This window comes from Aotus nancymaae, unplaced genomic scaffold (genome assembly GCF_030222135.1).
Source record: "Aotus nancymaae isolate 86718 unplaced genomic scaffold, 86718_ANA_hifiasm-v0.15.2.pri h1tg000077l, whole genome shotgun sequence".
NCBI classification, from domain to species: Eukaryota; Metazoa; Chordata; class Mammalia; order Primates; family Aotidae; genus Aotus; species Aotus nancymaae.
In genome coordinates this window covers 6,599,459-6,671,547 of record NW_026988492.1, presented here as the reverse complement: position 1 = coordinate 6,671,547, position 72,089 = coordinate 6,599,459, and the positions used below count along the sequence as shown (strand labels likewise).

The window sequence follows — 72,089 nt, the reverse complement described above, 5'->3', positions numbered from 1 at the left end:
ATCGCAAACTTGGAAGCACCGCGATTCGCCTGCCTACACTGCTGCTTGAGCCTGCTTTTTGGGCCATCTCAGTTTCCTGTGTATTCTTAAAGTCAAACCCCCTCAATAAAGATGATCTGTGTGTCTCATCTGTGAAACAGCAATGAGTCTGATCAGTTCAGCAGATGATCTTCTCTCTGTATCAATAAGCTTAGTAATAGTTTCTAGACATTGCAAAGTAGGAAGTAGGAAGAAAGAGATCACAAATGAACAACTAGGGAAATAGGAAAACAGGGCTTCATCTGAGTAATAGATTTTTATTGATGCCAGGCTAGTGGACACTTGCCGTCTCGAAGAAGGAAAAGTTAGCTGCCTTTTTGAGTGACATGGGTGTGGTCAGGTTGAGAGGCACTGGACTGAGACCCCGGAAGATCTAAGCTTTACTTCTAGGGAGCTATGTAACCCCTTGCTTGGCCCCAGTTTCAATTCGATTCTAAATTTACGGAGTCCTTCCTCTATGAACAAGACCATGATTGGTCAGGCTTCAGGGGAGCCTGAAATGAATGAATCAGGCAAGGCCCCATAGATCCAGCAGAGTGGAGAAGCTGGGTTTCAAAGACAAGTGCACAATGAACCCTACTTTAAGCAGAGCAGGACTGAGGTGCGTGCTCTCTTTGGGTAGAAATCAAGTGTTATGGAATGCCCACGATGACCGTCAGAGGCGATGGGTCTCTGCATTCAAATTTGCAGGTTGCGGTCTTCTCTGCTGTAAGCAAGGGTTATCTTCACCTGCTTCCCGACACTGCTGAGATGGGAGATCGGTCAGGCAGAGGGGCGATGAACTCTTGATTCTGGTTCCTGGGCTGGAACTCTGAGATATGATGAACGCCTCTCTACATGCAGGCTGACAGAGCTGGTGAAAGAAGGACAAGGAGTTGTAGAGGGAAAGGAAAGGATGTGGGGTCGCGCTGCTGTCCCTGTCAGCGGCGCTGGTCTTAATGAAGGAAACCCCAGTGACAGCGCTGGAATCCTCCCTCTGCTTAACGTATTAAAGTGTTTTACAACCTCCCTTTGCTCTCTCCTCTTCCAGGCTCCCTGTTGCCTCCTTATCTATTCTTTCCAGAACTTAAGAGGTGAGGCAAACAAACTTCAGTGGTGTATGGTTTCTTTCTCCTTTCCTCCCCTTACCAGTTGGGAGCATGTTTCTTAGTGGGTGTGCACCACTGCATTCTCTCTGCCTCTAACTTTCTCTCTCTCTCTCTCTCTGCCTTCCTCTTTCTATCCCTCTCTCTGTTTCTGACTCCTTCTATTTTTCTCTTCTCCATTAGTCTTTGTTTCTCTTTCTCCACCCAGCACCCCTTAAATCTGTTACAATAAGACACAGGATCTGAAAACCCATGTGATTTTATCTCTGAAATTTGCAGACAGCAAACTAATTCGATGCAAGAGAAATGAAATGTTTTCATATCCTTTTAATTGCCAGACTCCTCTGCATCTTCTCAAGCACACATTTTCCAGAGCAGAAAAATGTTTGATTCAAAGTTTGTTTTGATTTTCAACCAGGGGCAGCAAATATAACTTTTTTCCCCTGTGGAGTCACTGACAGCTTTATCCAATTTCCATCCCATCCAAGCACTTTCCCTAAGAAAGAATGCTAAGGTTTTTCTTTAAAATCACCATTTTGCAAAGGAGAGGGAGATGGCTTCTTTGGTGAAATGTACTGATTGGACAGATCCTCATGTTGCCTGCAGCATTGTGGTTTTTGCTTGAGGATGAAAAAATAAATGATGGGAATATAATTTCTCTCTTCAGCCAAATGCTATTTTGACTGTCTATTCAGGCAGCCAGTTGGGTATAGTCATCCATTCAGTAACTCACGATTTCAACAATAGTTTATTTAGTAACTACTAAAGGACAGGTTTTGTATTCCAGACTTCAAGTTATTACCTCACTAGCACAGGATGGCGACACCTTCAGTGACCTGGTGGATATGACCAAGTCAAGACAAGTTAGCCTAAGGGTGAAAATAACGCATTACAGTTTCAACATAATGGTAGAAGTTTCAATTAAACAAAAAGTTACAATTCTAAATTTATACACACTGAATCACATATAAAGCCTAAATTAACAGTTTTAGGGAGAAATTGGGGTTTTAAAACATCCGTCTCTTGGAATAAGTGATAAAGTAAAAAATCATGAGACAGAGATGATTTGAACAGCACAATTGACAATATTAATCTACTGAGAAATGTACATGCGCATATCTGTGTGTGTGTGTGTGTGTGTGTGTGTGTGTGTCTAAAATATGCCCAGTTCCTGGTCACTACGCGTTCTTTTTAAGTACGCATGCGCATGGGCCAATTTAAAAATCGATGACAGTTGGGCCTCAGTATCTGGTTCCACAACCTTAGATTCAATCAGCCTCAGGTTGAAAATATTTGAAAAAAATAACAGTCACAACAAAGCAATTAAAACAAAATAATATGAAATAAAAACAAATACAATAAGAAACTACAGTTTAAAAACAATACAATGTAACAACTATTTACATGGTATTTACATTGTATTAGGTAGCATAAGTAATCGAGAGATGATTTAGAGCATATAGGAGGATGTGTATAGGTTATATGCAAACACTACTTCAATTTTATATGAGAAACTTGAGCATCTTTGGGTATTGGAATCCACAGGAGTCCTGGAACCAATCCCCACTCAGTTACTGAGGGACACCTGTACTTAACAGGTCATAAAGCAAGCTTACAAATCTCAAAGTCTCTAGCACAATACAAATAAACCAGAAATTGCGGCCGGGCGCGGTGGCTCAAGCCTGTAATCCCAGCACTTTGGGAGGCCGAGGCGGGTGGATCATGAGGTCAAGAGATCGAGGCCATCCTGGTCAACATGGTGAAACCCCGTCTCTACTAAAAATACATAAAATTAGTTGGGCACGGTGGTGCGTGCCTGTAATCCCAGCTACTCAGGAAGCTGAGGCAGGAGAATTGCCTGAACCCAGGAGGCGGAGGTTGCGGTGAGCCGAGATCGCACCATTGCACTCCAGCCTGGGTAATGAGCGAAACTCCGTCTCAAAAAAAAAAACAAACCAGAAATTGCGTTTAAAAGATAAACTTAAAATAAATTACATATTATGTAATGTTAAAAAAGACCCATGGGCTGGGCACCGTGGCTCATGCCTGTAATCCCAATTTGGGAGGCTGAGGCCGGCGGATCACCTGAGGTCAGGAGTTCGAGACCAGTCTGGCCAACATGGTGAAATCCCCTCTCTACTACAAATGCAAAAATTAGCTGGGCATGGTGGTGGGTGCCTGTAATCCCAGCTACACGGGAGGCTGAGGTAGGAGAATGGTTTGAACCTGGGAGGTGGACGTTGCAGTGAGCCAAGATTGTGCCATTGCACTCCAGCCTGGCAACAAGAGCAAGATTCTATCTCAAAAACAAATAAATAAATAAAACATAAAAGGGACCCATTAAGGGTCCCTATTTTTATTGATCTGTCTTGCTAAAACTGTCATTTTAAGCGACTTTGGCTTTGATAATTTTGCATCTTTGTTTCTTATTTTTTTCATTATTTCTTTTTATCTTCTTAAGATAGATACACAGCCTTTCTTTCTTTTTTATACAATTAAGCATTTAATTATAGAAATTATACTCTAAAATATGACTTTAGCTATGTCTGCCAAGTTTCAATATATAGTATTCCTGTGTTACTCAATTTTAACTATTTTCTAACTTCCACAACGGTTTCTTCTTTGAGCTCACATCTGTAATCCCAGCACTTTGGGAGGCCAAGGCGGGTGGATCATGAGGTCAGGAGATCGAGACCATCTTGGCCAACATGGTGAAACTGCATCTCCGCTAAAAATACAAAAATTAGCCAGGAGTGGTGGTGCATGCCTGTAATCTCAGCTACTTGGGAGGCTGAAGCAGGAGAATCGTTTGAACCAGGGAGTCAGAGTTTGCAGTGAGCTGAGATTATGCCACTGCACTCCAGCCTGGTGACAGATGGAGACTCCATCTCAAAAAAAAAAAAAAAAAAAAAATATGACAATATCTGAATGAATGAAGTTCATAACTACTAATGCAGCAGAGATTAAATTTTAAAGGAATACTATGATCAACTTAATGTCAAATACTTAAAAACTTAGGTTAAATGGAAAAATTCCTAGAAACATATAAATTTGAAAAGTGACTTAAGTAATAAACACCTGAAGGGCCCTATAATTTTTAAAGAATTTGAGTCAGTAGTTAAAAATCTTCCCACTGAATAAACACCAATCCCAGATGTTTTTGTAAGTAGTTTCTACTGTATATTCAAGGAAGAGGTAGCTTCAAGCTTTTACAAACTCCCGCAAAGAATAGGAGACAGAACATTTTTCACTTACATTATAAGACAAATGTAACCCAGATTCCAACAGCAAACAGGGACATTTACGAGAAAAAAAGATTCCTAGACAAATCTAAAGGCAAGAATCCTAAATAGCAATCTAGAGCAAGCAGTGAACAAGTAGTGTTTATTTCCAGAATGATTGATTTAACATTATAAAATGTACTATGTTATACTCTTTTAAATAAGGCATGAAACAGGAGTGGCTGCCCTTAGCACTGCAGATCAGTAGTGTTCTGGAGCACAGCCCAGTGTAAGTAAAGTAGAAAGTGTAAGAATCACACAGGAAAAAGCAAAATATTACTATTTGTGGATGATATAATTTTCTACGTAGAAAACGCGAAAGAATTTACAAAGCATGAGAAATTTCACACACTCACAGTTGTATTAGGCAGGGTCTCTACAGAAAACAGATGGTGACTCCAATGCAGTTTAATGACTGCCAAGGTCTGAGCAGAGCGAAGGGACACCTGCGAAGATGATCAAAACCCCACGGCAAGTAACATCAAGGGACCCCCAGGCCTGGGGAGGGGAGGATGGGAAACAGAAGCTGGAGCAAATTTCAGCTCTAGCAGGGAGCTGCAAGCTGGAGGTGTTTGTTTCAGAAGAGCACAGTCACTGCCTACTGGCTGCCTGGAAGAGAAGGTGCTGGGAAGTAAGACCCAATTTCTCTTTTGTTTTGTTTTGTTTTGTTTTGAGACTGTGTGTCTCGCTTTTTCACCCAGGCTGGAGTGCAGTGGTGCAATCTCTGCTCACTGCAACCTCCGCCTCCTGGGTGAAATGATTCTCCTGCCTCAGCCTCCCAAGTACCTGGGATTACAGGCGCATGCCACCATGCCCAGCTAATTTTTGTATTTGTAGAAGAAACAGGGTTTCACCATGTTGTCCAGGCTTGTCTCGAGTCCCTGGCCTCAGGTTGTTCACTTGCCGCAGTCTCCCAAAGTACTGGGATTACAGGTGTGAGCCACCACGCCTAGCTTTTCTATTTTTGTTTTATTTCGTTGTTTTTGAGATGGAGTCTCACTCTGTCACCCAGACTGGAGTGCAATAGCGTGATGTTGGCTTACTGCAATCCCACCTCTCAGGTTCAAGCAATTCTTGTGCCTCAGCCTCCCAAGTAGCTGGGATTACAGATGTGCGCCACCACACTTGGCTAATTTTTGTATTTTTAGTAGAGATGGGTTTTCACCATATTGGCCAGGCTGGTCTTGAACTCCCAACCTCAGGTGATCCGCCCACCTCAGCCTCCCAAAATGCAGAGATTACAAGTGTGAGTCATCGTGCCTGACCTCCAATTCACTCTTCTGCCCTCTGATCTCCCACCCATTGCTTTCTACTTCCAACACTCCAGGGAGTCAGGATCCAGAGAGCCTGTTGATGCCATCCACAGAGTCAGTCTCCCGGGCACACGACATGGTGAGAACGATGGAGGCTCCACTTGGAAGGCAAAGGCAGGATAACCCAGCATGCATCTGACAAATGCCATGCAGGTACTTCATGCAGAAAATTAAACAATTGTATTCAGTTATAATAAAAAATACTAAGCAAATGAAGAGAGAACCATATTCATGGTAGAAAGGCATAATAAAAATAACAATTCTACCCTAAATGATAAGATATTAAATGAATTTTAATGAGAATGCTAACTGGATATTTTGTGCAGAACTTGATAAACAAATTCCAAAACTTATTTATTTTATTTATTTGTTTTTTTGAGACAGAGTCTTGCTGTGTCACCCAGGCTGGAGTGCAATGGCACAATCATGGCTCACTGCAAACTCTGCCTCCTGGGTTCAAGTGATTCTCCTGCTTCAGCCTCCTGAGTAGCTGGAATTACAAATGTGTATCACCTTGCCTGGCTAATTTTTGTATTTTTAGTAGAGACAAGGTTTCCCCACGTTGGCCAGGCTGGTCTTGAATTCCTGACTTCAGGTGATCCGCCCATCTTGACCTCCTAAAGTGCTGGGATTACAGGCGTGAGCCACCGCAATAGTGCTAATATTTAAATAGAAGTGTCAACTGATAAGAACAATCAAGACAATCTTAAAAAGAACCAGGTGGGACATGTACAAGATATCCAGATTATCTACAAGATACTTGATGTCTACAAGGTATCAAGACTTATTATAAAGTTTTAGCAATTAAGATAGTGCCTATTAGCCCAGAGAGACAATAGGAATGGAAAAGAGAGCCCAAGAAAAGGCCTGCCAAACATAGCAGCTGGTCCACGACCAAGCTGACAATTGCAGATCAGTGTACAAATGGCAGATTATTCAACAGGTGGCACCAGGACAGTTGGTTACGTGTATGGGAAAAATCACAAAAGCCATCTCACTGTCCATTTTCAGATGACAATGCTGAAATCAGAGGGCAAGGTGGATTACAACCCAAACTGTGAAAGGTAAAATTTTGAAGTACTTGGAAGGAAATATAGGAAGAATATCTTTATGACCCTGGGGATAGAGCAGAATTTCTTTAACAAACACAGAGAGCACAGATCATAAAGGAAAAGATCAATAAATTCAATCACAGTAAAATCAAGATCTTCTCTCCTTCAAAACACATCAATAAAAGACTGAAAAGACAAGTCATAATTTGAGATATTTCAGCACATAATGGACAAAGGATGAGAGTCTGTAATATAAAGTACATTCTGTATATTATGTACACAGAATACTCATCCTTTTATGTACGTATATATACAGAATACTCATCTGTATCAAGAACAGGTCAAGAACATAGTGTATGAAAAAAAAAAACAAGCAAAACAAAAAAAGCCCTAACTTGCAGAACTTATATATGAATCAACAACAGTCCAAACTCAGCAATATGTTAATCAGAGATATGTTCACATATGTTAAAACATCCAAGGAAAATTCAGGAGGAGGTTTACATAAAATTCAGCAGTTACCTCTTCGAAAACAGAGGAGAACGTGCCTGGGTGGAGACATTTATAAGGATATAGAATAATCAGTTACCTTTCTTAAGCTGGGAGACTGGCACATGGGTGTATGTTTCATGTCTTTAATTTCATTTTTAAATTTCTGTAATTCTTTAAGATGTACATATATATGTGGTTTTTCGGTGTATAGTGCATATACAAAACAAGTTTAAAAATAGACTAGACTGGTCGGGCATGGTGGCTAACGCCTGTAATTCTAGCACTTTGGGAGGCCAAGGCTGGCAGATCACTTGAGCACTTGAGGCCAGGAGTTTGAGACCAGTCTGGGCAACATGGTGAAACTCCATTTCTATAAAAAATACAAAAATTATCCAGACATATTGGCCATGTTTGTAATCCCAGCTACTTGGGAGACTGAGGCAGGAGAATTGCTTGATCGCAAGAGACGGAGGTTGCAGTGAGCTAAGATTGTGCCACTGCACTCCAGCTTGGGCAACAGAGCGAGACTCTCTCAAAAAACAAAAAACAAAACAAAACAAAAGAATAGATTATAAGGAGAAAAAAATACACCAGTCTAACTTCCTTTCTACAGCTCAGCTCTTAACAACTGTCCTAAGTCTCGTTTTCTTCTCGTAAGATCTCCTGGTAGTTTATTGTTCTTTACATGATTCGTGAACCTTCGTCTTCCCCAGTTTAGAACTGGTAACATAGTAGGCGCTCAGTAAATATCTTACTCTTGACTCAAGCAACCAACTAACCAAATGACAAGAGGTTCAGTTTTCCTAATAACGAAACACACTACAAATCAAAACAAGGTGTTGTTCTTAACCTAACAACCTGATAAACTGTAAAAAGTGATTAGTGTTTGGAAGAGTGTGAGAAATCACATACTGTTGCTAGGAATATAAAATGTAAGTGGTGGCTAATATGCGAATGAATTTCAAAAGTCCTGAAATCTTTGTGTTTTCTGATGTAGTGGGTCTGCTTGTAAGTATTTACTATCATAAAACAGTCATAGATGTGTGTGAAAATTTACATTTAGCATAGCACCTTGAAAAGTTGTGTAAAAGATGTGTGTTTGACAGTGGTTTGGTTAAGTAAGCTGTGGTACATCCATACATAGAATGAAATAATATAGAACTATTAAAATGGTACATAATAGATGATGAAATAAAACACTTTTATTCCATCTATTTTATGTCATTTTAAAATCTGATTTTTAAAATGTTTTATAATCATTTTATAATTAACATTTAAAAATTAGGCTAAAATCCTAGGTATAAAACAATGCCATGTTTAAAAAATAAGCATATTTATGTATAGACAAAGGATGGAAAGAATGTACAGTGCCTGGGCCCATAATTGGTGCTAAATAAATAAATGAATGAATAGTAACTGAATAAAGGAATGAAAGATACATACCAATGTGCTAAGAATGGTTACCTCTCTGTGCTAAGATTAGGGATGATAATAATTTTCTTCTTTTTACGCATATATGTATTTTTTTAAAGTTTATATTATATTCATGTATTCCAGTTGCAATAAGAAAATATTCAAATAAATAGAATAAAAATTGAATACTAGTATTGACATACTACTATCTAGTTTTATATCACAACTAGTATGACATTACCACATAGGAGGTTACTGAATGTCTTTGAATTTGAGGTTGACATTAAGATTTGCTTTCTGGCTGGGCACGGTGGCTCATGCCTGTAATCCCAGCACTTGGGAGGCTGAGGTGGGCAGATCATGAGGTCAGGAGTTAGAGACCAGCCTGGCCAATATGGTGAAACCCTGTCTCTGCTAAAAATACAAAAATTAGTCAGGCGTGGTGTTGCACTCCTGTAGTCCCAGCTACTCAGGAGGCTGAGGCAGGAGAATCTCTTGAACCCAGGAGGCGGAGTTTGTAGTGAGCCCAGATCATGCCACTGCACTCCAGCCTGGACGACAGAGCAAGACTCCATCTCAAAAAATCAAAACAAAACAAAACAAAACAAAACAAAACAAAACAAATCTCTGCTTTCTTCCCAATCGTCTTAATACATACTTGTTTACTTGGGATCCTGCAGGTTTAATACCTTTTAAAAGAAATGATGGCCAAGTGCAGTGGCTCACGCCTGTAATCCCAGCACTTGGGGAGGCGAGAGGATCGCTGGAGCCCAGGAGTTCGAGACCAGTCTGGGCCACATGGCAAAACTCTGCCTCTACTAAAAATACAAAAAAGTTAACCAGGCATGGTGGCAGGCACCTGTAGTTCCAGCTACTCAGGAGGCTGAGGTGGGAGGATCACCTGAGCCTGGGAAGTTAAGGCTGCAGTGATCTGAGATCACCTCTGTGTACTCCACTCTAGGTGACAGAGTGAGACCCTATCGCAAAGAAAAAAAAAAAAAAGAAGAAATGATTATGTGTTCATACTCAGAATTGAAAGTACCCATTTCAAGGTCATTATTTGGCCAGAATCTCACTGGCTGGCCCACGTGTATATGTGCTTGCTGGTGCTGTCCACCCACACCAGCGGAGAAGGAGGGCTGGGGAGGCAGTGAAAGGCACAGGTCTCTAGCTCTGGATTTCCACCCAGGGGCTGAAAACAGCCTCTAGGACTGAGGCTTTCAACACAAGTCTCACAGACTGTGGGACTCAGTTGTCAATTCCTAATATCAGACAGGAAACTTTGTTTAAAGGTCTGAACTTTCTTAAACTCTAATCTGGATATCCTTACAACAACCTGGGTATGTCTTTCCAGGTCTGATTTCTATTAATGTGGCCATTGTTTTCAAAAATATTCATAGCAAGACTTGAAGAAACGTTTGGTTCTTCTTGTGAATCAAGTTATTAGAAACATTTCTGTGCTATTGAAGACACAGGTGCAGGAAATTTAGCAAATTATTCTGGGTCTTGAGGTCAGTGCTTCTCCTACAGTGTCCTGTGCACACCCTTGGGTGCTGCCTCCCTTCTGGAATGTTTGTGGTTTTGAGGCAGGACCACGTATTTCTGCACCTCCCACAGGTTTCATGCTTTTCAGTTTCATTAAAATTTGAGTCTTCCAGCAATTCACTTAGGAAGAGAAGAGGGAAAAGGCAGGGCTTTCATGAGATTCAAGATTGTGGGTTGTCTGGAGTGATAGGAATTTTTTTTTTTTTTAGATGAGTCTTGCTCTGTCACCCAGGCTGGAGGGCAGTGGCACGATCTCAGCTCACTGCAACCCCTGCCTACCAGGTTAAAGTGATTCTCCCACCTCAGCCTCCCAGGTAGCTGGGATTATAGGCGTCCGCCTATACAAAACATGCCTGGCTAAGTTTTGTATTTTTAGTAGAGACGGGGTTTCACCACATTGGTCAGGCTGGTTTCAAATTCCTGACCTCTAGTGATCTGCCTGCCTCGGCCTCCCAAAGTGCTGGGATTACAGGTGTGAGCCACCGCGCCTGCCCTAAGAAACCCTTTTTGGGAGATCTATGAGTTTTCCATTATTTGCATGAGCATGGAATTATTTTGAGCATTAAGGAAAGACCCTAGACAGCCTAGGGGCAGGAGGTGGGGTAAAACACAAGTTTAAAAACACATTTGTCTTACAGGAAATATTAAAAACATTAGCCAAAACCCAGCACTGACACCTGCCGCTGAGAACATCATTAACAACTTGCTTGAAGATCAAGGTGGACTTGGGGAGTCCTACACGATCCCGGTGATCTGGGGTAATAATTTCCAGGATGACCACTGTATGGCTGTAGGGAGGGGAGAACCGCCATTAGTTTTGTTTAAAGAATCTAACATTTAACAGATTCCCTGAGCCTAAGTAAAATGTGTTGAAGTACCAGTTTTTACCACGTGGCCTCGTATCTTTGCAGCTCTATAGAGAATAGTATTAAAGCCAGTTCATTAAACTACTGTGTGGGGGGACCCCGTGGGAGAAGGTCAGATGAAGAAGCAATGGAGACGAGAAGGCTCAGCAGTGTGGAAATCCACAGTCCATTATCCTTAGACACTAAAAGAAGCAGTGGGAGGCCGAGGTGTGAGGATCACTTGAGCCTGGGAGTTCAAGACCAGCCTGGGCAACACAGTGAGACCCCTGTTTTTACAGAAAAATAAAAAGATTAGCCAGGTGTGGTGGCAGACACCTGTAGTCTAAGCTACCCAGGAGGCTGAGGTGGGAGGATCAGCTTGAGCCCAGGAGGTCAAGGCTGCAGTGAGCTGTGATGGCACCACTGGACTCTAGCCTGGGTGACAGAGTGAGACCCCGTCTCCAAAAAGAAAAAAGAAGCAGCGTTTAGAAAAAAAAACAGAAGCAGTGCTTAGGAATGAATAAACGTGTATCTCTACTTGCAGGGACTGCATTCAGGAAGCAGCTGTGGATTGAACCGTCCGCTTTGCTTTCTAGATCTGGGATCATGTTTTACTTCTAATGGCCAGCAATGGCCCATCTGAAAGGTAGGAGTTCCAGCTTTTCCTGTGGGCAGAGTTTTGCAGCCACATCTGGCTTTGTTTTGCCATATTTTTAACCCCCCTCTCCCCGCTACGTTTGTTTTCTTTTTATTACATTTCCCGTCTGGATCCTTGCGTCTGCATTTCTAATGTCAACAACTGCTTTTATCACAGATGATAACTTCCTTTCATAAAGAGGCTGTATCATCCCTACATGCATTTCAAATTACATTTTTATGAACAAACACAGAAATACAGTATTTGGCAGTAAGCACGATTAGGTGTACTTACAGCAATCTAAATCTACGTTGTGACAGCCAAGAACCAAGTGGGTTGCAGTTTTCTTAATAATCTATTTCTTGAGAGTTTTGTTAACTCTCTTCAGAACTTAATTAACTTCACATTGGGATGTTTATTTAAGTAAATTATGCAGTATGCCCAAACATGCCATAAAAACAATTATCAAAACACTAGTAATTCTTTAAAGCTCCACTGTTTTCCCAACCAAGATCGTTAAATGCTCCAAAATCGGTTGTTTGTCAATAGACAGATTGGAATAAACTTATGAAAAATGTCTGTACAATAGAAGGAAAAACCAACCTCTACCGTTTCCATGGCACAGAACCAAGTGAGTATTAAAGCGTCTATTGTTTTGGTTCTAGGTTCTGCCACGGACTTTCTGTGGGTTATTCAAACCTGTCTGATTTCTGTTCACCGCTTGAATAGCTACAGAGGACAGTTAGAAAGCTATTGACTAACATAAGATTAAAATCAATGTCCTGTTCCTATCAGTCAATCTGATAGAATTATATATAATTTATTATATATTGTATTTAATCTAGTAAATAGTCCTTTATAGCCATGCAATGCTGCCTATATCCCACACCAAAAACTGAGCTAACTATAGATCGTTGAAGCTGAACACTTAAATGACAAGTTTCTGATGTTTCTCGTTTTGAGATGTTCCGACAAATCAATCATGTGAACTCTCACGTCGGGAGGAATCCGTCTGAGTTTGGCACTTCTTTACCTAGTACTGGGCGGTCACAGGGAGCATTGAGTCTCAAATCTCAGGCTGGGTTTGGGGATGACAAAAGAATATGCAAAAAGAAGCTATTGGCCTGGCTTAGGCTAATGTCACTCTCTGGGCTTGGAATCCAATAGCCTTGGAAAGGCAAAGTGAGAGACAAAATACACTGATGCTGGTGGACAGAAAGGGACGGGAGGGGTCAGGCCTCACTCCACAGCAGGGCCTGATGATTTTCACTGGACGGTTTGTGTAAATTACATATTAGGATTCATGTGAACATGATTAGATTTTCACTGGACAACTTGTGTAAATTACATATTAGGATTCATGTGAACATGATTAAATATTATTTTTATCCTTTCCTTCCTTCCTTCCTTCTTCTTTCCTTCCTCCCTCCCTCCCTCCTCTCTCTCTCTCCTTTTTTCTTCTCTCTCCTTCCTTCCCTCCTTTCTCTTTCTTTCTCTGTCTTTCCTTTCTTCCTCCCTCCCTCTCTCTTCTTTCTTTCTTTCTTTCTCTCTCTCTCTGTCTTCCTCCCAGCCTACCTTCTTCCTTCCTTCCTTCCTCCCTCCTCCCCTTCTCCTTCTCCTTCTTTTTTTCTTTCTTTCTGTCTCCCTCTCTTTCTTTTTGAGACAGAGTCTCACCCTGTCATTCAGGCTGGAGTGCTGTGGTGTACATATTTATTTTCCAAAAAATTGCTGGAATATTGAGCTATTGGCCTGGCTTAGGCTGATGTCAGTCTCTAGGCTTGGAATCCAATAGTTTTGAAAAGGCAAAGTGAAATAGCTCGCTGGAGCCTTGAACTCCTGGGCTCAAGTGATCTTCCTGCCTCAGCTGCAGTAGCTGGACCTACAGGCATGTGCCACCACACCTCGCTATTTTTTTTTTTTTTTTAATTTTCCTATAAAGACAGGGTCTTGCTACATTTCCCAGATGGATCTTGAACTCCTGGCCTCAAGCGATGCCCATGCTTTGGCCTCCCAAAGTGCTGGGATTACAGGTATGAGCCACTGCATCTGGCCTAGATGTTATTTTTTATACTCCTTGCAATGAGGAAGGAATTCAAACTGTGTTGAGAGCAATGCAAATGTATAATGTGTTTTATTAATTTAAAATCTTCTGCCTTCAGAGAAATAATAATCCCTGTGGGTACATAAAACACACTAATGTGAAAATGAATGTTGAAGCTGCAGAGTGATTCACTAGGTAAGTATTCAGTTAAAGCAGGTACCTGATGGGGTGACACGAGGTTAGACTTGGCGCCAAATGCCTTTGTTTTCTCTCGATCACTGATCATGTGTTCGACCATCTACGTCTAACTCCTCTCAGCATTAGCTCCCGGAACTGTTGCAAGGATCGAAGGAGATAATTTATTCCATTTCAATAAATAGTTTTGTTGAAAGTCAGGTGCACCAGGGAGTTTGCACACTGCTGGAGTTAGCAAGATGAATACACCAGGCATCATGGTTCATGCCTGTAATCTCAGCACTTTGGGAGGCTGAGGTGGGAGGACAGCTTGAGCCCAGGAGTTTGAGACCAGCCTCAACAGCATGGCAAAACTCTTTCTCTACAAACAATGAAAAATTAGCAGGGCATGGTGGTGTATGTTTGTAGTCCTAGAAACTTGAGAGGCTGAGATGTGAGTATTGCTTGGGGCTAGAAGGTTGAGGCTGCAGTGAGCAATGATCCTGACACTGCACTCCAGCCTCAGCAATATAATGAGACCCTGTCTCAAAAGAAAGAAAGAAACAGGAAAGAAGGAAGGAAGGGAGGGAGGGAGGAAGAAAAGAAGGAAGGAAGGGAAAGGAAGGAAGGAAGAAAAAAAGGAAGGAGGGAAAGAAGGAAAGAAAGAAAGAGAAAGAAAGGAAGGACGGAAAGAAGGAAAAAGAAAAAGAGAAAGGAAAAAGAGAAAAAAAGAACAGAAGAAGGGAGGAGGAGAGAAACAAATGAGACAAGAATTGCTCTTGAACTACGGCTGCAGAGGGGAGGCAGACAAAGGATTCTAATCGCAGTGTAGGAGCATGCAGGAGGACAGGATAGAATCTGTCTAAAGGAGACAATGTGTGTCAGGACACTTTGCACGACCGGATATGACATACTGTTAATGTGAAAGCTGTTAATATGGATTGCTTTTATCAGATTATTTTATAATAGTAGAAATGATTTTCATCATCAGGGAGAAGATGGCACATTTCCAGCTGAGATAATGCCTAATTTCTGACTTGTATTTATGAAGAATCCATGGAAATGTGTCATGGGTAACCTCACATCTACTGTAGGTTAAAATCTGACACTGGCTATGTTTAACCCACGAGCTGCTCTCTTAAGAGAGTTTGGGGAATCGATTCTTCTTAGTTAAATGCGGCACAGCGTCTGAGTCTCATGCAGTGTGCCTGCAGTTAGGTCTAGAGCTACAGTAAAGAAAAATACGAAGTTGTAGTTAGATGGGAAGAATAGTTTTGGAGTCCTTTCACAGGGTAGGGTGACTACAGCGAAAACAATGCAGTGTAGACAGTATTTCAAGATAGAAGATTTTGAATGTTGTCACCACAAAGAAATGATAAATGTTTAAAGTGATGGGTATGGAAATCACCCTGATTCAATCGTTATATCATGCATACCTGCAGCTAAACACCACACGGTACCCTGCAAATACGCACAATGATTACGTGTCAATCGTAAATAAAAAATTAAATAAAAAATAGAACGTCAGCCCTTGGATAAAACAAAAACAAAAGGAAAAATACAGAGGCTGCTTCTCGAATGAGAATATCTGAAACAAGACCTGGGTGGTAGGAAGGAACCAACATTTCTTTGGGTTTCCCTCTGTTGCCAGGCTGGAGTACAGTGGACCAAGTGTAGCTTGCTGCAGCCTCGAACTCCTGGGCTCAGATGATCCTCTCACCTCAGCCTCTTGAGTAGCTGGAACTACCGATGTGTGCCATCATGCTTGGCTAATTAAAAAAAAATTTTGTCTACAACATTTTTTTTTTTTTTTTTGTATACACAAAAAAGAGGGATCTTGCTTTGTTTTCCAGGCTGGTCTCAAACTCCTGACCTCAAGTGACCCTCCTGCCTTAGCCTCCCAAAGTGCTGGGATTATAGACATGAGTTTCTGTGTCTGACCTAAACCAACATTTGTATTGTGTGAGCATGCGCACATGTGCACACACACACCCTGCAGAGATATTAGCCTATGAGTAAAATAGTGACCCATGATTATTACATGTGTTCTTTGGCCTACCATTCAACAAGAAGGTTTATGAATTTAGAATTGGTAGTCCGCTATGGTAGTCTGGAGTTTGAGACCAGCCTGGGCGACGAAGCCAGATCTCTCTCTACAAAAAAATTTAAAAAATTAGTCAGGCATGGTGGCACACATCTGTAGTTGCAGCTATTCAGGAGGCCGAGGTGGAGGGATCACTTGAGCCCAGGAGTTTAAGGCTGCAGTTGATTCCCTTTGCTTTCACAGCCATCCCATGCACTCACTTGAGAGCATTTTCTGTAATGAATTCAAGGAGCACTTACCTTAAGGTTCTAGAGGACTTGTTAGTAGAATACAGAGTTAAGGGCTATTTTGGGATTGCAGTAAAGATGGGGACATGTGTCTCTCATTCTTCATGGGGATAATTAAGAAGCTGTTGCTAGTGTCTAATGAGAAGTGAAGTTGCTGTTTCTGGCAGAGGGGCAATGAGGATCAAAACACATATTTGGAATTTTATGTTGTTCCTGAGCTCCCCTGCAGGGCCAGGATGTGGGTTAAATTTGCTCTCTTGTATTAATGAAGAAAAAAAAAACCACGAGGGAGGCAAGGCAGTGGAGAGCAGAGAAAATAAAAGGCAGGGAGATGAAGTCGAGTTTCCTCTGATCTCTCTCGGAGCTGCTGTCGACTCATCAGCCTCATTTAATTACAGAGGCAGAAACTGAGCCGCTGCCAAAATAAACGGTGCTGGGCACATACTAGCCTCTTGATAAGGGCCGCATTTATCTGTGAGAAGAGCGTCTCAGAGAAATGTGGAATGACTTACTGCCGGAACTTGGGACCTTTGTAAACCACGTCTACTAAATCTAGAGCTTGTTTATCAGCCAGTCTGCAGCTCCTCATTCCTGCAAACATTGTTACTGGTGCACATTCTGTTTCTCTTCCTGAAGGAATGGGAAAGCCGGTCTCCCGCGCCCTAGAATGAAAGCATCTTAGATATTAATATCTAGGTTTATGGCGTGGCACTGCCTTTTAAGTTTGTGGAAAGCTATGGAAACCAGGGCTCTGCCGTGTAAAATGGCTTTTCCCATTCTCTAGTTGGGGAATTTTGACTTGAAGTTTAAGAGACATCAAGTGAAGAGAGTTCACAATTATTATTGGTAAGAGTTGGGATGCGATCTTGTCTTTTTTATTGAAATTCAAACACAAGACTTTCTAAGCCCTTTCTCTGCTATGCACCCTGCCAAGTGTGGGGTTTCAGAGTGCTCTTGGACCTTTGGGGAGCTCAGTCTTTTTCTTCTTTTCTTTGAGACAGAGTCTTGCTCTGTTGCCCAGGCTGGACTGCAGTGGTGCAATCATAGCTCACTGCAGCCTTGAACTCCTGTCTTGGGCTCAACTGATCCTCCTTGAGTACTCAGCCTCAAGGAGGCTAGGACTACAGGCACATGCCACCACACCTAGCTAATGATTTTTGTGGAGATGGGGGTCTTGTTATATTGCCCAGGGTCTCAAGGGATCCTCCTGCCTTGGCCTCCAAAGCACTGGGATTATAGGGGTGAGCCACCGCACCAGGAGGTCAGTCTTGATAGGATAGGCAAGACAGATACATAGATCCCTAGTCCAGAAACATGTTTGGAAATGTGTCCCCACCCCTCCAATATCAATATTCAATACATTTTCCATATAATGTACAATGCATGCATGGAGGATTTTTATTTATTTATTTTTTTTGCTAATGATTAATGGATTGAGAAATCTCATTTTCAGATCGATTTTTAAATACATCCTTACAGATCCATTAAGAGATTAATTTTATTCCATAAAATCAGTTTTAAAGTTACTCTTTCATTCAAAATTTGGAGAGCGTCAGCGTCTCTGGTATCCTCAGTCGTATGCGTGTGTGCTTTTTGCCTTAATAATTAAATAATTGTTCATCGCCTGAAAGCTCCGAGCCGGCTGACTATGGATAGTTAAGTGTTTATCTTCCGTTGCTTCTGGGTAGCACATCTTACTGCTCCTGCGTGCTTTTGAGTGGTAGAAAAAAGTCAGTGTTAGCATCGAACATTAACCTTGCGACCTACTTGTTTATATGCCTACTGTAACATGACTTTGCTTGAATTTCTGAGGTTAGTCAAAGCAAATATCCGCACAATCTTGAGACGACTGCATATAAACTAAAACATCTTTTGTCAAGATTGCCGGTAATACATTCCTTCAGACCAAAGCCTTAAGAAAAACTAGCTACTGATATTAATGGAGGGAATTTCTTAAAAGCTGAAGAGGAATTATAGGGCTTTTGTACCACCTCCCGTTTACCACTTTATCCTGAAAGAGGTGGCGTGGAGGTCCTCCCCCGGCTCAGTTAAGTGCCTTGTAGGGTTGTTGCTGCTCGAAGACACTGTCGTGTGAAAACTAACTCTGCTTTGTGTTTGTTAAACTTACATATGCTAAAATAAGTATTAGCTTTGTTTGTCCATCAGGCAATGTATGGGACAACATGAAACAGAAATATCTGGTTGAAAATAAATTGTATATGCTAAATTTTCACTGGGTATGTGGAATCTAATTGTAAAACAAAGCTGTATAAGACATTTAGCAAACTGTTTTCTAGGGATGATATTGTAAGGTCTGTTCTCGCCGAGTGTAAGATGAAGAAACTGAGGCCAGCACGAAAAAATCCAATGCAAAGGGTTTTATTCAGGCTCCCGGACGAGGTTCTGCGGTCCGACGTGAGGGGCCGGAGAAGTCGCGCGGACTCCTCTCAGATGTGGGGTTTTACAGGGAGTGAAATAGCTCGATTGGTTGTGGGAGAGCAAGACTGTCACTGGGTAGAATTACAAGCCTTCAGCTAGGACTTGGCTTGCGTTGGTTAGAATTACTCAGCTGCCATTGGCTAGAAAGGCTCGGCTGCTATTGGCCAAAAGACTTGGCTGCTATTGGTTAGAAAGACTGGGCTGCTATTGGCTAGAAAGAGGCTAGGGTTGCAGCACCTTGTTTGCATACTGGGCTTTTTAAGGGAAGGTCAGGCTGTGCTGAGCATGGGAGAAGGGAACATGCCTGAGCAGGTCTGAGCTTGCCCGAGCTCGTCCGTGCTTTGGAAAAAATGGGGAGGGTCTGCGTCCGTGCTCCCGGCGAGGCTACCAGCCTTACAGATATTAGATAAAACCTTAAAAAAATCACACAGATTTTTTTCCTATTCTTAAAAAAAAAAAGCATTTTGGCTTTGTAGCATAATACTCATCTTTCCAGAATGAATTGTTTATATTTTAGGGTGGAGAGAAATCTGATCTACCTTAAAAGAAAGGCCAACCACTTACTACTCCAGAAATCCTATGAATAGATTGCTATGGGCCAGGCACAGTGGCTTATGCCTGTAATCTGCACTTTGGGAGGCCTAGGCGGGAGGATTGCTTGAACCTCGGACTACAAGACCAGCCTGGGCAACACAGTGAGACCTTGTCTCTACAAGAAGCAAAGAAATTGCCTGTGCAAAGTTGTGTGTGTTTGTGGTCCCAGCTACTCAGAAGGCTAAGGCAGGAGGATTGCTTGAGCCAGGGAGGTCGAGTCTGCTGTGAGCTGTGATTGTGCCACGGCACACCAGCCTGGGTGACAAAATGAGATCCTGTCTATACATAAATAAATAGTTTGGTCCTAAATGTTGGCTTCAGTATTGGGAAAGAAAAGTTTTAAAAAATTCTCATAAATGTTGTCCCCTCCATATCAGTTGTTAAGGACAACACTGTGTGCCATATTGTAGAAGACAAAATCATTCGTTCTAGGTCTGAGGTCCTGTCAATAAAAGCAAGCTCACATTCTTCGCAGTGGGCAGCGGTGAGGTACTCTCCAGTTTTGGAGGCATCACTGAACTCAAGAACCCTGGTTCTGATCACTATAGTCCCTTTTTTCCTAGGGATTTGTACCTAGTTGCTCCCAATGTTTCCATGTCAAGCAGTAAAAGGGATTTCCTTAGAGAGCTTCATACTGAAACAAACCATAGACGGATTCCTATGATTGGGTCATGGCTTTGCTTTCCTCATCAGATCTCCAGCACAGCACTCAGAAGTCTCCATCTTGTGCCTATCACTTCGCAGGTTTTGTTTCTCCAGGGTGCTAGGGAAAGGGTTTTTGACTCAAATCAGCATAAACTGCTGCCAGGAAAGAAAGGATCCCTTCATTATTTGCAGTTTGGTAGCCAGTGTGCTGATTTAGCCTCATGCAGAATATATAATTCCTTCCTCTGTTTTCTTTTCTTTCTTTTTTTTCTTTTTTTTAGACAGAGTCTTGCTCTGTCGCCAGGTGCTAGGCTAGAGTGCAATGGTGCGACCTCGGCTCACCGCAACCTCTGCCTCCTGGGTTCAAGCAATTATCCTGCTTCAGCCTCCCGAATAGCTGGGACTACAGGCGTGCGCCACCACGCCCAGCTAATTTTTGTATTTTTAGTAGAGACGGGGTTTCACCATGTTGACCAGGATGGTCTCGATCTCTTGACTTTGTGACTTGCCCACCTCAGCCTCCCAAGGTGCTGGAATTACAGGCGTGAGCCACCGCGCCCGGCCTCCTTCCTCTGTTTCCTTAATACATTTGCTTGTGCCTCAATAATGAAAATTTCTACTTTATATTTAATTTGTTTTCCTGCCTTCTCCCCCTATTATATATATAAAATAGTGTATATATATATACTATTCGTATATATATACACTACTATATGTATATACACACTACTATATATATATATACACACATTATATATATGTTTTGAGATACATACACACACACACGCACACACATATATATATATATATTTTTTGAGATGTTATCGCTGTCTGTTGCTCAGGTTGGAGTGCAGTGGTTTGATCTCAGCTCACTGTAACCTCCACCTTCTGGATTCAGATGATTCTCCTGCCTCAGCCTCCTGATTAGCTGGGATTACAGATACCCATCACACCTGGCTAATTTTTGTGTTTTTACTAGAGATGAGGTTTCGTCATGTTGGCCAGGCTGCTCTTGAACTCCTGACCTCAAGTGGTCTGCACTCCTCAACCTCCCATAGTGCTAGGATTACAGGCCTGAGCCACTGTGCCTGGCCTCTGTACTGTATTCTGACATTTTCAGGATGACAATTTCTCATTCCATTTAAAACCTTCCATAGTATAACCACAATACTTTGCACATAGTAGGCTCTTGACAAATTCTGTTGAATCAAAAAATGCATTAAAAATGATTGCCTCATACTAGCAGGCTTTCTTCCTTATTAGCAATTTTTATTTTTTTTTATTTTTTAAGACTCGGTCTCACTCTCGTCCACCAGCCTGGAGTGCAATGGCACAATCTCAGCTCACTGAAACCTCCACCTCCTGGGTTCAAGAGATTCTCCTGCCTCAGCCTCCCAAGTAACTGGGATTACAGGCACCTGACACCATGCCCAGCTAATTTTTGTATTTTTAGTAGAGACAGGGTTTCACCATGTTAGCCAGGCTGGTCTTGAACTCCTGACCTCAGGTGATCTGCCCACCTTGGCCTCCCAAAATGCTGGAATTACAGACGTGAGCCACTGTACCCAGCCCCTTATTACGAATTTTAAAAGAAGGTCACCCTATTCCAATGTGTTATCACATTGGCCCTTCTTCTCAGTGGTTGGGGTCCAGAGAGTCCAAACACTTCTTCTCCATTCTGATTAGGTCATAGTTTATTCTGAATATATTTGAACTGATGTTCAAAAGCCCCTTCTCTCCTCCGCTTCTGCCCTTTTTCTCCTTGCCCATCTGTCCTTCCCTCGTGTTGCTGCAGCTCCTTGTGGTTGAGACCTGTTCCTGTCTCTATCAATAGATTCTTGCAGTTTTCAAACTGGAGCCTAAAAAGAACACTGCACATTATTATTTTTTTGTCATTGGCATAGTAATCTACAATATAGTAGCTTCTGTGTTATCATGCTCAATGACTCTATCTCTACTAAGAAGAGGATGAAAAGAATTCACTATAATCAATAACAAACATAGTAATAAAGTAAATTATATAGACTATTAGAAGATAATAAATGGTATGCTTCTCAAAAAAGAAGGAGAGAAAAAAGAAAAGGAAAAGTGTAGGGCAGGATGAGTGAATAAACTGGGGAAGGAGCTAAAGTTGTGAGTTTAAATAGGATGATGAGAACTGGCTTATGACAACGTGAGATTGTGAGATTTGAACAAAGTCTTAGGGAGAGAAAGTGAGCCATTTGGATCTTTGAGGGCAGGGTGTTCAGGCTGCGGAAAGGAAGGGGCCTGGATGGTTGATTGAGGAGCGGAAGGGAATTGCGGTGCTGGAGCTGGGATGGTAGAAGTGGGATGGTAGGAGCTGAGGCTAGCAAGGTCACAGAAGCCTGGATCACATGGAATAGATGATAAGGGGCAAGGCAGGAGCAGGGACCCCTTTTAGGAGGCGAGAGCAGTCCTCCAAGCAAGATGGTATTGGGATCAGAACAAGAGCAGCAAAGGCAGTGAGAAGTTGTCAGAATCTGGATGTGTTCTGAAGAAAGAGGCAAGGGATAGTCCTGATGGATTGGATGTATGATAGGGGAGAAAGAGAGGAGTCAAAGATGAATCCAGAAGTCTTCCATTTTAGGCCAGAAGGATGAAACTGCCATCAACTCACATGGGGAAGGTTGTGGATGCAGTGGGATAGGTAGGAAAAATCAGAGAGAAGCATATTAGATATTCAAGTGAAAATAATGAGTACGCTATTGGAGATGCAGGTTTGGAGTTCAGGATGGAGGACTGGACTGGAGATATTCATTTGGGAGTTATCAGTGTGTGAGTACCATTTAAAGCCATAGAACCAGATGAGATCGCCAAGGGAGTAAGTAGAGACAGTGATTAAAAAAAAAAAAAGAGCAATTACTGAGCCCTGGAGTAATCAGAAGTTAAGAGGGGGCAAAGGACTGCAGTGAATATGCGTGATGAGATCCATGTATTGCTGTGAAAGTGGCTGGCTGTTTCTATGAGGGTAGGGGTCAAGATGACTGGAGGAGGAGAGAAGCTGAATGACCTGAGATGGTGGAGTTTTGGCAGGATTATTATCTATGCATTGAAAATGCTCAGAAAAGAGAGGAGAAATATTGGAGAGGACACCAATGGGCCAAGAACTGATGTTGTTGAGAAAGGTGGGGAACAATGCTGGGAAGAGGTATTACAGGACCAACACGTTCGTATGCCTGTTGTGCAGGAACAGATCAATACACCAAGACAGCAGGCTTTGCAGCAGAGAGAGGGTTTGATGACAGCAGGGAGGCTGAGTGAACATATGAGAGAAGACCCTCAAATCCATCTCCCTGAGGAGTTCTGGGCTGAGGTTTCTAAGGGGATTGTGGGAGTTGAGGGGCTGAAAAATTGCAGTCATTGATTGGTTGGGGTAAGAGGGATGAAATCATCAGGATGTAGAAACTGCATTCTTCAGTGAGTCAGCTTCTCATGGAGTCCTTCAGACCAGCTGGCGTCAGGAGTTTCGTCAGTATGCAGGATCTACAAGAATATCTCAAATGGAAAACAACGTTTCACAAGGTTCAGCTGTTAGCTGTAGAGCAGTGAAGGGGAACTCTAATCTCTTGACAGGGTCTGTATGATTCTGGAGCAAGACGATGAGGAAGGATCAGGAAACAGCTGATCCCATGACTAATGCTGAGTGTGTGAAAGCTTGGCTTATTTTTGTTTCTCTCCCTCCCTTCTCTTCTGATTAATTTTGAAGTTTGAAGGGACAGTTTTAGGGGTGACAGATGATGATGGTATGAGATCTACATTAGAAGGGAAGGAGAAGGCTCTGGAAGGGGAAAAGGGGATCAGCGGGGCCCCTCCATCACCTCCAGGTCTGGCAGCAGGAGGGCCTGGAATGAAAAACAGCCATTACGTGAGAGGGGAGGTGAGCAGTGTCCTCAGGGAAGAGTCAGTTTTTGTCAGGAGGACTATCTGGAGGTTAGATCTGTGATGTGAGGCATTTTGCTATGAGTGGATCAGGCTGATGGCACCATGGAAGGGTTTCAGGAGTCAGGAGCCGGTGGGAAGAGGTTTCGCAGTGAGGGTTGTGCAGCGTCTCCTGCACAGGAGAGTCTGGGTGTGACGAGTGGCTTGGGAGACGGGGATGAAGAGCAGGAACGCAAACGTGAAGCACTGAGCTTAAAGCACTGAGCTCACATCTGCCACATCTTAAGCTCTCAGAAGACTGCAGCTTCTATTTGTTTTGTCACAAATCAATTCATTATTGAGCTAAAGGATACACAAGAAAAGGATCAATAGCAATACTTCGAACTTCCAATCTGTACTTTGACTTGGCATTCAACTGATGTTATCAAAACCTGTGCTAACTCCAAGGAAGAGAGAACACTGTTTTCTGATCTAGCTGCTTCCTGAAAGGAGCTGAGAGCCGTAAAATGCAGGCAAGATTGGACTTTTCAATAATGCTTATATATCGACTTGCAAAAGATAGTCTTAGAACATTTTTTAAGTGCACACATTATCTCCTTAGGGTAAGGGAAACGGTTTCATCTTTTTATTTCTGCACCCCCCTTTGAGTGAACATGGTTCTTTTTTTTTTTTTTTTGCTGTAACTAGCAATTTTACAAGGTATTCAGAGAAATTTAAGGGAGAGAGAGTTTCTGTTTCTCATCTCTTTAAGCAATATCCTCTTGTATACCAAATGATATCTTAACTGTAGTTAATGATACGAGAAACAGAACACTCCTCCAGAAACCTTTTCACATCCCAGATTCAGAGTTCCTGGGCCCAGAATATGATCTGACATATTTTACTACTTAGGTAAATCCTTAATCTCAAGAGTGATAAGACTGAAGTCTTTTTATGTTTGTTTTCAAGAGCTGGGTCTCCTTCTGTCACCCAGGGAGTGCAGTGGTGTGATTAGAGCTCACTGCAGCCTCGACCTCCTGAGCTCAAGTAGTCCTTCTGTCTCAGCTTCCTGAGTCGTGACTACAGTCATGACCCACTGCACCTAGTTCAGGTGTTTTGTTTGTTTGTTTTTTGTTTTTCTTAAAAAAAAACACTAATGATTCAATTTTCACTCCGGCAACTTTCATAAGGTCCAGGGACAAAATCAGTGTATTGTCTCCTGGGAGGAGATGGACGTATAAGCCCGTGGGCACCATTCAGAGGCTATATGTCCTGGAAGCACCGAGGAATGTGGCTTGCTCCACCTTCCCAGGACTCCAGGCAGACACTTGGGTCATCCTTGACTCTTCTTTTGCTCTCACATGGCACATCCAATCCTTCAGGAAATCAACTTGGCTCAGGTAGTTTAAAAATCTATCTGAATGTTGGGGCCAGGCACAGTGGCTCCTGCCTGGAGTCTTAACTACTCAGGAGGTTGAGGTGGGAAGATTGCTTGAGCTCAGGAGCTTGAGGCTGCCATGAGCTATGATCATGCCACTGCACTCCAGCCTGGGCAACAGACAAGACCCTGTCTCTGAAAAAAACAAAAAGCTATCAAAAGTGATCCATTCCATTCCATTTTTGAGTCCCCATCATGTTCTAACTGGTCTCCCTGCCTCCAATTCCCATGGCCTGTCTTTAGGACTTTCAAGTTCAAGTCCAACAATGTTTGCTCTCAACTCAGAACCCTGCAGTGGATTGCATGTCTCTCACACTAGAAGCTGTGACGCCTCCCCCGCCCACTGCCCCTTACACTCTCTTCCCTCCAACCCCTACTTGGCCTCTGTGCTGCTCCTTAACTCATTGTGAGCCCTCCCTTCCTTCCTTCCTTCCCTCCCTTCCTTCCTTCCTTCCTTCCTTCCTTCCCTTCCCCTCCTTCCTTCCTTCCTTCCTCCCTCCCTCCCTCCCTTCTTTCCTTCCTTCTTTCTTCCTGTCTTCTTCTTTTTATTTTCTTTTGACTGAGTCTCTCTCTGTCACCCAGGCTGGAGTGCAGTGGTGCAATCTCGGCTCACTGCAACCTGTGCCTCCTGGGTTCCAGCGATTCTTGTGCCTCAGCCTCCTGAGTAGCTGGAATTACAGGCACTCACCACCACGCCTGGCTAATTTTTGCATTTTTGGCAGAGACAGTGTTTCACCATGTCGGCCAGGCTGGTCTCTAACTCCTGACCTCAAGTGATCCACCCACCTTGGTCTCCCAAAGTGCTGGGATTACAGGCATGAGCCACTGCACCCGGCCTGTGAGCCTTTTCTTCGGCTGTTTGTTCTGCCTGGAATTCTCTCACCTTCCTCACATAGGTATTCAGTCAACCTTCTCATTTCCTTTGAAGTTTCTATTCGATGTTACTTTCTCATCCTGACCACCCCATTTCTTTATTTTTTTAATTTTCAATATTATTTACTTATTTAATTTTAAAGACAGAGTCTTGCACTGTCACCCAGGCTGGAGTGCGGTATTGTGATGATCGCTCACTGCAGCTTGAAACTCCTGGCCTCAAGTGATCCTCCCGCCTCAGCCTCCCGAACTGCTGGGATTACGGGTGTGAGCCACTGTGCCTGGCTGAATGATAAATGATACAGCTGCCTACTTATTCACCTTTGTTCTCCTGGAGCACGCACACACATAGTTCCTGGTATTCATTTCTCGGAATGAATTCTTCTATTCCGAGAAAGTGGCATTGGGACCAGATTCTTATTTGTGTTATTGGTGTCTGGTATCTGAGTAGAAAAAAGAGAGTGGGAAAAGATAAGAAGATGCTGATTCCTTTGTCAGACTGATCTGGCGTAAGTGAAAAAATTGCATCATCATCACTAGCATGTGCTTAGTCAGCCTCTACTGGATGCTTTGTGGCAGCCGTGGAAATGGGCGCCTAGATTTCCCTTTAAGCAAGAGCTTGTGATCACTTGTGAAGAGCCATTGCTGGCCTTCAGGATCTTCAGCATTCTAGCCATGGCCATGCATTTCCAGGGCAACTGCATAGCAAGCACTGAGTGTGGCGTGATTCCAGGGCCCAGACCTTTCTGCCTGATGAGGGACTCTCAGGGGAATCAGATGCTGAGACTTGATCAGCTGCGTATTGTGGTTTGGGGGCTTCCTGCCCAGTCCTACCTCCCTTTTCCTTTCTCTCCTAACTTGACGTTAACTGCTTCGGAAGGACCCAACTGATATAGTAAGTTCCAGGTGTGGTCCAGGAAAGAGGCAGTTGGAGGTCCTTTGGGACTGGATCACTTCCTTGACTGGCAATGAATACCCCATCTGCCTAATATATGGAGTGTGGATGGTTTCTGGCAAAAGGTGGTGATTCAATTGCTCAAACTTTCTCTTTTTTTCCTTTAGAGACATAGTTTCTCTCTATTGCCCAGGCCAGGTGCAGTGGTATGATCATAGCTCACTGCAGCCTTGAACTCCTGGGCTCAAGTGATCCTCCCACCTCAGCCTCCCAAGTAGCTGGAACTACATGAGTGCAACACTGTTCCTGGCTAATTTTTTTGTAGAGATGGGATCTCACTATGTTGCCCAGGCTGGTCTTGAACTCCTGGCCTTTAGTGATCCTCTTGCCTGATCTTCCCAAAGTGTTGGGATTACAGGCATGGGCCACTGAGCTCCACCTAAAACTGTCAGTAACTTGGAAGAATGTTCTAGTTGATGGGAAAACCCTGGATGGGGAGAGGATTCGGGCATTTGAGAGGTCAGAGAGAAGCAAGGTATCCAGGGACAATGGAATTGGCTGGTTGTTGCTCAATTGCATTGAGGTTCTACCGTAGTATAATGAAAAGCTGAAGGCAGTTAGGGAACAATTCAAAGCCAAGTCTGAAGGCCAGAGGGACTCTGGGAAAGAGGCCTGTATCCACTCCATTCAGAGTAGAAACAGCAGAAGACCAAACTATGGTTTTAATAGGCTTGCCTAGCTTCAAAGATGATTATCATTACGTAAGATCAGAGCACTGGTTGGGAAAACATGGAACTCTTGTGCATGGGATGGAGACATGTGGGTGGACGCCTCCAAATATTTTGAGCCTTCAAACTCTTCTAAGCCCTCAGAGCCTGCAGAGGTGGCTCACCCTTCCCTGTTATGATCCAGAACTCCCTATATGGGACAACATCACAGAGTTCTGTCCCCATGAGCTAAGGAGGGCTTCTCAGGATCCTCAGTTTCTTGCCTGGTTGCCAGACCAATCACTAGAGGTAAGTCACAACATTACCAAGCCAAGAATGTTATGAGCTGGAAAGAGACTGTACCTCCCGCAAATTGTGAAAAATTAGCCCCCATGTACTAGAAGGAAGGAACTGGATTTTGAAGACACTTGATCAAGGAGGCAGGATAAAGGAGAGCAAAGGAACCTGAGGGCATTTTCTCAGGATGTGGGACATAATGCTTGGCAAAGACCCTAGAGGATGACACAAACGTGCTGCTTGGGTGGTTCAACAAGCCTGGAGATAGGTCCATGCCAGGTGGAGCTGAAACAAAACAGTTTTTTAAAGGCTCCAGGAAGTGAATATGCTGGAGAGGATATTTTATGGAGATCAGAAGACCCATCAGAGGATTATGTTGCAGAGGGAGGTCTGGAGAACACAGCATTCACCAAGCCACTGGGAAATTAGCTGACGACTTTCCTCTGCAGGCCACAACTGATGGTGTGAAAGGCTGTTGTGGAGTTGAATCCATGGAGAACGTGATGATGGGGTGAAACACTTGGGAAGCTTGTGAGGATACTTCTTAATACACTTAATCAAAAGAAAGCCAACGCAGGCCAGGTGCAGTGGCTCCCACCTGTAATCCCAGCACTTTGGGAGGCTAAGGTGAGTGGATCACTTGAGGTCAGGAGTTCAAGACCAGCCTGGCCAACATGGTGAAACCCCATCTCTACTAAAAATATAAAAATTAGCCAGGCGTGGTGGTGTGCACCTGTGGTCTCAGCTACTTGGGAGGGTGAGACAAGAGAATCGCTTGAATCTGGAAGGTGGAGGTTGCAGTGAGCTGAACTTGCACCATTGTGCTCCAGCCTGGGTGACAGAGTGAGACTCTGTATCAAAAACAAAAACAAAAACAAAACAAAAAAGCCAACACGGATGCCCAGGAGGCTGAGGGTGTTTGCTCTTTCAAATATTTGCAATCCCTTGTCTAGTACCTAGAGCCTGAGGCAGTTTTCAGACCTGGAGTCCCCCAGTAGAAAGGGTGGCCATGTTCCCAGGATGAAGGACCCAGCAATACCACACCAAGTCTATGATGGTAGAATTCCCATTGTTCTCCCCTAAAGGACATTTATTCAAGTGACTCTACTCTGGGGAAAAACTCTCAGACGTTTTGAAGATTATTGGATGCCCTGCAGGGATGGATGGAGGTAGGCATTGAGGTGTGCAATGGCTCAGATGTTCACTGGAGAAAGAACTTACTTGGCAGCTGCAAGGAGTGTGGGCAGCCGACAGCTTCCAGCTACAGCACCTAGAGGATCTGCTTGAGCTTCTGAGCCAAGACCACACTTTTTCTGGGCAGCTCCCAGCCAATAATGGCACCGTGGTGGTACCAAGGCCGTGTCTGTCCAGCACAGGAATCCTCTAGTGTGCAGTCTTTGCTCCAGAGCTTCCCACCACTTCGGCCAAATCCATCCATATCTGACCCACCAAAATCTGATGTTCTCTCTTGTCTATCTTGTTTTCTACCCGTTTTCCTTTTGTAAGTGTCAAATCTGCATCGTGATCTGGAGGCTTTCCATGCCTGGGCAATCTTCATATTTCCTCTTATGTTTTTACAAACATTATCCCCCCACCCCAAACCTCTTGCACTTCTAACTCAGCCTCATTATCTGCCTTCCTTTGGATGCAGCTGACATGATGCTCTGGTCTGCTGGGTTGTAGTCTGTTTCGGCACAGATGAGGCGGTCGGATGCGGTGAATGGCTTCGCAGAGGCTGGCTAACACATGGAAATGTTTATTTGCATTTAAAAAGTTGATTCACAAAGTAGTACCAGATTTTCTCATTACAGTATTTTAATGCAGGAGCTCTTACAGTTAAAATATTCTGGAAGTTGAGCAGGAAAACTACATTGAAGATAAATCTGAGTTAATTACAGTTGCACAAGTTTTGTTTTAAATGTAAGCATCTACCCTACTTCCTTCAACCAGAGTTAGGCCGGGGTTCTGTGAGTTGCACACAGACATTTCTTGCTTGTTATGGAAGTTGCTTTTTGTATTTCAGAAGCAGCTAAATTCTGGGCAACAAAGCCAAACTGGTCTCACATTTAGATTAAGCATCTTCTATGGCTGAGCCACTTCCTGTTGAATGTTTGATAGTCACCCAAAATTAAAGGCAGTGGTGGTTCCACTCTTCGCCTTCTGTTTCAACGCTCCCTTGCCTTTCTTATTTCCCAGTGCTATTTGTGGCACTGCAATCATATCTGTTTGCTAGGTTTAGGCAACAACAGCATCTTGGCTGCCACTTTAAAAAAAAAATTGAGATCATTGACAACAGCTCCATTCCTCTGACTTCGGGAGAGATCACATGGCTTCTCACCATGGCTGAGACAAGGGTGGGAGCGGGAAGGTCTTTCCGTTTCTTCATCCAGGCATTTAGTGAATAAACCCACTTCCTCAAAATAGCTTTTATCCACAGAACACAATCTTTTACCTAAGATTCTTTATTTGGTTTTCCATCATCCAGTCTTCTCTTTTTTTTCTCTTTTGAAGCTTGAAGCCCACGGACTTTGAGATTTGTTGCATCTTTATCCACAAATCTCCTCCCTTTAATAACTGGTCTTCTCAGGACTTAAATTTCAGCCAAACCAACAGCTTCAACACACCCAGCCCGTTTTTCTTCTTCGGATACTGAATATTACTAGACTGTTTTCCAGCCATTCTCATTTTATCAATATCTCCTTCAATCTTGAGAGTCCTTCTTAAGAACCATTTCCTTCTAAAGGTCTATTCTAACTGCCTCCCAATGATTTCTTCTTCTTCAGTCATGATCTTAATTCTTCCCTGGCCATGAGCTTGTTTGTACAAGTGTAAAGATAAATGGTGGCTGGCAGAATGCCTGTGCTTGAAAGAGACAACTGGCATATTTGCCAATTTCTTCTGTCTTATAGAACTGTGATCAGACTACCCTACCTTCATTACAATCACAAATGTGTGAGAATGAAGGAGAGGCCAGGGATGCCTGTAATATTAGCATTTCAGGAGGTTGAGAGGGGAGGATTCCTTGAGCCCAGAAGTTTGAGACCAGCCTGGGCAATGAGCAAGCAGTTCAATGAGAGATGAGCAGGTGGGAAGACTATCACTACTACTTCAGAGGAAACCCTGTCTCTACAAATAATACAAAAAATTAGCCTGGCTGAGTGTATGCCTGTGGTCCCAGCTACTCAGGAGGCTGAAGTGGGAGGATCATCTGAACCCAAGAGGTGGAGGCTTCAGTGAGCCCTAATTGCATCACTGCACCTCAGCCTGGGTGACAGTGAAACCCAATCTCAAAAAAAAAAAAAAAAAAAAAAAAAAAAAGAATAAAGGAGAATATTCAAAATCACCATCTGAAATTTGAGGACGAAGGAACGAATTTGGCTACTTTGTGATTCTTATATAGTTGTTTGCTGTCAGAGCTAAGGGTTTTACCTGAGTTAACAAATAACTATGCTATGAGTAACAAAAATGCTGAGCTGAAGACTTGCTAATACTTTTCCTAGTATTAGCTGGTTTCCCCTGAGTTAGAACATACCTATGAGAACACAGGGGGAGATCTCTCCAAATGTAACGGACACCAGGCTGTTTGTGTAGAACTGTTTACCTATCACCCTCTGAGCCAGACATCTGACATCTTTGTTGCCTTTTTGTTTCTAGGTCTTGGTACTCTTGACATGTTTATTCCTTGATTTTAATTCTTGGCCTTTGTTGCATTTAATACCCTTTAGTTCTTTAAACCAGAATTGTCTGGAAGGCAACTGAAAGTTAAACAGAGATAAAGGAAATCCAGATCACAGTATATTCCTCATAGTTCTAACATCGGCATTTCGGGAACAGAAGGCAAACGTTTTAAATGTTTCGTCGACTGCAATTAAATGAAATGGTCAACTATTCATCGTTAGACAGTTCAGGGATGTATGTCTGCGATTCACACATTTCCTCTCCTAGCTTGTTCTTTCAATAAAGAGGTCACAATGAGAGTGACTTTTAGCCTAAATAGTAAACAGCTACCTTTGCCTTTATGTCTCTTGTAATAATTGTTGTGTTGGGCAAGGATTAAATGTGATATGTGCGTTGTGATCTGTTTCAGAACAGGAGAGGAAATGTGTTGGTCTTCCCCAGAATCACCTCTGTGAGCCCCTTAAGACTCTAGTAGACAGAGCACTGAACAGCATCCCTCAGAGAACGGTTTTAGCTGGCAATCTGCCTTCTCACCATCTAGATTATAGAGTGGATCTATGTTTTGCAGCTTTTAGGCTCCAGACCTTTTTTTTTTTTTTTTCCAGTCTCAACCCCTAAATCCTAATGAGACCAAATTCTCCATTGTTTTTATAAGTGTGTAGAAGCTATTCCAAAACTTTTAGATTTCATTGACTAGTAAATTTCCAAAAGATATTTTTGAAGCCTTGCTTAAAGTTTTTAATATTTTTATTTTCTCAAGTAAAAACAGTTTTTAAAAAGAGATTGTCAAACCGATATTTTTTCTAGAAATATTTACTGTGGCAGATACTCCCCTCTCTTTCCTTTTTGGCAAAACTTCAGTTTCACGTGGGAGTTTATCCCTCTCCTGTACGAGTTAAAGTTAAATCTTGACAAGTCGAAACCTATAAGTCAATATCCTTGACAGCGACTGGCTTAAGGGGAGGCACAAGATCCTTTTCTGGACTACTGTGTACACGGGAAGGTCTGTTAGGGGTTTATGCTGCTCTGTTTCCATTTGTCCTGCTCCAGCCAGAATTCATCTGTCTTTTTCTGCTTTTCTCTGTGCCCCAGGAGGCTGACCTCTAAGGTTTGGACTGTGAAGTCTTCCTTGTCCTCTGGTGTTCCTCTGGATTTGGCTAATGGAGGCATTGCGAGGAGGACGGAGTATTCACGACTCGACCTCAGACTCCTTTCCTTCTGGCTGCGATCCGGACAGTAGCTGCGTTTCTCTAAGGCACAGCTCTGGTGTCAGGCAAGCTCTCTTCCTCAGCTACAGCTCTCTTTATGGAGGGTGGAAACTTCTTTTTTTCTTTCTCCTTCAGGACCGGAAGTAGGGAGACTCCACTATAATCCTTGGCAGCTCACCTTTCTTCCTTGGTTCTCTTAACTTTGCCTGCTTGCAGTCTTTAAACAGCCAGGTACAGTGGTTCATGCCTGTAATCCCAGCAGTTTGGGGGGCTGAGGCAGGAGGATCACTTGAGTCCAGGAGTTCGAGACCAGCCTGGGCAACAAAATGAGACCCCTGTTTTTACAAAAAATAAAACAATTAGCCAGGTATGATGGCAAATGCCTGTGGTCCCGTGGGAGGCTGAGGCAGGAGGAGGATGGTTTGAGCCCAGGAGGTTGAGGCTGCAGTGAGCTGTGTTTGTGCCACTGCACTCCAACCTGGGCAACAGAGAAAAATAATAATATCTCAATAATAATAATAATAATAAAAGGAAGAAACTTGCTCCTTGTGATATATGGGGCAAGATGTTTTGACCCTTCCTTTTTTCTGGGCTTTGGGTCTTTAAGGCATTCACTTAGCCTCTCTGGGTTACCAGAGTTGTGATCTCTAGCACTGAGGTGATTAATTCTGTTCTGCTCACCTCTCAGGGTCAGACAGGATCAAATGATACAGATGACAGCATGTTGTGACACACAGCCTTCCACACTAGTGCAAGGTATCACTGAGGTTCTACTCTGATGTGTGACCCAGTTGCACAATCACCAGGCACTGTGAGTGCTATGGCCAGCACCCCCCTGAAGAGGAAGGCTGGAACAAGATGCAATCCTACCCCTGGGTAGCTTCATTTGGCTGAAAAAAAATCACTTACCCAAGGCTGTGTGCCTAGACTGTGCTGAGAAGCCAGGGGAAACAGAGAGATGTCTCAACCAGGGCATTTACAAACTGATGCCTGGGAACACCATCAGACTTAACAAAGGACACTTAGTTTAATGTATTTGCTAACATAGCCACCTGGCAGTTCAAAATGAAGTCACGTTTGTTTAAGAAAATTATAAATAAATGTGTTTTTGATTCAAGTTCGTCTTATTGACCCCTCCTCCTAAGTGTTTCTGAAATCTGCCCCCTTCTCTCCATCACCACCACAGCTTTATTCCAGGCCTGCCTTGCCTCTCGTGTCCATCAGACTCTCAGCCTCCCACTTGGTCTCTTTTGTTCCAATTTCTTTCCTCCAGCAACCTACTGTCCACACCCACCTCACATCTTCTCTGCCTCTAGTCAGATCCTGTCACTTCCCTGCTTAGCATCTTCTGGTATTTCTCCATTCTTCCTCCTTCTATGTTGCACTGAGACTTCCAGCCTCCCCAAGGCTGGACGGGGTTGCTCCTGTGTGCTTGGTGGGCATGCTCACCCACCTTGACCCACCTTCCCTCCTTGATCTCACCTGGTGGCCTCACATCACACTTCTTTGAGGAGGGAGAATGCTCTCAAACTCCCACTAAATCTTCTCATCAAAACTGCTGACTTGAGGCTTGCACAAGAAAGTGAAACAGGATATGGAAAAGAATTATCACAGACCCCCACTAGACGTCAACCAGGTGTCTTTTTTTTTTCTCTCTCTTTGAGACTGAGTCTTGCTCTGTTTCCTAAGCTGGAGTGCAATGGCATGATCTTGGCTCACTGTAACCTCTATGTGTCAGGTTCAAGTGATTCTTGATTCTCGTGCCTCAGCCTCCTGAGTAGGAGTAGCTGGGACTACAGGCACCTGCTACCACACCCACTTAATTTTTCTATTTTTAGTAGAGGTGGGGTTTTGCTGTTTTGGCCAGACTGGTCACCAACTCTTGACCTCAAGTGATCCATCTGCCTTGGCTTCCCAAAGTGCTGGGATTACAGGTGTGAGCCACTGCGCCTGGCCCATCTCCTGCTAAACCTATAATCATCTCCCTCCACTGTTTTCTCTTTCTTCCCTCCAGGTACAATTGTCACGCATCCCTCCCTTGTCTAAGGCCAGTCCCTACGCTCATGCCGTGCACATGATCCCTGAACCATCTCAGGGACTTCCTCCTTTTATTATCGCCTCTAACTCCAACCTCATCAAGCTCCCCTTTTCTTCTGGATAATTCCCATCAGCATGCAAACATTCTGAATGTTTTTCCTTGGTCCTTTATAGGATGTCTAGCTATCATTCCATTTGTCTGCTTTTTATGCCTAAAATTCATGGAAGAGTCAGCCGGGCATGCCGTCTCACATCCTGACCTCTTCTCCTTGTCAGCCGGGTTCCCCTTCCGCTGCTTGATGGTAACTCCTGCTCCAGGTAATCAGTGACCTCCTCATTGCCACACTCAGGGCTCAGCTTTCTTTCTTTCCTTTCTTTCTTTTTTCTTTTTCTTTTTTTTTTTTTTTTTGAGACAGAGTCTCACTCTGTTGCTCAGGCTGGAGTGCAATGATATGATCTCAGTTCACTGTAACCTCCACCTTCCAAGTTCAAGTGATCCTCCTGCCTCAGCCTCCTGAGTAGCTGGGATTACAGGCATGTGCCACCATGCCTGCTAATTTTTGTATTTCTAGTAGAGTCGAGGTTTTGCCACGTTGGTCAGGCTGGTCTCAAACTCCTGACCTCAAGTGATCTGCCCGTCTTGGCCTCCCAAAGTGCTGGGATTACAGGCGTGAGCCACTGTGTCCGGCCTAAGCTTTGTGCCTTCATCTTGCTCCTTGCTCAAGGGCAGTCACCACCTCCCCTGGGTTTCTTTGTCTTTCCCAGTTCCTTCTCTGGCTCCTCCTCCCCTCCTAACACAGCTATACGACTGTGTTCCTGAGCCTTCCTCTGCTCTTGCCACACTCTCTGTGGGTGGTCCCAACTTGACCCATGGCTTTAAATAGCATTTATTTGCTGGTGATTCCTAAATTTATAGCCTTAGCTCAGACCACTGCTTCTTTCAACTTCAGACTTGTGTATCCAACCACCCTCTCTCCACTCCCATGTAGCAATTTCACAAGTATCCCAAAGTTAATATGTCCCGAAATGAACTCTTGATTCCTGCCACTTCAATCTATTTCTCTCCTGTCTTCCCTGTCTCAATAAATCACACCTTCATCCACCTGTGGCTCCATTCAGAACCCAGGATGGCCTACATGTCTTTTCCTTATACTTACCTTCATAGCCAAGTTGTCAGAAATTCCAGACTATTCTACCTCTAAAACACATCCTGAATCAGTCTACCTATTCCCTCCTCTCTCTCTCACTATAGTTCAAGCCACCACCAGTTTTCTCGTCTCCTTCTTCTTCTTTTTTTTTTTTTTTTTTGACATGGTCTTGCTCTATTGCCCAGGCTGGAGTGCAGTGGCACAATCATAGCTAACTGTAGCCTCCACTTCCTGGGCTCAAATGATCCTCCCACCTCAGCCTCCCAGGCAGCTAGGACTATAGGCCACACTACTATGCTTAGTTAATCTTTAAAAAACTTTTTTGTAGAGACAAAGTCTTGCTATGTTACCCAGGCTGGTCTCAAACTACTGTCCTGAAGTGATCTTCCTGCCCTGGCTTCCCAAAATGCTGAGATTACAGGTGTCAGCTACCATGCCCAGCTCACCGTCAGCTTCTTAAGTGGCTCCCCTGATTCCACTTGTGGAATGCTTTGATCTCTTCCTATGCAGGAGCCAGGGAAAGTGTGATGCCTGTATGAATCCTTCAGTGGCTCCCCATTGCCCAGCTCATAGGGCCCTACTTGGTTTGGCCCCTGCCTTTCTTTAAGCCCTCCTTCTCTCCCCATGTCTCTGCCCTCCTCTTCCCATAACCCGTGGCTGGCCCTCCTCATATCTGTCTGTTTCACTGATGAATACTCGGTCTCTGGTAACTGCCCCAGCACAGAGGCTGTGCAAATCAATATTTGTTTTGTGCAAAGAAATATTTGAATTTATTGCTAGGTGCTAGATCCTAGAGTAACTAAGATGAACTAAAGAAAGTCCCCACCAAACAGGAGCTATTAGTTAAGTCAATGGCACAAATGTGTACACAGAGAATATTTACAATTCATTGTGATGGGGTGAATACGAGGGGAAGCCAAGGAAAGGCTTCTCAGGAAAGGAACACTTGAACACAGTTGATGAACCTCCCCATAAATCTAAAACATCGCATAAAAACAATTTCAGGAAATCAAATGGAAAAATATGCTAAAATATCAATATTAGTATTCCTGGCTTTTAGCTTGGTGGAAGGTTTTTTTCTTCCCTATTTTGATATTTCCAAATATTCTAACAGGAACTATAAAAATACTTAGCTTTTTATGATTAAAAAAAGTTAAAAAAAAAAACCTGGAGGAAATAGTTCTTCACACACACACACACACACACACACACACACTAGAATAAAAACAAATGGAAACAAACGAAAACCCCTGAGTAATGCAAACACACACCACACATTGATATTATAAAACAAGACACACTGGGATATCTCACTACGCATTTTCTCATGTGTTTCTGGAAGTCAGCTACAGGTACTGGAAATAAAGCTGCTTCTCGAAATAAATTTTCCAAAAACAACAAAAAAATTGAAGAAGAAAAGGAGAAAAAGGATGAGAAATGTTGAAATCTTTTTACTGAGTTTATGAGTTGAGTGGGTAGCAGGGAAAGGCTGGGCTGGGAGGGAATGGGGAGGAAAGAAAATAGGATTTGTTGGTGATGTTCCACTCGTAAAAGCCAGTGGATATTTTTACAGGTACCAGCCAGTCCTTCCTGAAAATCCTCTAATGGCGACAGGCTGTGACATGGCAATAGGAAGATAAACGCTTTTCTGAAGAGTAATTTTAGTGCCGTGTGGAAAATGTGAAGGGGAAAAAAACGATGGAATGGAAAATCCATCCATGGGCCAACCCACACCACAGAAGCGCTGGGGACCTTGTGTGTCCTAATTAGCCCCTACACCGGGAACAGCAGCCCCAGCAGAGGCCTCTCCCTGGGCAAATGCCCTCGTCCTTTGTGGGGGCAGCCTGGGTGAAGAGCATTCATTTACTCCACATGCCCTGAGTGTGGCTATCAATTTGAGGGTGCAGAAGAGTTGCAAAGTATAAAAAGCTACCAAGCAGTGACCTTTTCCCCTTATTCTACAATGTAAGTCTATTTTCCATAATGGGTATTTAGATGTCAGTGAATGGAGCATTCCCAAGGCAGGCAGTGTTGCAGGAAAGCTGCTAGTAATCTCGAATCTCTCTCCCACTCTGCTTCTTTTTCTACCCTAGTCAACCCTTCTGCAATCACGATGAAGTTCACGCAGATCTCACCAAGACTCACGCCTCTTCCTTTTGCATTCTCTCCGTGCTGAGATGATCCTTATGTAGCACTCTTTTGAAGTTCAGAATTTTACCATGCTCCTATGGCAAGCTTTAGGGTTTCCAGTGCCCGAGCACCACCCAGCTGGCAGAAGCTAAAAAAAGACGGCGTCATGAGATAAGCCCTGCTTGTCTGTGGGGGATTCATAGCTTTCTCCCGTCTTCTTTACTCATACAGCTTCTCTTCCAAGTCAGAGACTTTGAAATGATAGGAAATTCTGAAGATTTCCTGAGAGCTCTGTACTGAGACATCTTTAAACATCTAAGAGAAACATGGGCAACTGTAATTTCCTTCCTAGAACCAGCTCACTAGATGATACAGTTCTGTTTTAATGAGGGCAGCTGATGGCTGAAAATAAGAATCACACCCCGTGTTCAGATCATTGCCATTTTATGTTTTGAGGTACCACTGACCCTTGAGCATCCTGAAGGTGAGGGGTGCTACGCATACTCCTGCATACTCCAAAATCTGTGTATACTTTTTGCCTTCCCAAAAACTTAATGACTCATAGCCTGCTATTGACTAGAAACCTTATCCATAAGATAAACCCTTGATTAACACACATTTTGTATGTTCTATGTATTCTGTACTGTATTCTAACAATAAAGTAAGTTAGAGAAAAGGAAATGTTATTATGAAAATTATAAGGAAGAGAAAATGTATTTGTTATTCATTAAGTGGGAGTGGATCATCATAAAGGTCTTCATTCTACTTTTCTCTGTGTTGAGTGGGCTGGGGAGGAGGAGAGAGAGGAGAGGTTGGTCTCGGGGGTGGCAGGGGTGGAAGAAAATCCACGTGTAAGTGGAAACCTGCAGTTCAAGAGTCAACCATATATTTTTTTTCCAGTAAAAGGAACTTTCTACTCCCACACAGGCAGTCATTGAGTTCTAATGGTTGACATTTAAAACACAAGAACAGTAAGATCTACAGGAATAATTTCACATTTAATTTAAAACAGGAGACAATCCAAAAGGACTTAGCATAAAGGAGATGGTTCCTGGTCCAGTCTTAAGCCACCTGCTGTGATATGTCCAAAGTCCGTGTTCGGTCCTGATACTCCAGGCAATAACTGGGAATGTTTACTTCTCTTGTCTTTAATCCTTAGCCTAAGAGTTTGTCTGTTTCTTAGTTTTAATTGTTGTCTTTTGAGGGGTTTCAATCAGGTCTGGTTGGATGTAGAATTAAGTTGGAACCTGGTGTGAAGGAGTTTACTTTATTTCTTTTGCTATAATTGAAAACGGTAGCCAGGCCTAAGGGATTGCTAACAGGATTGCTAATTTGACACCATTATATTCGGGTTAACACTTAAGCGTGAGTTCAACAAATGGAAAGCAACAATTGCAAGGATGTAATTCTAAAGAGGAACATGATGTTAAATAATCTGGCTTATAAAATCATACCACTGCATTTTCCAATTAATGTCTCTTCATGGTCACCTTCCCACATGGCTTTACCCCTGTGTTCACAGGACAGTGGGTGTGTTTGATTCTACCTCCTGGGAGGACCTGCAAGAGAACCAAAAGACAGAGGCCCATAAAGACAGAGGTGTTCCTTCTCATTCCTTTGTTTGTTTATTTGAGACAGGGTCTCACTCTGTTGCCCAGACCAGAGTACAGTGGTGCAGTCACTGCTTACTGCAGCCTCAAACACCTGGGCTCAAGCACTCCTCCCACTTCGGTCTCTCAAAGTACCTGGGACCGCAGGCAGGCATCACGATGCCTGGCTTATTTTTAAATTTGTTGTGGAGATGGGAGTCTCACTATATTGCCCAGGCTGGTCTCAAACTCCTGACCTCAAGTGCTTCTCCCACCTGGGCCTCCCAGTGTTGGAATGACAGGCATGAGCCACCACACCATGCCCCCTCTCATTCTCATCTTGGGACATCTTCAGGGTTCCATTTTGCTTCTAAAATCCTTCCTCCTCTCCAATCCTGGGATGTCCACTTCCTGCAGGGAGAGACCAACTCCCACCCTGGACTTCGAACACTCTTACCCCCAGTCCTCAGTAGGACCAGCATCAGGCTCTAACAGATTAAGCCCTATGGCCACACAAAAGGCAGACACCCCCATCAGAGGACAGAGGAATTATGTTGTCATATGAAACTTTCCTATTTTCCAGAGTGTGACACGCAGATTTTTAAAACAGAAATCAGGAAATGGGGAAATTATATAGCTATGCGTATGTGACTGTATCTTACCTAGACATCAGTTTGCCCTTTGCTTGTGGTAAAATAATATGGACGATATTGTTTTGAGGGGTCACTGAGATTTTCAGACTCTCTGAACAGACCGTTGAGAGAGTCTGAAATGGTTTCCTTGGTGAAACCATTTCTTAGCAGATTAGTTTCTTTATAAATTATGAAAACATGGCACCTAATGATGACCTCAACACAAATAAAATGATGAGACCCAGGCTGCCGTGGACCTCAGAGGTTCTAGGGAGGTCTGTTCTCATGACCGTATGCATTTGAGTTTGACCTAAAGATAACAAAAATGCACTTCAAAATATTAGGCTGCAGTTGGTTCACTGATCAAAAGGAGGAGGGAGTTGTTTTGAAGGTTTCGTTCTGGCTTATACCATGGTGGCATTGCACATCCCCTCAGACCTGTTCCTTTGTATCCTTAGCCAACATATTCAGAAACGGAAAGGGTCTGTTGCCTGAAAAGAGAGCAACAAAGCCCTCCAAGCTGGAGTAAATCTGACACCAAAACAGATTGCAGCAATAATAAGAAAAAAAATTCATTAAGCCAGACATGTTTGAAATATAGGGACTCCCTGTGGAACCGCAATGAAGACAGATCAGACACAAAAGCATTCACTGTCTCCATTGTAAAATCAAAGCTCCAGTTTATGGGGCGACTTTGAACATAGCTGAAGTAATAGGTTCATTATTCTGCCTAATCCCCACTTTTCACTGTGAAGCAATGTTAAAATGTTAGGATTCTTTGGAGATATGAATGAACAAATACTGAGTTTCCATGAAATTTTTAGGGACATGTTTTATTTTCCCCAATAAAAAATTCACCTATTTCTTTAATGTGGTTAATCTCAAACGTGTTCCCATAGAAGCAACTGATGATTAGACAGCAAAGTCAAACAGTTATTTTTAAGAATATGTGCTATGACCCAGAATTGGTGCGTAACTTTAGCTACAGATATAGAATCTAAAAATGGGAACCTCCATAGAATCTGGCAGGAAGAAAGTGGTACTTGGGCTGAAAGGGGTCCAAAAATGAGTGTCATTAAATTTTCACTACACTGTAAAATAATGTGGTTTTGAAAGATCATTTAAAAATTTCTCGAAAATCTTAGTTTACACAAAAATTTGATAAGTAAATAATGTTTGTAACAGTTTGATGGGAATAGGGTGGGAAAAAACTTGGCCAAATTGGACTTTCCTTTGAAAGAATCTTTAGAATTAAAATATTACGACTAATGATGACATAATATGTTGGCAGAAGGAAGATACGTTGGAATGATCTTAAAATGAGCAGTTCAAGGTAATTCTTGGCGGTCTTATGATCATGGACATGGGTTTATTAAAAATCATTCTTGCAATTATTATAAGGAAAATCATAACCTCAAATATCAGACATTCTAAATTTAAACATTTCTTTTTATAGGTTTCTGTAATAAATTGTTAATGTAGTGCTCCTTAAATAATTGATTATTAAAAATGGCCCTGGGTTATACAATAAGAATAAATGTAATATCATTTTAAATAATCTTTGAGGGATTATTATTCAAGATATTTAGTTTTATCAACACAGAACCCTCTAAAGACTTGCAGGGCAGACATATTTCCTTTTTGCAAATTTAAGAAGTGTAAGCTTTTGCCTTGCCTAACGCTGAGAACCGCTGGAGTGAGTAGCCAGCTCTTCTGTCCTCTGGATTAATGGCCACTGTGTTTTGGTGATTGAGGAAGATGCTTTTGCTTCTGGGTTGCTCTTGAATGAGACCTAAAGCTTTAAAAATAGTCTTGGCTTAGTTTCAGGTTAAAAAAATAATGCATCATCACCCCTTGCCATTCCATAGTGAATGAATGCACTACAAGTCTTCACTTAACTTTGTTATTATTTTAAATTACAACATTTTTTAAGAGACAGACAGGGTCTTGCTCTGTTGCTCAGGCTGGAGTGCAGTGGTGCAATCCTAGCTCACTGCAGCCTCCACCTCCTGGGCTTAAGTGATCCTTGACCTTAGCCTCCCGAGTAGCTGGGACTATAGGTGTGCGCCATCGTGCCTGGCTAATTTTTTTTTCCTTTTTGTAGATTCAGGAACTTGCTATGTTGCCCAGGCTGGTCTTGAATTTTTGATCTCAAGCAGTCCTCTTGCCGTGGCCTCCCAAAGCTCTGAGATTATAGGAGTAAGCCACCGTGTCTGGCCCTAATTATTCATTTTAATATATAAAATCTAGGGCCGTTTTGTGTCCTATCTGTGGAATTTCCTCGTTCTTTTGGGGAATTGTCTTTCATTTAAAGAGGTTTTGTCTAATAGGCAATGGGATATCTACAAGTACGGAGTTTGGGAGAAAGGTAAGGTGAGGATGTTATTTTGGGAGTCCCCAGCATGGAATCAGACATCTAGGGTGTGAAGATGGATGGAAAAGGAAAGCTGAGGTCTGAGAACTAGTAGTGTCAGTGTAGAGCACTGATGTGGTAAAGCTGTCGTCTAGTGATGCAGAGTGTAGAGCAGGGCTTCCTTCCCAGCTGCACAGCAGTTTGAAATCACATAGCCTTGGAAGCCAAACTTAGGAAGTGTTCAGGAGAGGTGGATTGTTCAGCCGTGCCAAGCACAGCGGATGCAACAGATAAGACAACACTGGCCATTCATTTTGTCAGTAGTGAGGTCATGTTGATCTTGACAAGGCAGTTTCTGTGGACGAGTGAAGATGAAAGTCTAAATGGAATTTTTTTTTTTAAATTTGTATTTTTTGAGACAGGGTCTCACTCTGTCACCCAGATTGGAGTGCAGTGGCATGAATGCAGCTCACTGCAGCCTCGACCTCCCGGGCTCAAGTGATCCTCTTGCCTGGGCCTACCAAAGTGCTAGGATTACAGGCGTGAACCACTGCACCCAGCCTAAAAAATGTTTTGAACGGGGTGCCAGCATTAAGAAATTGGGAGGTTTTTAATTAAATCATCTGGATTTCTGGCTTCTTTTGACATCATTGGGTTCATTGCTAAAGAAGAGTAGCCGGTTGGGGTCCACGAGGGTCCTTCCCTCTGGGGCTTCTCAGTTTGACTCATTCCTCAGCTGGCCTCTCTGTTACCTGCGTGGTGCACTCAGCCTCAGCTTCTGGATTGTTCCGGAACTTCCAGTGCTCTTCTCTTACGTGTTCCCGGTCAGGCCTCTGTGGACGGTGTCAGAGGCCGTCACTGCCCTAGTGTAGGGATCAAAATCTCCATTATACATTTTTCCTTTGGTGCCCAGTGCCTCCTTGTTTCCTGCAATAAGACAACATTTGGAAACCTGGTTTCTGATTAGAGCTCAGCTTTATTTTGAAATCTCTCTCTTTTCTGAATTCTTCTCACTTTTCTGAGTCTCAGCGTCCTTATTTGTAGAATACATTATCTGGACAGATGAGCTGTGAGGTCGTGGACTGTCTGTGGTTATGGTGAATTTATTCTGAAACGTGTCTGCGTGTTATGTGTCCCTTAGCTGAGGGGTACAGGGCCAGTGCGGAGGGTACTCTTTTTAGCAGGAGCCTTGCCTGACATGGGAGATAATGGCCTATTTCCCTTCTGTCAAATCGAAGCCTAGGGAATTTCTGAAATACTGGAACCCACTCCATTGGCTTATGGCTCCATGTAAGCTGTAAAACACACACTCAACACCTGATACTTTTCATTATGATGAAAGGACTCTCAAGTGCAAGTGACAGAGAATGTTGATCTATGGTTAGGGGCGTAACACGTGCTTGACTGTCTTCAGAAGAGTTTTGCCCGGTTGTGGCTTTAACTTGACATCCAGACAACAAAGCTCCCTGATCACATTTAATTAGAAAATTTAATAACCCCCGTGTTGAGTATTTTTGCTGCCCCCACAGGTTAACCTTTAACAAATGAAGCTTTCGTCACCACACAGCCTCAGGAATGTCCTCTCTGTGATGAATGTGTCTAAATTTGTGTGGACATGAGGACTCTGAAGGATGGAAGAGTCCCATTGTGTGTGGAAAAGTTCCTAGGGAGCCAGCTCTAGTGGAATCGATGTTACCAAGACACTAGGAAAGACTTCCTAGGCCCACAGCCCCTAATCACACTCATGCACACTAAATGACAACATCTAGAAGACACCCATTTCTCCAGCTACTTAAATACCAGACACACATAAGCAGCCCAATAATTTCCCCAAGATTTTTAAATAAATGGTCATCTATATAAAAATGGAATGATGGGCCGGGTGTGGTAGCTCACACCTGTAATCTCAGCACTTTAGGAGGCCAAGGTGGGAGGATTGCTTGAGCCTCGGAGTTTGAGACCAGCCTGGGTAACACAGCAAGACCCCATCTCTATTAAAGATTAAAAAAATTAGCTAGGCATGGTGATGTGTGCCTGTAGTCCCCACTACATGGGAGGCTGTGGTGGGAGGATTGCCTGAGCCCAGGTGTTCGAGGCTGCAGTGAGCTATGATTGTGCCACTGCACTCTAGCCTGAGTGATGGAGTGAGTCCCTGTCTCAAACAATAAAATTAAATAAAAATCGAACAATGGTTTACTGTGGGTCACAGCAGCACAGCGGTTGCTGGGACATGTTTGTGATGATGTAAGGGGACAGTTGGTGTTCTGTGGACAAGAAAAAAGTGTCAAAAAAAACTCTGTATTTCATTTTGTAAATATCTCATAAGCATTACGAAACAATGCTTATTTACTATTTAGCAGAAGATACTCTAGATGTACAAGCTTGAAGATAATTTGAAAAAACCGGTAACACTGTGGGATCTTTCCCAAGAGCTGTTGCATCACTGTTTCCTGGGGTTTAACTGGATAATATCACAACAAATCCTTCTATGTGATTTTGTCCTACTGCTCCCTGTACATCAGAGAAATTTTGATTTACAGTCATTTTTATTTATAATTATTAATGATGGCTTCAAAATGAAGATTTTTTGAGGCAATGAATGTGTAATGCACATTTCTATTCCTTTCAGGTTATGCTGGATAAGTACACAGCTTAAATTATGTTCAGTCTCTATTATTTAAGGTTTAATGTTGTAATTGTTTTTGTTCGTTTCTTTTCAGGTAAGCCTCGAATTGTATGACTGGCACACGATGATGGTAAGTACTTATTATACACCACGATGTATTTGTATGATATGTGATATATTTTTATTAAGTAAAAAAGTTTTCTAATATATATACACACATACACATGCATACATATGTGTACTTAACACTTAATTATTCTAATGAAACTTTACATTCCTTATTGTGTACTATACCTTATGTGCTCAAAGTGCCGTTTTGCATCCCTGGATCTGTTTGAAATCAAGATCTCTGGCTTGTAGATGTATTTTTAATTGGGAACAGATGAGCCCCTGGCCACCCGGGTGAATTATTTGGGACTGTGGTGTGTGCGCCTCGAACACTCTGCACCCTGTTTCTTCTGCTTCCCTAGGGAGGTGATTGGTGAGTCTTAGGGAGAGGCTAGGACAAAGATCTCGTGGCCTGGGGAGGACAGGTTATAGTTTAAGCTAACACCCTGTCCTTGTGTGCTAGGAGGTCACCAAGGAAGGAGGTGGCCTTGTCCCCCGGGGAGTTTGCACTTGCGTGCCTGTGGTTTGTCACGTACCCAAGGTGACTGGAGAGACTGGCTGGGTCCTGGAGCAGTCTCACCTTTTACATTTTAAGTTAATTATTACTTTTTGAAAGGAAGTTTCCCTTTGTTGTGCAGGCTAGCCTCAAACTCCTGGGCTCAAATGATCCTCTTGTCTCAAGTGATCCTCAGGCTGAGATGACAGTAGCTAGGTTGACAGGCATGAGCCGCTGTATTAGTCCATTTTCATACAGCTATGGAGAAACACCTGAGACTGGCAATTTACAAAGCAAAGGAGGTTTAATGGACTCACAGTTCCACGTGGCTGGGGAGGCCTCGCAATCATGGTGGAAGGTGAAAGAGGAGTAAAGTCATGTCTCACATAGTGGCAAGCAGGAGAGTGTGTGCAGGGGAACTGCCCTTTATAAAAACCATCAGATCCCATGAGACTTACTCACTACCACAAGAACAGCACGAGAAAAACCCAGCCCCATGATTCCATTACCTCCCACCGGGTCCCTTCCACGACATATGGGGATTATGGGAAGCATAATTCAAGATGAGATTTGGGTTGGAACACAGCCAAACTGTACCTGGCCAAGCCTACAGCACCCCGTCTTCCCAGGTGGTCTCCCATCCAAATACTAACCCGGCCCAAACCTGCTTAGCTTCTGCTTTCGGACGAGATGAGGTGCATTATCTTCAAGTTGTGGTATATGCACCATCAATTCTAGCTTCTACAAAATGTGCAGGGACATTGAATAGATCTTGTCCAAATCCCGATTTTTCTCTGTCAAGCATTGCCACATCCCACAGTAGGAATGGGTTAGAGAACATGGTAATGCCACAGTTCAACCACCCCAGAGTGACAGAAAAATGAGATGTGTGGAGATAAATACTACTGCAAAAGCTCTCCTGTTTCCTAAGCACTCAGCATTCTATAGCAGAATGGGCATCTATTCTGGACTCCAATGTTACCTTGCCTAGGACTTTGTGACTGTCAAGGTGTGACTACATGTATGTCCAGTTAACCACCAAAATAAGAACAAGGGCTTCTTCCAATCTCCGCTTCCTCTACTCAGAGGATGTGTGTGTGTGGGGAAAGATTGCCTGCTGAACTCCACACACCTTCGAACACCAACATCCCCCCAACTTTGCACTTGCTGTTTCAGGTCACTTAAGCCGATATTAACGTTCCTTCTCATTTATTCTCCTCCCTTTTTGATGTTAAAAAAAAAATTTCATTCCATTGTTTAAGGCCAGATGCCATGAATGAAGATTGCTGGTTAACAGTGAATATGTGGCCATGTGTGGTGGCTCACACCTATAATCCCAGCACTTTGGGAGGCCTAGGTAGGAGGATCACCTGAGGTCAGGAGTTTGAGACCAGTCTGGCCAACATGGTGAAACGCTGTTTCTACTAAAAATACAAAAACTAGCTGGACATGGTGGTGGGTGTCTACAGTCCCAGCTACTGGGGAGGCTGAGGCAGGAGAATCACTTGAAACTGGGAGGTGGAAGTTGCAGTGAGCGGAGATTGCACCACTGCACTCCAGCCTGGGCAACAGAATGAGACTCTGTCAAAAAACAAAAACAAAAACAAAACAAAACCAAAAAACAAAAAAACACCAAACAAAACCCAGGGAATATGCATGAAGGATAAGCTTTACTATCTTGTGATGAATAAAAGGAAATGTGTTCTGAAGGCATCAGGTGACTTATCTTTGAATCTCTGGGACACTGTCACAGAACTGTGGGGAGTTTAAGCCCAGACAGAATTGTCTGAGATTATTAAATGAAGCAGTCCCACATTCACGGTGACTCAGACTGTTAGCACTTCCTTTCTTCTGGGATCCAGCCTGTTGTGGCCTCTTTAGCGTCCGTGGTGACTGAGCAGAACACTGCCAAGTCCTTAGCAACCTATTCAGGAGCTCTGTGGGGATGGCCGGGGAGCCCCAGGTTTGCAAATGCAACTGCAAGTCAGCCTGGAAAGTCGGCACCACGGTGCCCCCTCCCTGCCCGGCTCCTTCCAAGAAATTCCCAGCTACCCTGCTGTTTATTAAACAGCTCAGTAAAGAAAGCACAAGGGGCAAAACAGCCATCCTAGATGAGCAGAAGGCATTCACAAGTTGCCAGAGTGATTTTGTCCGAGTGTTCGGCCTGGAGGTGGCTGAAAGAGGAATAATGAAACAGAACGGGCGGTCCAAAGGGACATGAAACACTGATGACACAGTGGGTATTTCTTTGTAGTTAGGCACTCTCTTTGCCAGCGTGAACACGCAACTTGAACTTACTCAACAGTTTAAAGTCAGGGATTCCAGAGACTTAGCTTCGGAATACCCACTGTTCAGGGACAATGCTGACATTTACAAGGCTGATGTGAAAGATCACATGTGTGAATGGAAATGCTTTATCTTTATGGATTTATCCTCTAATGATGCATGCTGCAAAGTAGTATCCTGAAGCAATGGAGATATTGAAATAAATAAAAAGTTATGAATAATTTTATACACACACACATCCAAAAGCAGCTGCATTTTTACAGATTAGCTATTTAACTGGTCAAGGGCAGTTAGGCTTAATTAAGGTGAACCTAGCCACTAAAGTTAATAAACTCTCCCATGGGAGCTATGAATCCAGAGGGTGAAAGGAAGTTGTCTGTTTAATAGCTAATTAAATGACTGGTGTTTTCCTACAGTATCATTTTCTGGGATTTGCAAGCTAACAAGAAGCCATCACTCTGATTTCTTTTCTTTTTTTTTTTTTTGAGATGGAATCTCACTCTGTCGCCCAGGCTGGAGTGCAGTGGAGTGATCTCGGCTCACTGCAACCTTCGCCTCCCTGGTTCAAGCGATTCTCCTGCTTCAGCCTTCTGAGTAGCTGGGATTACAGGTGCATGCCACCATACCCAGCTAATTTTTGTACTTTTAATAGGGATGGGGTTTCACCATGTTGGTCAAGCTGGTCTGAAACTCCTGACGTCATGATCTGCCCACCTCGGCCTCCCAAAGTACTGGGATTACAGGCATGAGCCACCGCACCTGGCCCAATTTCTTTTTTAATCAAGAAGATTTAAGACAATTTTTGCTTTGTAAAGCAACAAAAAAAATTCATATAGACTTTATGGAAGATTTGTTTGTTTTTTAAGAAAACCTTAACTATTATAAGTATTTCCCTAGTTGCCTGTAACCTAAAAAGTCAAGACATTTGCTATTGGATTAACAATGCTTGACTGACTCACATATTGATTTTGAGTTATTATTTCAGCTAAGATGAAAGAAAGTTTCATAAAGAGAGCAGTGAAAACCCAGGTCCCTTGGCCCCCAGGGTGGTTTTGTGGTAATACGTTAAGAGGTTAGGGAGCTTTAATCAGTGACTTTGGCATCTTCACTCAGTATATGAAAGAATTATGAAGGTTCCTTAGGTACCGGACTTCCTACTAAGGAGGGAGCTTATAACTCAAAAACTTAAGGATTTAAGTGCATTGACTAAAATTCAGTTGTGAGAGAACAAGGGAGAATTCTTGTTTGAGAATTCTCTGCATAATCATTTGACAATCTGTATAAGACTTTCTTATAATACTTTACTGAGGTAAATTTAAATATAGTGAAGTGAAAAAATCTAAGGTAAAAAATGTGATGACTTTTATATATATGCTTACAGCCACGTGACCACCGCAGTTCCATGTTCCTCAGGTGAGTGAGATTCTAGTCTTTAAGAGGTTTTTGTTTTGCTTTGCTTTGCTTTTTTACTTTTTCTTTCTTTCTTTTAAACAGCCTGGCACTTAAAGTGAGCCAACTATTTCACCAGGAATACTCAGGTATAGAACCAGTTATTGGGGCTGGGTGTGGTGGCTCATGCCTGTAATCCCAGCACGTTGGGAGGCTGGGCAGTTGGATCACCTTGGGTCAGGAGTTTGAGACAAGCCTGGCCAACATGGTGAAACCCTGTCTTTACTAAAAATGCAAAATTAGCCGAGTATGGTGGTGCATACTTGTAATCCCAGCTACTTGGGAAGTTGAGGCAGCAGAATTGCTGAAACCCGGGAGGCAGAGGTGGCAGTGAGCCGAGATCATGCCATTGCACTCCAGTCTGGGCAATAAGAATGAAACTCTGTCTTTAAAAGGAGAAGGAGGAGGAGGAGGAAGAGGAAGTAATAATGGTTTATTGGACTTGATTTTGGTAACTTCTTGAAGGATTTTGAAGGGTAATTTTGAGCATATGAAATTTTTGCAACAAGAAATTATTTTACTCCTTCCTAAGATAGGATTCCCCTATAGTCTCAGAACAAAGGAAGTTCTTTGAATAGACTATTTCAGCCTTAGGGAAACACACATTTTAGTACTTCATTTTATAGTGGGTGGGTAAAAATTTCATTATGGATATTCATCAGTTCTCTTAATTTAAAATCATAAATTAAAAATCCCTAATTTAAAAGTAGGGGTTTAATGTTTCCATTGTGGAAGGCTTTGGGATCTTGATGTTTGAGTTAGTTTCCTGACCCAAAGGCTTAGACAGTGGAAGCCTCTTTTTTTTTTTTTTTTTTCAGACGGAGTCTCACTGTGTCGCCAGGCTGGAGTGCAGTGGCGCGTTCTTGGCTCACTGCAACCTCCATCTCCCGGGTTCAAGCAATTCTTTCCCTAGTCTCCAGCATTCTTTAAAAACAGAATTACAGGAGATAATATATGCAGTGCCTGGCACACAACAGGGGGAAAGCAAATGTAAGCTCTTTTCTCCTCCCTCGCCATCCTTCTCCTTGATCCCACTTGTAAATGTCACAGCTGAATACAGGTAGCTGCGAATAGATCGAGATGTCGGATGGTGGAGAAGGGTGACTCTTGAGTTAAGGCAGAGACCAGGGTGAGGTGTCGGTGGAGAACATAGGTAGGTTCAGGGTCTAGCAGGTGAGTTGGGCTGGTGTCCTGAAATATAAGCCTTGTTGGCAAACACAGGCAATAGAAGGTCCAAGCGATGAGAGTTGATGTGAAGGACCAATGGATGTTGGGAAACAGTTGAGCATTGGAGATTAGTTGAGCACAGTCATTCCATTCAATTCAACAAACATTTGTGCAGTCTGTCCTATGTGCAACTAAATGCTCTAAGATTTCTGAGTTAGGCACAGTCTAGCATGTGGCAAGTATAACTGCTGACCTTGGGCAAAGACAATCAATCTCTGCTCTGGCTTGAATAATCTGGTTTGAATAGATAAGGATCACAATGAGCACTGTGTTCGGGGAGGCTACAGGATGGGGGATGACATTTCTGCACGTGCTGATGGTTGCAGCCAAAGACAGGGCTTCTGGGAGACCTGCGTTGTAAATGTTCCATCTGATTGGGCTGTTCCCATTTGTATCTGTCTCCCTCTGGTGCTAGATTTTTTTTTTTTTTGGTTTTATGTGTTTCTAAAACAGAATTCTGTCAATTTCATCTGAGGTCTTCAACTAGAGTTTGGGTTGGAAGGGGCATGCTGTGTAGAGTTTGGAGCACATGGGGCCTGCCAGCCCTATTAAGTTCTATTCTTTTGACTTGTGTATCTCCCCTTGCCCCAGCCCTGTTCCCCACCTGTGAGGCAGCCATTGACTTCCATACATTATGAAATATTATGCACATAAGAGAAAAGAGCTTCATTTTATTTTCTGTGTTTTCCATACTTCGTCAACAATGAAGCATGTTAGAAAAAGTAGAGCTGAAATAATCTTGTCAGGAATTGGCACTGGGTTTCTGGGAAACATAGCCTTAACCACCTCTTTTATTTAGTGTGTTTGTCTAGGAATTGAGAAAAGCTTGAGTGTTGGTTTATTTTCTGTTTCCAACTAAGAGTAATTTCATAAATACTAGAAATCTTGCAGGGAAAAAACCTATTTTCATAAAATGATTAATGCACTAGGCAAGAGAATTTGAATGAGTGGAGACTAGAATTGGATTACTTGATCTGTTTTTTGCTGCAGCATTTTTTTTTTATTTGGAAGCAATCCCCAAAGTTTGGAAATCTGTTTAGGTTATGAAACTCAGTATTCAGATGAATGTCACTTCTTCATTAAACAAAATAAAATACAATTTTGTGCCTTCTGAACTGAAGAGTGGTGTTCCCCATCTCTATGGAGTAGGGGATGAGGGCGGAACCTCCAGCCTATGAATATAGGATCTAACTGCACATACCTCTGTATGCTGAGGGGACTCCCAGTTATAAGGCTGATTTTTTCTTTTCTTTTTTTTTTTTTTGAGATGGAGTTTCACTCTGTTACCCAGGCCGGAGTGCAGTGGCTGATTTCGGCTCACTGCAACCTCTGTCTCCCGGGTTCAAGTGATTCCCCTGCCTCAGCCTACTGAGTAGCTGGGATTACAGGCACCCAACACCACGCCCACCTAATTTTTTTGTGTGTTTTTAGTAGAGACGTGGTTTCCCTATGTTGGCCAGGATGGTCTCAAACTCCTGACGTCGGGTGATCCTCCTGCCTTGGCCTCCCAAAGTGCTGGGATTCAGGTGTCAGTCACCGCGCTCAGCCTGATGTTGTTTTTTATGAGAAGAAACAATTTGCAAAGTCTGATTTAGGAACCAATTAGCTAAATTTAAGATCATGAAAACGAACCAGAAACAGAAGCCTGTGATAAACGACTTTCGCTATTGGGAGATGGACCCCTCACGTCCCATGGGACCTCCAATCAGCGCCCTTGAGAGAATCTCTAGGAAGCCTGAGAGTGAGCGAGGCCTGGGCCATTGGAGACCCCTCCCGGCCCCTGGCCTTCGTCCGCTTTGGGAGAGACCATCCTGTCCTGGAAACACGCTCCGCGGTGACGCCCCGGCGCAGGGTTGGCCTTCTGGAGTCTGTGTCTCTGGAAGCCGCATCCACATCCTGCTTCCCGGTCCACACTGAGTGAGGCCGGGAGAGGGTTTCCAGAGGCACTTCCGTTTCAGCTTGTTTCTATTTTAATGCCTGGAGACAATTAAAGACCAATGCCTGGTGCCAGTCTTTTTTTTTTTTTTTTTTTTTCCACAGTTCACGCTATTCTTAGAAACAGTTGAGCCAGTGGCAGCGGAGTCTGAAGGCTCTGGAATCCTTTCCTTCGTGTGGCAGCAACTTATTTTTCCTGCGGAGGCTCGGTGGTGCTTTTCTTGGGCTCAGGATTGCGGCTTGGATGGCTCATTCCCTGGGAGTGCACACACAGCCCTTTGGAAAGGCAGGAGCAGGACAAGGATCAGTGGCAGGCAAAGAGGCGAAAAAGCAGGACCAGGGTTTCATAGGCAACTGCTTTATTTACAGTTCCAAAAACGGTGCTCGTTCAACTATCCCGAACTTTTGTAGAAGTTCAAACCTGGAAACTGTAGTGATGAAAATGAGAGCTGTGTTTTAAAAAATTACTTTTAACTGTCTATGAAGCAAGTCTACGTTTTGGCAAAATGGGCTGCTTTTAATCTGGTCATGTGGGATTTTAAAAAAATTTTAATTCAGCTGGATTTTGCAAAGCCTTTGCATTGTATGACATGAGGTTATTTAAGGTATAGTTTTGTCTTCAAAGAGAAGAAATAAGACACATGCATGGATTTCTAGATTAAAAATGGGGAATGTTATTACCCAAAAGCATATATTAGAAAGTTCACTTGATGTGATGTTGAACTAGGAACATTCCAGAAGGAGTCTGCATGAAGCAGTGTTTGCTTTTGTATGTTTGAAATGCTCCATAATAAAAATGAAAAACTGTAAGAGCACAAGAAATAATAATGCAGATTATAAAGTAATTAAAATGAAGCAGAAATAAAACCCATAAGATGCAGCCTAAATAAATGATACTTTAAATCAAGCTTGTCCAACCCATGTCTTGCAGCCCAGGGCAGCTTTGAACGAAGCCCAACACAAATTCGTAAACTTTCTTAAAACATTATGACATTTTTTTAGCTCATCAGCTATAATTAGTGTTAGTGTATTTTACATGTGGCCCAAGACAATTTTTCTTCTTCCGACGTGGCCCAGGGAAGCCAAAAGACTGGATATCTCTGCTTTAAATAAACATTTACAGCCTCAATCACATGTATTAGAACATGAGAAAGACTGAAAAATTCGCCAGCTATGTGCTTGACACAGTACAACAGAAAAACAACAGCAAAGCAAGCAAAAGGAAGGCAGAAGAAGGAAGGAAACCATAAAGATAAGGAGAGCAATTAATGAGCTAGAAAACAAAGTAATAATGCAGAAAATCAACCCAACTAAAAGCCAGTTCCTTGAAAAGTGCTAAAGCCATCTCTGGCAAGAATGACCAAGGACACGGAGAAAAAGCATGAAAAAGAAACGGAACATAACTACCGACGAAGATTTTAAAGCCTGTAAGAGAATACTATGGATAAGTTCCCGACAATACATTTGGAAACAGAGAAACCAGACAATCTCCTAGAAAAATATTAATTACAAAAACGGATGAAAGAAAAAGCTAGAATATACCTATAATCAACAAAAGAAGTGAATCAAGTTAATAATCTACAGCCTTCCTTCCTGAGATGCCTCCCCCTCCAAAACACAGGCCAGACAGCCAAGTTTACAAAATCTTCAAAGAACAGATAAGCACTACTTTGTATAAACTTTTTCAAAGAACAGAAAAACGACAACTTCCCACATCATTGTGTATGCGTAACCTTGATAATAAAACTGAACAAGTAAAGTGAGGCAAAATTATAGGTCATTGTTAATTACGAATGTGAGTGTAATGATCTCAAATAAAATATTAGTAAACCAAATCTATCAAAATATTTAAATAATACATTTTTGATCAGTTAGTGTTTATCCTAATGTTGCAGGATGGTTTACATTAGGAAATCTTTTTCATGTAATTCACCACATCTGTACATTTAAAGATGTTCAAATGTTACTGCATATTGCTTACCATTCCATGCGTATGAAATACAAAAATATAGTCAGTTACTGCCTATCTCTGGTGATAGATAGTGAACGATAAAATGGGAATGCTCTAGCTGACACTAAAATATTTCCTTTCTCAAAAAATAAAAAGGTCACTAAAAGAAAGATTGGGTTAAGGATAACACTTCTTAGATCCAGTGGATGAATTATCATTGTTTTTCTTACTTTTTATGAATTGCTGATGTATTACACAACTAAACATGTTTAAGAGAAAAAGGCAAAATCTGAAACTTAGATGATATCCAGCACTGTTCTACTGAGATATTTCATTTATCTTCATTTATGCACTAAATGAGTTTTTTTTTTTAATTAAAATACAAAAATTAGCTGGATGGTGGCACATGCCTGTAATCCCAGCTACTTGGGAGGCTGAGGCAGGAGAATCGCCTGAACTTGGGAGGCGGAGGTTGCAGTGAGTTGAGATCGTGCTACTGCTGTAATAGACTATCTGATATAATAGATTATCTTCTCCATTTAAAACTTTTTCTTAACTAATCTTCTGCCCCACAGTTATTGATGAATCTCCATCCAGTGTTTGTCAAAACTAAAATTGATTCATTGACACCTTTCTGTCTGTCTCCTGCAACTCTCTCCTCACCCCTTAGCCAAGAACATTACCAGCCAAAGTTCTGCAATCGACAGGTTTGTTCGTAATTTGTATCCAGGGTATTTTTCTGCTCCCTCTCGCTAGTGTGGCCTCAGACCCTGGGTCCACCTTCATACTGACTTTCTTAGGACTTAGGAGGGAGAAATCATCCTCACCCTCGGGGCTAATGATGTTACCTTTGCTCAGCGACTCTAAAACAGAAAATAATCTTCTAGCCAAGATCAGAGGTCAGCTACCCATGGGGGCGGGAAGGCAGCAGAAGGAACACCGTAATTGGACAAATCTGTTAAGTTTTCATATTCCCAATTTCTTTACTGTTCGTTTAGGCAACATCTGCTCTCTGTTCCTCAGCCTATTCACAACGGGTTGTCCCTGTCATCCTCAAGTCTCTCTGCATTTAATATTTCAAAACACACTTGTTCAGTGTACCATGGTCCAGATATGAGGGCTGGCACTGAAAATGCCATGGAGAGCAAGACCTACGCCTAGCCCTGGAGAAGATGCCCCCTTATGGGTGAAACAGACACACACTGGAGGTAGAAACTATCTCAGCTACCGCTGACTTTATTCTTAAGACATTTCTGGGTTATGTTCTTTTTACATCTTAGTTCAATTCCAGCTTTCTCGTGAAGATTTCTCAGATTTGCCTCCTCTGGGTTCAAACATACATATCCATGTTGTTACCAGGTGTTAGACCTGGCACTTAGTACCCCCTGTGTTTTTTGGGGAAAACCACTGACACAGGCACTGGAACCCGGGTCGGGTCCCTGATCCGTCGTCTTAGCCGTGTGACTTTCCTTCAACTCGCAAATCCTCTGTCCTTTCCTTTGCCAAAGGAAGGACGATAATCCCCATGTCTCGCAGAGCTGTTGAGTGTTCAGTGAGATACGTAAAGGGGACCCGCCTGGGGTCCGCCTTACCTGTAGAGTCACTCATTAAATATGAGTTTCTGCCTTGTTTTTTCATATCTTTATTTCTTTGTCATCTGTCAGGGAGTCAGTCTATCAACTCTAATTTCTCATCTGCCTCTCAGATGCTGAGATTCCGATAGATTGTTCTTTGATTATTAGACAACTAGTTATTGCCTGTGTATGTTTTATTTTCTGAGCACGATTGTCAGTTTCTTGAGAGCTATTATAATTTTGGCATCCCCGCTGAGCTCCAGGCAGTGAGGTCTCTCTGTGTATATCACTCATCTACGCATCATTTCTGTGTCTGCTTGTCCTGTTTTCCATTACAAAACGCAGACTCCTTGAGTGTATAAATTATAAAACTTCCGTAAGAAAGGGAGTTTCAGAATCATTTAGAGTGGTGGAGAATGACAAGTCATCTTCCACCGTAGACCAGCTTCCTCTAAACACTGTTTCTAGAATTACTTATATTCAGAATAATTAATCTTCCATGGAAGCTCTCGGTGAGAGTGCAGCATTCCTCAGATATCCTATCCTGATAATAGCATGATTCCAAGTTGTCGTCATTTGATTGATCCTTGGAGCGTGTACCCATGAACTGTATATGGCAAGTAATTGAATTTCAAATCTTATCTCTCTCTTATAATCTGATATGCGTTCCTACTGTGCTTTGGCTCCAAATATAATCAAAATCACGTTTCTGAAATCCAAATTTTACCTCCAGGGATCTTTCTGCTCTTGTTAATGAGCAGTTTGTGTACACTGAACTCTTCGGAAAGAGTTTAGTCAAACAGTCCTCGACGCTTCTACTCTCTGAAAACTCATCATTAGTACTTACTAATACAAAACCAACAGCAAGTCCTTTGTAATTAGAAATACTCCCCCAGGCCTAAGGAGTTTAATATTTAGAAAATGACACTCACTCTGTCATTCTTCAGAGAACTTACTTCTATCGGTAAACATATATTCAGTTATTATTTTCCCAGATAGCAAATATGACTAAGGTATTACAGCATTTCCTTGTTGGTGCTCAAACAGTCAAAGTACCACCTCTTTAAGTGGGATCTTATCCCCCAACTTAACAATTTAGTTAATAAGTGTTTAGTTTGAACCTCTCCTAACACTTAACACCTTGACTCAAGTAGGCCCTTGGTTCCTGGTCGTCTCAAGGATCTGTCTAAAGACTTTTAAAAATCTAAGTTTAGGAACATTATTACTACAGCATGAAATCAGTCTCTCTCTCTCTCTCTTCTTTTTGTTTTGAAACGGCCTCGCTCTGTAGCCCAAGCTGGAGTGCAGTGGCACAATCTTGGCTCACTGTAGCCTTGATCTCTTGGGCTCAAGCCATCCTCTTGACTCGGCCTCCCGAGGAGCAGGGACTATGGGCACGTGTCACCACATTTGGCTAATTTTTGTATTTTTGCTTTGTAGAGTCAGGGTCTCACGATGTAGCCGGGCTGGTCTTGAACTTCTGGGCCCAAGCAATCCTCCCACCTTGGCCTCCCAGAGTGCTGGGATTATAGGTGTGAGCCACTGCGCCCAACCAAAGTCAGTCTTGAGCCAGTTAGGAAGAGTGCTGCCTGCCACACGAGTTTGAAAACAAAAAATAAAAAACCTAAAATTTTGGCTGGGCACTGTGGCTTATGCCTATAATTGCAGCACTTCGGGAGGCCAAGGCAGTCAGATCACCTGAGACCAAGAGCTCGAGACCAGCCTGGCCAACATGGTGAAACCCTGTCTCTGCTAAAAATAAAAAAAAAATTAGCCTGTAATCCCACCTACTCAGGTGGCTGAGATAGGAGACTCACTTGAAGCTGGGAGGCAGAGGTTGCAGTGAACTGATCCCACCACTGCACTCCAGCTTGGATGACAGAGCAAGACTCTGTCTCAAAAAAACAAAAACAAAAAACCCTAAAAGTTTGTTTTATAAGTAATGAAAGTGTATATTACATCTCTAAATCGACTTTAAACCACTTGGCTTGTGTCAAGGACTAACTGTATTCTCTGGTTTCTAATGGCCATAATTGATAGCTCGAAAAAATTATGGTTCTTCTGTGTATGGTGTGGGTGTGTGTATCAACATGTTAAAATAAATGACTTTGTTATATAACAGTTCTGGATTTGTTTGAGATATTAAGATTAATTTACTCAATCTAACGAAGCATGCTGAACTCCAGGTTCGTTAAAACAGAAATGAGGCCTATTTCTAACAGAAAAAAGGAAAAATTCCTGATGCATCCCTGTCTCCCAACCCTCCCTGTTCTTACGACCTGAATATCTCTTCCCCAGGACGGAGGGGACTTGACACTTGAGGTGTCTGTTCCCTTTGGGCCGTGAATTGTCTATCCCGAGCAAACATTTTAAATCCTTTGTTTGGATCCCTTCTCTAAAACAAAACCAAAACTAAAACCAAAAACCCCTCGCAGCTTAGCATGGTGGCACATGCCTGTAGTTCCAGCTACTTGGGAGGCTGAGGTGGGAGGCTGGCTGGAGCCCAGGAGTTCGAGGCTGCAGTGAGGAGTGATTACACCACTGCACTCTAGCCTGGGTGACAGAGTAAGACCCCGACTCCGACTCGAATAAAAAAAGAAAACAAAAATGTTCAGGGATGAGTTAGGTCTTAGAAATTCATTTGAGCATTCAAGATAGGCATCAAAGTGGCCCTACCCTTCGACTGGGGTTCTGCCTTCTTTGTGATTTCTTGGCTGTGTGCTTCTCCACTCACAGCCTCTAGTTCTGATAGAGAATGGGGGGAGGGGTCACTCCTCTAGGGACTGTTAGATCAGAAGTGGGAACTGATCTCCCATTTGCTCATTTTCAGCAAGTTTCTGGATTGGGCGCATGATCACTGTTGGCATGCTCTCCTGAGCAGTCCTGAGTTAAGTCTAACCTTAGAAGCAGTAGTAGCAATAATAATAATAGCTAACATTAACTGAGCATTTAATTTGTGTAAAGTGCCATAGTATGTGCATATCATATGGTCATTTAATTTTTTTTTCTAATTAAAAAAATTTTTTTTGTTTGATATGGAGTCTTGCTCTGTTGCCCAGGCTGGAGTGTAGTGGTGCCATCTCAATTCACAGCAACCTCCGCTTCCTGGGTTCAAGCAATTCTCCTGCCTCAGCCTCCCAAGTAGCTGGGATTACAGGCGCTCTTCATCACGCCTGGCAAATTTTTGTATTTTTAGTAGAGATGGGGCTTCACCATGTTGGCCAGGCTGGTCTCAAACTCCTGACCTTGTGATCTGCCTGCCTGGGCCTCCCAAAGTACTGGGATTACAGGTGTGAGCCACCATGCCCGTCCTCTGTTTTTCTCATTTTTAATTTTTAACTTTGTGGGTACCTAGTAAGTGTATTGGCCATTTAACTCTTATAAGAACTCTGTGAGTTAGGAGCTAATTTTTTTTTCCATTTTATTGATGAGGAAAGTGAGGCTCAAAGAGCGTAAGTCATTTGTCTGAGTTACTAAGCAATGAAACTGAAATTTGAAAAAGCAAGTCTTATATCAAAGTTCCTGATCTCAATCATTTTATCATGTGTAATGCACAATGATCCTAACTGAAAAAATGCTCATGCAATAGAAATGCAGCTGACATCCCTTAACTCCCCTATCTTCTATCAGTCACCTCCCCAAATTCTTATGAGATTCCCAGATCTTTGTTTTTGCGCATTTGTGGTATGTGTATAAACATGATTTTCTTCTGTGGGATATAAAAAATATAAACCATATCACATCATATGTTGTAATCTGTAACTAACATTTTCAGAAAGGTATAACAACATATTTTAGATTTTTTTTCAGTTCAATACAAAAATTATGCTTTATTCTTTCAAAACGGTTGCATGGTATCCTATATTACAGATGTACCCTATAATAGTCAATCATCTCTCTAGCGTCCGATGGTGATTAGATTTTTTATAATACAAAGAGTACTGTGATCATCTGTCGGCAGGCTCCTGTGCACTCCTATTTCTAAGAGGATAAAATCATGCTAATTATCTGTAGGGCAATTCCTAAAACACCGACTGATGTCTGTTTCAACCTGTTCTCAGAGAAACACAATTAGAACTTTAGAAAATTGCCTATACAGGTGGTGTTTGATTTTTTTAAAAAATTCTTGCCTCTTAATGTCCTGGGGTTCATTGGAGGATACAGCACAGGTGGTCCAATTTGCGGTCACATCACCCCAATGAGGGCAAGTCCCTCTTCCTTGGTAAAATGCTTACTGGTTTCTTTTGCTTTGAGGAGAAAAATGACCTGGGAAGGATATTTCCTTTAATAGTCCAGTTTTAGTCACCCCTTGGCCAGCGACCTTCCTCTTACGTGAATCATTTTAGCTAGAGAGAAAAACCCCATTGCTTCTTGTGGATGTATATGTACACACACACACACACACACACACACACACACACACAGAGACCATATATATATACACACACACACACAGAGACCATATATATATACACACACACACACATATATGTGTATATATATATTTGTATACATATAAAGAGAGAGACATACATATTTAGATATATACTAGATATATATGATCACAGAGTGAGACCCTATCTCTCTCTATGTATATATGGATCACACTGCTATATATTTATAGATAGATAAATAGATCTATATCTATATGAGGGCTGAGAGTCAAGGGGTGGTTAGGGAGGCCCGGAGCGGGGCAGGATGCCAAAACCCCCAGCAGCCAGACCCAGACCTTGCCTAGGGTCTCAGCAGCCAGACCCAGACCCTCCCCAGCCATATATATATATACATACGTATATACATATATATACACATATGTATACATATATATATAAATAGAGAGAGAGAGAGAGAGCACAGCAGTGTAATCATGGCTCACTATAGCCTCGACTTTCAGACTTAAGCAGTCTTCCCACCTTAGCCTCCCAAGTAGCTGGGCCTTTAGGTGCCACCATACCCAGCTAATTTTTTTTTTTTAATTTTTATATATGGGGTCTCCCTGCATTGCCCAGGCTGGTCTCAAACTCCTGACCTCAAGTGATCTGCTGCCTTGGCTTCCCTTGGTGCTGGGATTAGAGATGTGAGTCACCATGCCTGGCCTTCTTGTAGATATTTTACATTATGCAAAGGAACTGGTTTTAATCTTCCCCATCCGATTTGTGAATCGCTCAGTAGCAGCGTCAGTGGTTTCTCTACCCGTGGTTTCACTGAAATATGAATTTAGGTCTTTGGCTTCCTTTGGATTCACATTTCCATGGAAAATCATGGGTTTCAGCTCCATAGCTTCACACCAAAAATTCTTCAAATTTTCAACTTTCGTTAATTTTTCTCTCTCATTCAATGAACGATTTCCCCCCAGCTGGACCCCTTACTAACATAGTTTTCTAAAACACTTTTCTTATATCACTAGAATAAGCTAGACTTCTTTATATGGTAGATCTGAGTTAACTGCAGAGGTTAACATCCTATCCTTCCAGGTATCCAGAACTCCTTGTTAATACCGTTGACTTTCTTAGGTGTCTTTAACTCCTTTAGTTATCAGGAATACTAAAAAAGTAGGAAATTTGGCCATTTGTCCTCAGTTTTAGTTAGGATGGTTTCATTTGCTTTTATTCCTCTTCCTCAGGGCTTTGTCAATCTATGTAAAATCTACTTCCTAGCATCCTAGATTTGGTCATTTATTTTAGAGATCCATAGAATTTGAGAGATGGTCATTCTTTCAGCTGTCATTTAACATACATTTAAAAACCTGTGTGTATTAGTCCCTTCTCACAGTGCTCTAATGATACTGCCCAAGACTGGGTAATGTATAAAGGAAAGAGGTTTAACTGACTCACAGTTCCACATGGCTGGGGAGGCCTCAGGATACTTGCAATGATGGCAGAAGGGGAAGGGGAAGCAAGCACCTCTTCACAAGGCGGCAGGAAGGAGAAGGGTGAAGCAGGAAGAGCCCCTTATAAAACCATCAGATCTCATGAGAATTCACTTACTATTACAAGAACAGCACAGGGAAAGGTGCCCCCATGATCCAATCACTTCCCACCAGATCCTTCCCTCAACACATTGGGGGGTGGTTACAGTTGGAGATGAGATTTGGGTGGGTACCCAGAGCCAAACCATGTCACCATGTGGTCCACTGAATCTCCTGAGGATGGATCAGAGCTCAGATCACCTCACTCAGGGCCAGTGCGGCCCTGCTTCACTGACGGCGACCTCAGTCTCTGAAATTTCAGAAATTGGAGAACAGTGACCACAAAAGGAGATCCAGGTTCTTTGGTCAGTGTCGAGTAAACGTGGATATTATCTCAGCTGGGTATTTTGGGGGGCATAGGGGTTGGGGAGAGAGGAATGGGGATTATCACACACTGTAAACCCAAAATGAATAAAAGGCGCTCACAGGCTTTAGGAATGGGTAGATACTGAATGTGGTTTTGGTCATTCCTGTCGAGAGCAGGCCTGACCAGGTCTGAGTTGGTAGGACTGTCTCACGCCTCATCTCCTCCAGAATCAGGGGGACTGAGACTCTTCTACTGAAGAGAACCGAAGGGGTTTCCAACAGCCCCAGGCAGCCCCTGTGGAGCCTGAGGTGGGGAATGTGTTTCCCCTGGCTAGGGGCTGGGGGAAATGTTTTGCTGCTCCAGTTACAGAATGCAGTAGGGCACGTGGTGGCTCTGGGAGAGGCCCTTGCAGCTTTTATAACCAGGGCATGAGAAACTTCCAGAGCCTTCTTCACCCTCGGATTGAGGGCTTGAGCAGTCTCCTGCCTACATCAAACAGAGGTGGCATGATTTTAACTGTGCATTCAAAATCTTTGCAGAATATTCCAGACAAATCTCCCGACAGGAGACCTGCAGTGGAGGCATTTCCAGACGGCTCCCGAGGCAGGGCCTGACAGGCAAGGGTCTACAGGGGCTGGAAAGCCATCTGGGTCTCCTTCAGGTACTGGATTCTCCTCGTCGCATGTGCCTCCTTTCCTTCCTCTGTGCTCTTGCTTTTCTTTCTCTTTGCCAGAATGTTAGAAGGGAGTGGTGTCTTCAAGGCTCTCTTTTCCCCACCCCCTCCCTTCTACCTGCATCTATTGACTCATCCCCGAGAGTTATAGCATTGGTTTCTAGTACAATCTGGCTGGCTCGACACCAAAGCTGGCCCTTCTAACAGTCAGGCCCAGCAATTAGCCACACGTTGCACAGAGCCCGGCAGCTGCTGACTAAGGCGGGGTGAAGCTGGGGGTGTGGGTGCCAGCAGGCGCCTTTACCATTGCTAGTGTGGAGTACTGGAAAGCAAGAGGTACCGAGAAACAGAGGCAAGGAACTAAGAAATAATCTGAAGACATGAGCAGTTTCTCATTAAACTCTGTTCTGTCATCCTCAGACCCTTCCTCTGCGTGCGTTCCAAGAAGCACCACAACCAACTTAGCCTCCCAGGAAAATGCTACTTTATTAGTATGTATTAGTATCATAAAGGAATGCTGCTTTATTAGTATTCCTGATAATTAAAGGAGTTAAAGACACCTAATCCAGTTTAGAAGGTGACGCAACAAACCAGGGAAAAGGCAAAAGCATGTACAGAGTTGCCTCCATCAACATTGGTGTTTTCAATTTTTTTAATTTTATTTTTTGAGACAGGGTGTCACTCTGCCACCCAGGCTGGAGTGCAGTGGCGCAATCTCAGCTCACTGCAACCTCCATCTCCCATGTGCAAGTGATTCACCTGTCTTAGTCCCCTGAGTAGCTGGGATTACAGGCATGTGCTACCACACCTGGCTAATTTTTGTATCTTTAGTAGAGACTAGGTTCCACCATGTTGGCCAGGCTGGTCTTGAACTCCTGACCTCAAGTGATCCACCTGCCTCAGCCTCCGAAAGTGCTGGGATTATTGCTTTTGATTTTTAATTGTATTCATTTATTTATTTTTCGAGACAGGGTCTTGCTCTGTGGCCCAGGATCGAGTGCAGTAGTGCGATCATGGCTCACTGCAACTCCAACCTTCTGGTCTCCAGCAATCCTCCCACCTTAGCCTCCCAAGTAACTGAAACTACTGGCAAGGATCACGATGCCTGGCTAATTTTTAAAAATGTTTTGTAAAGGTGAGGTCTCCCTATGTTGCCCAGACTGGTCTTGAACTCTTGCTGCAGGCTTCCAAAGAGCTAGGATTACAGGTGTGAGCCACTGCGCCCTGCCCAACTTTGATTTTTATTCTGTGCTGGCTGTCATATGTATGTGAGCATTTCCTACTTAATGTTGACAATATTATGGCTGCATAGAAAAACTCATTTTCCTCCAGAATGACCACAATTGGAAGCAATTAGTGGCATAACTTAGATGATGTTATGCGTCTACTGCGTGCTTCCCTAATGATTGATCAGCATTTATCTTGGGGCTATGCTGATCTCCACCACTCTTGGGCCCGGGGAAGAAGGTCTTTCTCTAAGGCACATAGCAAAGTTTTAGGGTGAAAATGTGAGCTAAAATTAGATGATTCCTTAACTAATGTTAAAGCAAATGTCTCATTGTGCAAAGTATTTCATTTTGAGGCTAATCTGGATTCTTCATTTGCTGTGACTCTTTCACCTCGAGACTCTCTTTTTTCCATTTCTCTTCCTCACTGAGCTCTGGTGTGCAGGAAACAGCATATCCTATACTTGCCAATAATGGTTTTTGAGGTAAAATGTAAAAAAAAAAAAAATGAAGCATGGCTTCCCTGAGACTCTGGGAAATTTAGTGTATTGATTTGTCTTTACCATGTGGTAAAAGGGTCTTTGATTTAGTTACCTTTTTAATCTTCAAATCCTGGCACAAAATAAAGGTGGCATGAAAAATGAGCTTTGAGAGAACAGATTTGGTTGTGGAGGAGAAACTGGCCAGGGCCATTTTTCCTACATTTCTGAACTGTGTAGAGACGAAGGTCGGATAGGAGCTGACACTCATGACAAGACCTAGGGCACAGAGCAGAGCTCCTCAAGGAAGCAGAACAAGGGGCCGTTCATTCTGGAATGCGGTTTGCGGGAGCACGAGGAAGGAAAACGATTCTGCCCCAAAGCTTTCTCCCATCATGTCCAACAGGGTCTGAAATGCTAACATGTGAGATTCAGTCTTCCATGTAAGGCACCTCTTTCCTTGGGTTCTTACCAAAGAAGGAAAAAAAATTCAGTTATTGAATTATATTGTCACTAACACTCTGATGGAAATCTACTTAGCCTTACTAGCTGAAAATACCATGGAAAGTATTTACAAATTTTCAGTGATTCTAGTGAATGAAGTTTTTCTGGAGCACAGCCATGTCCATTGATTTATATATTGTCTATGGCTGCTATTGGCACTACGGGAGGACTGAGTCACTGTGATGAAGACCACACTTCCAGAGGCCTAAGATGTTTATTATCTGGCCCTTTAGGGAAAAAAGTTGCTGATCCTTTGTCCATAGTTATGCTATCTAGTACAGCAGTCCTAGCAACATGTGGCTATTCAAATGTAAATGTCTTAAAATTAAATGTAATTAAAAATACATTTCTTCGGCTGAGTGATGTGGCTCACACCTGTAATCCCACCACTTTGGAGACTGAGGTGGGCTGTTCTCCTGAGGTCTGGAGTTCGAGACCAGCCTGGCCAACATGGTGAAACCTTATCTGTACTAAAAATACAAAAAATTAGCCAGGCATGGTGGCAGGTGCCTGTAATCCCAGCTACTTGGGAGACTGAGGTAGGAGAATGGCTTGAACCCGGGAGAGGGAGGTTGTAGTGAGCTGAGATCACTCTACTGCACTCCAGCCTGGGCAACAGAGCAAGACTCTGTCTCAAAATATATGTATTTCTTCATATGCACTAGCTACATTTCAGGTGCTTATTAGCCACATGTGGATGGTGGCTGCCATATTGGTCAGCACAGATACAGAACATTCCCATCATTACTGAAAGTTCACTTTAAACCTAAATATGAATGAATACCTAATTTATTAATCAATAACGTTTTAGTCTTGTATATAAATCTACTCACAATCCAAACATGTCGCCTTCTTTGATCTCTATCACTTTTTAAAATCAAAGGTAAAAATCACTTCAGGGAATGAGTTAAACTCATTGCCTGCCTCTGAGCAGTAGGGTAACACCTCACTCTATGAACAATCCTCCATACAGAATTCTCTCTGGAAAAAATGGTTATTTCCTTCTCCTGTGTGAGTCTTAAAAGACGCAGGCATTCGGGCTATTTCCACGTATTTCACTTGACGCCGGCATTCACAATTCCTTGCTGGCCTCTGAGTAGGAGAGAGATTCTGTGAACCGTGGGCTGGATTGCCCCTGCTCAGAAGGAAGGTCACCCAGCCTTCGCAAGCCTGAGAACCCTTGGCTACAGCCTTAAGATGACAGCAGTGAACTCCTCTAAAGGGAGAGCAGAAGATCATCCCTGCTCATTGCTGCTGCTCGAGTGAGCTGCTTTCCCGAGGAAAGAGTTGAGGGGCTGGGGGAGTCATTGCCCCTCGTCTTGGCCAAGGTTTGCACTTCTGCACAATGAAGTGTGAACTTTTTTTTTTGTTTTTTTCTGGAGATAGGGTCTCATTCTGTCGCCCAGGCTGGAGTGCAGTAACACGATCACAGCTCACTGAAGCCTCGACTTTCAGGGCTCAAGTGGTCCTCTCCCCTCAGCCTCCTGAGTAGCTGGGACTACAGGCGCACCTCATCACGCCTGGCTAACTTTTTTGTATTTTTTGTAGAGACAGGGCTTTGCCATGTTGCCCAGGCTGGTCTCAACCTCCTGGTCTCAAGTGACCCTCCCACCTCTACCTCCCAAAGTGTTGGGATACAGACGTGAGTCACCTTGCCCAGCCAACCTGTGACATATGGAGAGCTGGTAAAGGAAGGATGGGACCTGGGGAATCTCTTTCTGATCTGATTTGAGAATTATTTTTATATCAGGGCAAAAGGCTGAGCTGCCATAACACAGACTCAACAGTACAGAAGTTTAAAAGATGAAGTTTCTTTTGTGTAACTAACCAAAATCAGTGTTCCAGGTGCCGCCTGTTCTGTTCCACAGTTACTTAAGGACACGGTTTCCTTTCAAGTCATTGCTCTGTTCTCCCCTGTCCCCTGTTCTCTGGAAGAATTGTCATCTGCTGGCTGAAGCTGATTATAGAAGCAGTTCTAGCTTCCACTTGTGAGAAGAACAAAAAGCATGATCGATACATGCCCACTCCCTGAAGGCCTGAGTCCCTCACTGCAAGGTCGTGATCCACTGGGCTAGATGCTATACCTAAATGCAAGGATCGCTGGGAAATGTTGTCTAGACTGTGCTCAGGAAGCAGTGGAAACTGAATTTCGGTGGACCAGTGGCACTGTCCACTATGCTTTCTCTCTCTCAGTTCTTTTTTTTTTTTTTGAGAAAGGCTTGTTGCCCAGGCTGCAGTGCAATGGCATGGTCTCAGCTCACTGCAACCTCTGCCTCCTGGGTTTAAGCCATCCTCCTGCCTCAGCTTCCCGAGTAGCTGGGATTACAGGCACCTGCCACCGTGCCCATCTAATTTTTGTATTTTTAGTAGAGACGGAGTTTCACCATGTTGGCCAGGCTGGTCTCGAACTCCTGACCTCAGCTGATCCGCCCACCTCGGCTTCCCAAAGTGCCTTTTCTCAGTTCTTAGTATTTTTTTTTCTTTTCAAACACTATGATAACTTCATATTTATCAAGACAGTATGTTGTTTCTCATCTTCCCCTACTTCTACCTCCCTCTCTAGCTTTCAAAAAAAAAATCAAGAATGAAACAGAATTTATTTTTTCAACCTTTTTGTTAATGTTTCAAAAATCACAGATCACCGACACTCATAGACTAGGTTGAAAATATATTACATTTCTATGGGGAATGAGCCCTTTCTATCTAAATGCTAGACTCTCCCAAATGGACGCTATTTCGTGTTTTCCTGGAGCAGGAGTGGTGTGGGACAGCGACCTCTCATCATATCGTCAACAGCCAGAAACATAGATACAACCGGAATGTTCTTTGGAGCCAATCCGCTGTGTGCAGGCCCCAGCGTTCCCTATCGTTTTGTTGCCTTCATTCCACTAGAGCGGCTCCAAGTCATGACAACCGGTGGGGATAATTGATGTAAAAGTGCTCAACCCCGAGTGGCCAAGCTTCCCCCAAACAATTGCTGGATTGTTCGGGGACCTGTTGATGCAACAAACCTCGTGCTGAGAAGCTTGCCCCGTAATTAGCAAGCGACGCTGTCAAACCCATCAAATGGTTTTGTGTGATGGAGTGAACGAGACAAAGCACTCTCTTCTCCTTCGCTGGCCGGGAAGACAGTCGGTTTCTGAGTGGAGCTGACACTTCTGTAAAGAGAACTAAGTGAATGTGGCTTCCGTTTCACACTCGTGTTTCCAGACTGATACCAAATCTATGAGCCTCGGCTCTGAGTCTGGCTCACTGGTACTGGGCTGCTGAGCAGCGCAGTCTTGATGAATCTCTGGGAAGGAAAGAATGGCTGTGGGGTGTGAGCCCTGTCATCCCTATGCCTCAATAATGCTGAATAACCTCTGGGAATTCTCAAAAAGGAGCATGTTTTGCACTCGCTCAACACTGAAAGGAAGTTCAACACGTGATAGTTTTAACCTTGACGTTGACTTTGCCTATTTGGGGAAATTCAAAATGATGTAAGGTGATGTCCAAGTTATTCAGTGCTAGAAGAACACTGTTCACTGTGTATACTGTATACTGTGATTAAAGCAAATGTAAATTTTATAGCATTCTAAAATTGCTTTTATGAAAACATACAGTTGTAAAGAAACATTGAGGAGTGCTGGGAAAAGCAGCAGATGAGAAAAAACATGGGTAGAAATTTAACTTTTAAAGGCCTCAGCTGCCTTGACTATAAATTGGGAGCATTCTTTATATAATCTTTAGAATGTTATTCAACCCCAAATATATATGAGCAGATGGATCGTGTCCTTTACAAAACATTGTAACATATACAGTTATGTTCTCAAAAATCTCTTTCCTTCTCTCTGTACACACATATTGGTATCTATATGTTTATAAATATATGATAGATGATAAAGCTCTATAGACACGTTGATGCATTAGATATTTTTCTTTTTTTTTTTTTTTTTGAGACGGCGTTTTGCTCTCGTTACCCAGGCTGGAGTGCAATGGCGCGATCTCGGCTCACTGCAACCTCCGCCTCCTGGGTTCAGGCAATTCTCCTGCCTCAGCCTCCTGAGTAGCTGGGATTACAGGCACGCGCCACCATGCCCAGCTAATTTTTTTTTGTATTAGTAGAGACGGGGTTTCACAATGTTGACCAGGATGGTCTCGATCTCTTGACCTCGTGATCCACCCGCCTCGGCCTCCCAAAGTGCTGGGATTACAGGCTTGAGCCACCGCGCCCGGCCGATATTTTTCTTATATACTCATTCCAGTTAGAAATACAGATGCATTTAAAACCTGATTCATGTTTCTGAATTGAATGAGAATGGAAATAGTTACTTAGCACCATACATATAAATATCCAAATAATTGTTATTAATATCAACATACTTATAACTGTGATGATGACGATAACACCATTTAAAAAGTATCTAGGCTGGGAGCGGTGGCTCACGCCTCTAATCCCAGCACTTTGGGAGGCCGAGGCGGGTGGATCATGAGGTCAAGAAATCAAGATCATCCTGGTCAACATGGTGAAACCCCGTCTCTACTAAAAATACAAAAAATTAGCTGGGCATGGTGATGCGTGCCTGTAGTCCCAGCTACTCGGGAGGCTGAGGCAGGAGAATTGCTTGAACCCGGGAAGCGGAGGTTGCGGTGAGCCGAGATCGCGCCATTGCACTCCAGCCTGGGTAACAAGAGTGAAACTCCGTCTCAAAAAAAAAAAAGGAAAGAAAAGTATCTAAAAGGCAGAAATTTGTATCTTGCATTTTATATGTGCTAAAATAACTGTGACGGGATTTTTTAAAATAGAAAAAGTCCCATTTATTTTAATTTTCACTGTAGATTTGAGTCTTAAAAAGTCTTAGAGTCGATCCAAGATGGCTGATCACTAGCAGCTCGGGCTCGTAGTTCCCAGTGAAAGTGCAGAGAACGAGAGGACGCCACACTTTCACACGAATATTTGTTGCTCACGGACCAGGAGATTCCCAGCAGAGGAGCCCCACGTGTCGCCAGGGCGACTCTTGTGGCCGGCGTGGCGGTTTTGCTGGTGCCTTAGCACGCCAGTTTTTGGTGCAGAGTCCGGATATTCCCGGGCGGAAAAGCACCATCAATCTTAACACCGCTCTTTTGGCCGGCGCGGTGGTTTGCTCAGATTTCGGTGCTGGGAATCAACAAGTTGGACGTCTGCTGAGAGACCTAGTTAGAAAGTCGGTAACTACAACGACAACAGATGGATAAATATATAATGAAGGGAAGAAATCAGCGTAAAAAGGCAGAGAATACTCAAAATCAGAATGCCTCTCCCTCTACAGGGGATCGCAATTCCTCATCAGTAACGGAACAAGGCTTAATAGATTACGAGTGTGTTCCAATAACAGAAGCAGGTTTCAAAATGTGGGTGATAAGAAACTTCTGTGAATTAAAAGAACTTGTTCTAACCCAATGCAAAGAAACTAAGAATGTTGAAAAAAGGTTTGACGAAATGTTAACGAGAATGGACGATTTAGAGAGGAATATAAGTGAATTGATGGAGCTGAAAAACACAACACGAGAACTTCACGAAGCATGCACAAGTTTAAACAGTCGAATTGATCAAGTAGAAGAAAGGATATCAGAAGTCGAGAACCAGCTCAGTGAAATGAAATGAGAAGACAAGATTGGAGAAAAAAGGATGAAAAGGAATGAGCAAAGTCTCCAGGAAATATGGGACTATGTGAAAAGACCTAATTTACGTTTGATAGGTGTACCTGAATGTGACGAAGAGAATGAATCCAAGTTGGAAAATACTCTTCAGGATATCATTCAGGAAAACTTTCCCAACCTGGCAAGGCAGGGTAATATTCAACTCCAGGTAATACAGAGAACACCACAAAGATATTCTTCAAGAAGACCAACCCCAAGGCACATAATTGCCAGATTTATTAGGGTTGAAACGAAGGAGAAAATACTAAGGGCAGCCAGAGAGAAAGGTCAGGTTACCCATAAAGGGAAACCTATCAGACTTAACAGCAGATCTCTCAGGAGAAACCCTACAAGCCAGAAAAGAGTGGGGACCAATATTTAACATCCTTAAAGAAAAGAACTTTCAACCCAGAATTTCCTATCCAGCCAAACTAAGCTTTATAATCGAAGGAAAAATTAAATCCTTTGCGAACAAACAAGTACTTAGAGAGTTCACCACCACCAGGCCTGCTTTACAAGAGCTTCTGAAAGAAGCACTATACATATAAAGGAACAACCAATATCAGCCTTTCCAAAAATATATCAAAAAGAAAAGAACATTAACACAACGAAAAATTTACACTAACTAATGGGCAAAACAGCCAGCTAGCATCAAATGCCAGTATTAAAGTTATATATATTCTAATCGGATAAAAAGCCAAAACCCATTGGTATACTGTATCCAGACCCATCTCACATGCAACAATACACAAAGACTCAAAACAAAGAGAAGGAGGAAGATTTATCAACCAATCAGAGAGTAAAAATAAACAAATAAATAAAAAGCAAGAGA

General features: G+C 42.9%; 1 long non-coding RNA gene across 1 annotated transcript; it reads left to right on the top strand.

Annotated features, from left to right (window-relative positions):
* The first annotated feature begins 24,773 nt into the window (after positions 1 to 24,773).
* LOC135271382 (uncharacterized) lies at positions 24,774 to 54,752 on the top strand. The gene is made up of 4 exons (XR_010339482.1): positions 24,774 to 24,916; positions 27,877 to 28,027; positions 45,511 to 45,546; positions 53,023 to 54,752. It is a non-coding gene; the product is annotated as an uncharacterized LOC135271382 (long non-coding RNA).
* Positions 54,753 to 72,089: the final 17,337 nt, after the last annotated feature.